This window comes from Taudactylus pleione, unplaced genomic scaffold, assembly GCF_031769625.1.
Source record: "Taudactylus pleione unplaced genomic scaffold, aTauple2 ptg000095l, whole genome shotgun sequence".
In the NCBI taxonomy this organism is placed as follows: domain Eukaryota; kingdom Metazoa; phylum Chordata; class Amphibia; order Anura; family Myobatrachidae; genus Taudactylus; species Taudactylus pleione.
In genome coordinates, this window is record NW_028284497.1 from 1,106,495 (window position 1) to 1,178,583 (window position 72,089).

The 72,089-nt window shown below is 43.8% G+C and overlaps 1 protein-coding gene and 1 pseudogene across 2 annotated transcripts; one reads left to right on the forward strand and one right to left on the reverse strand.

Moving 5' to 3' along the window:
• The first annotated feature begins 1,453 nt into the window (after positions 1–1,453).
• LOC148526454 (kelch domain-containing protein 7B-like) lies at positions 1,454–2,779 on the forward strand (annotated as a pseudogene).
• Positions 2,780–20,162: 17,383 nt separating this feature from the next.
• Positions 20,163–56,446, reverse strand: NDRG2 (NDRG family member 2). Of its 2 annotated transcripts, XM_088469885.1 has the most exons (17): positions 56,297–56,446; positions 38,247–38,317; positions 38,116–38,157; positions 35,408–35,513; positions 34,455–34,575; positions 34,159–34,221; positions 34,011–34,071; positions 30,968–31,054; positions 30,608–30,664; positions 30,425–30,528; positions 28,363–28,407; positions 28,231–28,282; positions 28,100–28,147; positions 27,547–27,582; positions 25,946–25,997; positions 23,220–23,253; positions 20,163–22,415 (listed from the first exon to the last, which is right to left on the reverse strand). In XM_088469885.1, the coding sequence occupies exons 2-17, from the start codon at positions 38,307–38,309 to the stop codon at positions 22,244–22,246; spliced, it is 1,143 nt and encodes a 380-aa protein (XP_088326011.1). In that variant the 5' UTR covers positions 38,310–38,317; positions 56,297–56,446; the 3' UTR covers positions 20,163–22,243. The 2 variants fall into 2 exon arrangements, with proteins under 2 accessions (XP_088326011.1, XP_088326010.1); XM_088469884.1 differs by lacking the exon at positions 23,220–23,253 and having other exon boundaries at positions 56,297–56,438.
• Between the last annotated feature and the right edge of the window lie 15,643 nt (positions 56,447–72,089).

Consider the following 72,089-nt stretch of genomic DNA (forward strand, 5'->3'; position numbering starts at 1 on the left):
CGGGTCTAAATCAGGCCCACAGTTCACACCTGGGTCATACCCCGTTTACACTGTACTGTGGGCCTGGGATATTCCTGGGTTGGTCCCGTTTACACTGAAAACCGGGTCTGCCCAACAAAACCTGTGTATGTCATTAAAAATGGCATTTTTCAGGCTCACAAAGATGAGGTCATAAAAGGGTGGTTGGTAACTGCTCACTGTAGCTCCAATCAGCAGCCTTTTTGAGTGACCCAGGTCAGTTAACCTGGGTCGCGCTGTTTACACAGTACCTTTACTTGGGTCCTTCCAGGGTCCGCACTGGTAGTGACCTGGATCGGATTCCCTGGGTTATTTTTCAAGGTCCCTTTTGCACTGAGCTCCGACTCGGGTACACCTGCCAATATCCCGAGTTATTGAGGCAGTGGAAGAGGGGTATTAATCTGCCTCTGCATCTAAACACTACTAGTATTTGTCAATTCAGTGCTATATCCTGAATGTCATCCGGAACTGTCCGTCCAGCTTTCTGCTTCCATCTGCAAAGGCCATCTGTCTCCAACTTTTATGCTTCAGTCTGCAAAGATAGTATCTTCAGCAGTCTGCTTCAGTCTACAAAAGCATCATCTGTCTCCAGAGGTCTTCTTCAGTCTGCAAAGGTGCTATGTCCTCATCAGTCAGAGTTGGGGCAGTTCTGTCTCAACGTGCATCTGATGGTAATTTGCATCCCTGCAGATTTTTTTCTTTGAAGTTTCTGCTGGCTGAGAAGAACTACACCATAAGGGACAGGGACAAGGAGTTTCCCAAATATCGGGTGCCGCTCCCGACCCCCCGGAAAGGCAGGCAAGCCTCCCGGTGGCCACCTGCCCCCCCAGTCCACTAATTGAAATCTCCGCAGCGGCGGGGTGCGATGACGCGATTCGCGCTGAATCGTGTCATCGCGGCCCCGCCCCCTGCTTCACAATGCCTTTAATGTTGGCATTGTGAAGAGGGAGCGGGGCCATGATGATGCGATTGTGCGGCTCCGCCCCCAATCCGGCATCAGTGTCTGGCCACGCCACCCGCAGTATGCAGGCATTCAGCTCCCTCCCGGAAGCCCCTGAGGAAAACTGCAAGACAGTTTAAACAGTCATCGGGCCACTGCTAGCCAATACTGCATATTCCACTTCTCTTCATGTGAATAAACTTGTGGATTTTTTCATCTAAACGTGAGTGCTGGCGCCCGGCGTCCATTCACCGGCTGTGACTGCTGCACCACCATTTTGACCATCCGCGGGACACAGCGACCGCGGGTGGAGGCAGAACCCGCAGGCTGTCTCAGCGGGCCGCCGTGCTGGAGGGCAGGGCGCGTTCTGCCCTTCAGAAATAGGGCAGGGCGCGTTCTGCACCTCAGAAATCGGGCAGGGCACGGACCCCCACTAAAACAGCCTAGCGGGAATACTAATTATCATCCAATACTATAAAACCAACGTGTGCGGTAATGGCCTATGACCTCTCCACCTCGAAGAGAAACAGCATCTCCTCTATGGCTGAGAATCCAGAGCACAAGCCAGGATCATCGTGCCGGGAACCCACTCTGGAAGATGCCCAACTGTGCTCATCACCTCTGCGTTCTCTGGTGAATGGGGCAGCTGAGAGAGTCGCAGGAGGAACTTCCATCTCCATTCCTAAGCGCCTCCAGTACAGAGACTCAGCAGAGAGGTTTCAGCTGACACTGGGGAGCTGCCTGCCGCTGTTACAGCTGGCAAGAAAGAACCGTGTGTCCGGACTACTTCACGCACTATACAACCTAATGAGTGACAACTACCTCAGTGTGCTGAAGGACTCTGCCATTTCTGGCAATTTCACTGGCTGGGAGAAAAAGCGGATTCTCCAGCTGAGAATGACAGGAACATTGTCCCTGTGCAAAGTTGAGGCCAGGAACACATGTGACTGGAATATGAACTTCGGGCGTTCAACAGAGGCAGGGCACCCTCAGTGTGGAGCACAACTTCTCTCGCTTAACATGCAAACAAACCGCTGGAAAATGGTGACAACTATCCCTGAGGAGGCCTGTCTGGTAGGATGCAGCATATGTTCTATGCTTAACTACCTATTCATTGCAGGAGGCCTCCAAAAGACCAAAGAGGGCTCGGTTTCCACAAGCACATTAATGTGCTATAACCCTCTGACTGGCAACTGGAGCAGACTGGCACCAATGATAACAGCAAGGTGCCACCTGAAGCTCATCCTGCTTGACGGCTGCCTGTACGCCATTGGAGGAAAGGGCCTGCACACTGCGGAAAGATAAAATCCAAGATCAGACACCTGGACCCTCGTGGCTCCCCTTCCTAAAGACTCGTTCCCAGTGGCGCATGAAGCAGCCGTCTGTGGAGGGAAGATTTACATCACAGGGGGAAATTCATATTACCGCCTCTTCTACTACACACCCAGCAGTGACAGGTGGAAAGAACGTCCTTATGAAGCCTGCTGGGGACGCTCCTGCGACATGGTGACAATCGGGCGCAACCTTTACAGATTTAACTTAGGCAAGGACTGCATCAGTATTATCCGGTACAATACCGCCGCCGAGAAGTGGTTGCAGTACAGGGCAACTTTCCCCGGCAGCGAGGTTCCATTCAGATGCGCTGCACTGGATGACACCATATACTGCGTAAACAGCCAGACCACTGCGCTCTTCTTGGAGAACAACGGAAGAGCTGCATTGACATCAACGTATTTCAGCGCAGTCCCTGTCCAGAGTGTGGGCTACCCTTGCCTTGCTGCTTTACACCTGCGTGGGCCAACTACACAAACATCTATATAAATAATTTAAAGACTTATTACACCTTATTGTCTTCGATAAAAAAAAGCGCAAAAACTTTGGCCCTCATTCAGAGCCGTTCGTTAGCAGCAGTACGCTCGTTGCGTTCCGATGTTGTGAAACCGCGCATGCGCCGGTGTAACACTGCGCATGTGCGTACGGCAGATTGCAAGCTTTTTTTGACTCGTTCGTCAAATTGCGAACAGGAAGTGACATGTAAAATGTGATTGACAGAACAGGCCGTTTTTGAGCATTGACGGGGGTGGAGATGGGAAAACGCAGGCGTGGAGAGGCGTTTTTGGGGCGTACATAAATTAGCTCATGCGAACGTCAAATGTGTTCGTACCAAGTCATACGTCACTGGCAGATCCTCTTTCCGTTCAAACTGCTCGCACAGGTTGGGGTGTGGATTACTCGACCACAATGGCGATGGTTTTGTCCTCCGGTCCGGGCCTCCTCGATGTTTCATCGATTTATCACGGCTTGTCAGAAAAACAATCAACTTTGAATTGAAAACCAGCTTGTAATGTGTTTTGAAAAGAGTTTTTTTGGTTAGCACAAAACCGTACGCAGGTGAAAATCTCAGCTGCTAATTTCAGGATTACACAATCAATTAGCGTACATTTTTAGGAATGTTCTTTACAATTTTTTTTTAATTTTGTGATATTGTAACAATATTCTCATCATGTTTGTGTGTATTTTAACATTTTCCTTTGGCCTGGCGAATTTGCATCCTTTTTTTAATTTCAAAGTGTTCCTTAAAGAAACCATTTGTTTTTTAAGCCTTTGTTGTTGTTTTTTTAATTTCGTTTTTGGCTTGTGGGCCAGGATTAACTCTAAACCATTTTTCAAATAATGTCACAATACAATTGAGAACATTTGTAATTTTTTTTATTTCATCAACACATTTTTTAATATTTCATGTGCATTTGGCAATTAAAGTTTTTGGTCATTGTTAACCAATAATAAATGAAAGAATTATCCAAAAAATATTGCCAGTTTTGGCAAAATTAAAAAAACACATTAAAAACAATTCACAAGAAAGGAGAGGGAAGTTTTGGCCCTAAAGGAATATGGGGCAAGCACAGAAGGAGTGTGGGAAAAGTAGCCAGTGCTGTCATCGTTTTTTCCCCCGTTTGGCTGGGGTAGGGTGGGCGCCAGACCGGGTCCGCGATGTCCTCTGGCTGGCCTGTCCAGAGGCAGATGTTGTGGCCTCTGGACTAGGCACAGGGCTAGGCACATTTGGAGGAATGGCTGTTGTTGTGCCAGAGGTGGAGGATCCTGATGTTCCGGCAGGAAGGGAGGTCGGCTCCACCATGTGCTGGCGAACAAGCTGCTCCAGGGCATTGGCTATTCTGATGTTGGCCCTGGTATTTTCAGCCAGGGCCTGACCAATGGTCACGTTGGCCGCAGCATTTTGCTCCAGGGCCTCAGCCACCCGTAGCAGACTGGCGTCCATCCTCTGCAGAATCTCCGTATGGTAATCCGATTTAAAATTGAGTTCTGGGAGGAGTGCCACTGCCTGCGAGGGGGATTGCCCTGGACTGGCTTCTGCAGGGTCCTCAGCCGGATGTACTGGTTCCTCCCCTGCAGAGCCAGCAGAAATTCTGCGGCCAAGGCTCCCCTCTGGAGCAGACTCATCCGCCTGTGTCTCTGTGAGAAAAAAGAGAAAAGAGGAACATTAGAATCTACATATTGTCACAAAAACATTTCAGAGTTGGTTACATCACAACATTTACCTGGGACAACATGAGGAGCAGCAAAGTCTAGCATGTCCGTATCCATGTTGGACACGCCAAACACCTCCACATCCTGCACACACCCCTGTGCCAGCTCTTCCAAATCAGTCAGCTCCAATGACACAGGGGTGGGACCCCCACCTGTCCCCCTTGCATGCCTAGCCCTGTCAGACAGTTTTTGCTTCAGCTGATATTTGAAGTCTTGCCATCTGTGGGTGAAAAAGTTGGCATTATTTGGCCCTGTACCCACTTTTTCTTTAAATCTTTTTTAACTTACCAGCGTTTGACATCCCGGGCTAGACGGACCACCTCACCCACCCTATTGACAGCACTGGCTATCTCCTCCCACATTCTCCACTTCTGGCTTACACCCATATTCCTGTCTGCCTGTGGCAGGATGTCCACACACTTCTGAATCAAAACCTCCATCTCCTTTCTTGTGAATTGTGGCTGCCTTTTCTTTTTGCCAGCTTTGGCCGGAATACTGGGCCCAGCAGCCTCTTCCATGTCATCCTCAACACCTATTTACATTAAATTAATTAAAATTTAGATGTCAATCTTTCACTATATTCTGGTTCTAAATAATCCTTGAATAGAAAAGAGAGAAATACTTACCGGCCGCGTCTTGGCCATTGTTTGGCTGGTCTGTAGCCATTTTGCTTGTAAAAACTTGAACTACACCAGACCGTTTGTGTTTTTCTGTGACGTATTTATACATGCGTCCTTATTATTCAACCTCATCATTGATTGTGCGTTCCTATGATCCGTCCTTAATTTGAGCGGGAAACTAAACACTATTTATGGCTTTTTGCGACTCGAGGTGGCGGGTGTTGTTTGTTGGAGGTTTCGTGGTTAGGAGTGTATTGTTGGAGGGAGTAGTGTTTGGAGGCGGTTTTTTGGAGTTGGTTCGAGGCGCTTTATTTTTCAAATTTTCCGTTTTATTGGTGGTTTATTTTTGGAGTAAGTTTTTTCCCGTCATCCTTGTTTAAATTATGGATCTACAAAATAGATGTTTTTTTTCTTAAAATATTATGTATGTTTTTTTGTATTGTTTTTTGGCTGGGCCCCAACGAAGTTTTTGGACTGTGACTTATTTATCGTGTATTGGTAAGTTTTGATTATAACTGGATTTTAAAATGTTCATGTATTGTTCTTCGCATATTTTGGACTCAGTAAGTTTTTTTTGTGATCTTAAAAATGCGAACTATTTAGCGCATTTGTTTCCTTCTTCCCCCTTGTAAAAATGCGAACTATTTAGCGCACTATTGTTTCCTTCTTCCCTCTTGTAAAAATGCGAACTATTTAGCGCACTTTTGTTTCCTTCTTCCCCCTTGTAAAAATGCGAACTATTTAGCGCACTATTGTTTCCTTCTTCCCCCTTGTAAAAATGCGAACTATTTAGCGCACTATTGTTTCCTTCTTCCCCCTTGTAAAAATGCGAACTATTTAGCGCACTATTGTTTCCTTCTTCCCCCTTGTAAAAATGCGAACTATTTCGCATTCAAATTTTTTGGGGGTATTTTTATTTGCAAATTTTGTAAGTCCTCTCAATGTTGGTTTACAATTTTTCGAAATGTGTGCTCCCCCCCTATATTTTTGCCCATTTTCTAAATTCTGAAGATTACAAAATGACCACCCAAAATTCTAAACTAATTTTTTTATGTTGAAATGTAGGTTGTTGCAATCATGACAATACCCCGGCATGTAAGCATCTTTGGATTTTAACGGAAAGCAAAGTATTTTTTTTATAATTTTAATTTCAACATACATTAACTACATTACTTACCATTTCAGGTTGATGTTGGTCGTATTATTTTGGCCATGCTGCCGGAAGCCGACCAACCTCAATCTCGTCCCAGGCGTCATAGGCGTGCAAGGCCCCAGATATATAGAACACGTGTCACCCTTTTTGGAATGCCAGATGATGAGGTGCTAAGGCGCTACCGTCTTCCGCCACAAATCATCATAGACACTCTCTCATTAATAGAGAGTGATCTTGAGCGGCAAATTGACAGTCCTACAGCAATACCACCACTTACGCAATTAATGTCGGTGTTACATTTCTGTGCCTCAGGATCCTTTCAAACCACGGTGGGAATAGTTGCGGGAATCTCCCAATCCTCCTTTTCAAGGATCCTGAGGACAGTGATGGAGGCCCTTTTTCAAGCACCTCCATCAATTTATTAAAATGCCTTTGGATATGGCTTCCCTTAGTGTGGCGAAGGCCAATTTTTACCAAATAGCTGGCTTCCCACACATCATAGGGGTTGTGGATGGTACTCACATACCACTTCAGCCTCCAGCATGGCTGGAGGCAATTTTTAGGAACCGAAAACACTATCACTCACTGAATGTAATGGTGGTATGTGATGCCTCCCTCCAGATCCTGTCCCTGAATGCAAAATTACCCGGGAGTGCACATGACTCATTCATCATCCGGCAATCAGGGATTTGGCATAAATTAAACAACCTACAAGCTGGTGATGCGTGGCTTCTGGGTAAGTGGAGACCTTTATTAGATACCAATGCAAAGCTTGATACACAGTGATCCTGATTTTGTAACTTCTTTTTCACAGGAGACAGTGGCTACCCTTGCACGCCCTGGCTGCTCACTCCTTATTTGGCTCCCACACCAGGCCCACAAAGTGATTTTAATTCCGCACTTACAGCCACCAGGCAAGTGGTGGAGCGCTGTATCGGCCTTTTAAAAGGCCGATTCAGATGCCTCCACCGCTCTGGTGACGAGCTCATGTATTTGCCGGATATGGTTTCGAAAATTGTGGTCCTGTGTGGGATATTTCACAACATCGCCATAAGGAGTGGTGTCCCAATGCAGCCAGAGGATGCCTTGCCTGAGGATGGCCCCCCCGAGGTTGGTCGGAGGTCAGTATGTGGGGGAGCCATATGCGATGATGTGGTGGCCAGATTTTTTAGGTAATTATTGTCCCAAATGAAGTTATTTGACACAATGTAGACATGTAATAATTGAATTATAAATTTTAACATTTTTTTTTATCTTTTTGTGTTTTATTCCATAATATTTTTCGGAAAAACGATGACTACTACCTGATCCTAAAAATTGACTTCATGTGGACACATTGGATATAACTTCTGGAACAAATTTGTCGTCGCCTCATTTGTGGAATCATGTTGGCATGCTACTTCGTCAAACAGTTCTTGATTGTTGTTTTAATTTTATTTTTTGGGTGTAGGCTGTATTTTTGAGAGTGTTTTCACTGTGTGTATTGATTGTGAAAAATCACTTTGTGTTTCTTATTTGTGAATAATACATTTTTTGTTAAGTTTAAACAAACATTTCATTTCTAAATTACATGCAAGTGTAACCTGGTTCAAAAAAGGAAAACTTGCTTAATGGCTAATCCTGTAATGAATAAAATTGTTCAGTATTTTACCATGCTTTGTGGCTAAAAACAAACACCAAAAGGTATTATGGTGAATCAGTATGTTTTCTAATCTCAGCCTAAGCAGGTTTCATTTAATATTTACCTTACCCACCAAATAATTTTAACAACAAATGCTGGTAATTCTACAAACCTATTGGTATTGTTAGGTGTTTAATGTGCCAGCTTACATAATTCAGCTTTCTACAATCTAAGTTACATTACTTTAAAAAACTTGCTGCAAATAGTCGACTCATGTAAGGTTAAACAATCTAATATTTACAACATGAAAACATGAAAAATTCTAGGTAAAATTAAAAAATTAGTGGCGCAGGATACCCGACATCTGATCGAGGACCACCAGCAGGCCTATAACATGGCCCCTCAGCCTCTGCACACAAGCTGCTAACTCGGTCAGCCGCCTCTGGTCCTCTGTGGGTTAAAAAATTGTGGTGCTTAATAAAATGAAACCTTAATTTTTGTTTCCAAACAACTTCAAAAGCAAATTGGACTTTACAAAAAGTGACAATTTTATTAAAAATTACAAATCAAAACCAAAATTCTTTGCCAAAGTAAATTTTAAAAAATGACTCATAAAAAAAAAATAAAAAAAAATGGAGAAGTACGCCCAAAAACTACATTTGTTGGTACCGTAATCAAGAGATACAAGTATGAGTGTTTGGACATGTGTGATATGTGTAAGGGGAAAACATCATAGACATTTTTAAACAAAGATATATATAACAAACATTAGAAATACCTAAAAATTGAAAAATGCACAGGCAAAGGATAACATCCCCCAAAATCCAAAAAAACCAACAAAAAACCATAGTTTAAAAGGGAAACATACCGTTCACAATGACGCCTGGACCTGTAGCCCCACCATCGTCCTCCTCGGAGGTAGGCCAATGCAGGTCGGATGTAGGAAGGGTTATTTCGGAAGGTGGTGAGGGGGTGTAAAAGAGAGGGGTGGGTGGAGGGGAGGGTGAGGAAAAGAGAGAGGGGGGTTGAGGGGAGGGGGAATTTTGAGGGATGGGAATTATCTGAGAGGGAGGGGCATCCGGATCTGGCCAGGCTGGGGTGGAGGGTGAATTAGGGGAAGGTTGGGGAGAGGAGGAGTTGGGGATAGGGGACGAGGACGACGTCATCGCTGGCGATGACGGCGTAGTCTGCGCTCTGCCCCTAAATGATGGATAACAATTTAACTTTTGTTTAAATTTTTTCCTTTAGAAAATCCTAAAAACAACAACAAAAAAACGCGAAACGGAAAACATGCACACGCAGATATGTACTAAAGAAAGAAACAGGGCAAGAATGAAAACATGCACACGCAGATATGTACTAAATAAACAGGCCAAGAATGAAAACATGCACACGCAGATATGTACTAAATAAACAGGGCAAGAATGAAAACATGCACACGCAGATAGGGCCGCCAAAAAAATCAGGAAACCAAAAAAAAATAGACTTACTTTCAGCTATACGCTGTATAAAATAGGCAAGCAAGCGTGGCATGCAGCGTTGCAGATCAGACCACCTGCGCTCGAGCTGGCCGATCTGTCGGCGTGAGCCGAAGGAGTGCAGGCGGCGGCGAACCTCCGCATAGGCGGAACGCTTCTCTCTATTGCTGATGGGGGGAGGCTGGCTGGTTATCGGCCAGTCCATAACCTCCGTAAGTACCAGAAGCTCCCGCCTGGTGAACGCAGAGGCTCTCATGATGGCAATGGTGTATTTTTAAAAAATCAGTTTTAATAAAGACCAGATAATAATTTTGATTGGCTAATGTAGTTGGAAAATTAACAGGAACCATTCTATTAGTTAGTGTATGAGTCATGTGTTCTACAGGCTAAAAAATCTAATGTGAGTTATGATAGGCTTAATGCAGTGACATGCGTTAGCTAATTTAAATAAAGAAATGAAACAAGTAAAATATGCGTAAGACAAAACACGGAAAACAATAGGATAATTGGATAAAACATGTATTTTGGCCAAAGTAAACCATTGTTTAAACCGTACGTATTCTGCGAGAAAAAAAAAAACACAGACAAGAGTAAAGTTTATTGAAAATGAAAAAAAAACGATTTGCAAACATGTGAAGAGCAATTAAGCTAATTGATATATTGATTGGCATGATACGATTGAAGTAGGTATGCAGAATGAACGAGCAGGTAATCGAAACCTGACAGGCCCACTTCCGGTTTGTACTTGTGCGAGCGTTCCCTGCAAGCAAAATTGGAGATGTATGGTCGCAATTTGGCTCGCTCGTTAGCTAGAGGAGGAGTTGGGAGACTATGGGGCGGAAGATTAGCTGCATACGAAATTATGAGCGAGCGCTTGAATTTACATTTTTCAGCACGTACGCCGAACGTGCGAACGGCCACTTGCGTCCGGGTCTGAATCAGGGCCTTTGTTCTATGTGTTAACATCAAATTTGTTTGAGGTTATTTCTTTTAGTTTATTCATTATTCTGGGTTTATTGGTGCATACAATGGTGAGTTTGGGAAAATAATAATAAAAAGTAATAATACTGTGTCTCCTGTGTCAGCAGGTGGGTCATTACCTGAATAGGCTTTGATATCATTTGAAGGAGCCGAGATGGTCTCCTTGCCCAGAAAATAAAACAAATGCAAGATATATGGGTTAAATTTACTAAGAGGCACTTTTCAAAGCCTGCCGGGTCTCCGGTGGTTTCGCCCAGTGCATTTAAAAGGGAAATAATTTTACATACAAAACCAGTCGTGTTTTGAATGTAATATTATTGCCCCTTTAAATCCAGCGGCCAAAACTGCCGCAGGCACAGTGGCTTTGCAAAGAGCCTGCTTAGTAAATTTAGCCTGTAGATTACAAATGCCAAAAGCATCCCAATAAACGATGTATATTTTCTCACTCACTCGCGTGAAGCCATTGAAGTTACTGCTACTGTATCCAATGGCATCATTTCTGTTAGTGACCATGGGGTGGGGAATAAAGATGTTTACTGACCATAGGGCTAATAAAAACATAAAACAGACCAGAAGAGTTTGGTATGAAATACAGGTGGCTCAATAGCGGTTCAAAATGAAGATCCCGACAAGGGAGGTAAGTACCCTAACCCTCCTCCCTCCCCCTCCCTTAGTGGTGCCTAACCCTATCCCCCCTTCCCGCATCCTAAACCTAACCCTCCTTGGAGAGGGGGGTGCCTAACCCTATCCCACTCTGTGTGCTATCCCATCCCCCACTGCTCTCCTATCCCTCTTCCCACATTGCTATCCTATCCCCTCTCACACTGTGCTATCCTATCCCCAATCCCACACTGTGCTCTCCCATCCCCTCTCACATTGTGCTCTCCCATCCCCCACTGTGCTTCCCAAACTTAGCCCACATTTTGTATCCCCCCCTTCCTCCCAGGCTGCACTTACCTGGAGTTTCCTGGGCAGCGTCTGCTAAGTCCTGAGTTCTGATTGCTGCTGCTGCTGGGCGGAACTGGAGAGAGAGGCAGAGCACTGTGGTGGGGGCGGAGCTACCTAATGACTGGTTCTGTCTCGAGGAGTCATCAGGCAGCAGGCCCGCCCCCACCACAGTGCTGAGCTTCACCAAGCCAGGCCCCGGCAGCAGCCAGTAGTAAGTAATTGGGTGGCCCTGCTAGTATATGCAGCCACGCGGCTGCAGGTAATGTCTCCCGGCCAGGTGGCAGATGGCACCCCGCTCCCCCCCTCCCAGCCCCCACTGGACTTGCTGTTGCAGTGATCAGCAGCGGTCCCGTACATGCCTGCACTCTGCTGAGCACTGCAACAGCAGTGCAGGCTGCAGCACACTTTGGGACCCCCTAGGACCGTTGTACCCCTGGCCCCCCCTGTCGCCGGACCTGCCTGTCATCCCCTAAATGCTGAATACTTGTCACTCACTTTGCATATGAATACTCTGTGCAAACCAATCGCTGTACATGCACAGTGCGACTTACATGCATGCGCAATGGAAAACAATCGCTCGATCTGTGTAATTATTGGCATTGCGTAAATCTCTGAATCAGGCCAATAATGTGTGTGTGTGTATATATATAAAATCCAAATGAGAAACAGCACATCCAGCATGTTAGATAATAGTGAGGTGCTCCATTAAAGGCCAGCTGAGTGGACCAAAATATAAAACCATGCACATAGATAGGCACTCTCAGTACTGAAAAAGTGAAAACATTATTTATTGAAGCTCACATATTCTTGAAGCGATAATCAGGTCGACGTTTCGGTCCTCCTGGACCTTTGTCAAGACATAAAGAATCCAAACTGCACAAACACCACCAAAGACAAGTAACTTCACAGTCACACCAGACCAGCCTATATACCCCTCCCAAATGCCAATAGAAGACACCTGTATAACAACCAATCAACCATAATTAACATAGCAACACGAAATCACATACCAAATATGTTAAGTCCGTCACAGTCACTGTAGTGTCCACCTCACCAACTTAAGTTATTTACATATTAACTGTAAATATGGAGCCCATAACCCAAACCAGGGTCGCGCCTCACGTGACCGAACGTGACCTGAGCAGACATAACATAACTGCGTTCCACTACCCTGGAATGCAAGCAGGAGACGGGCATGAACAGGCTGATCAGCGGTGACTGCAAAGCCATAAACAACCACAGACATAAACACATCAATTAAAATGTATAGCACATCAGACATATCTAATATCAAAAACCCTAAAACAGTATATCTATTGTAACCCGTGAGGGGGACATAGAGTATTCCAACCAATACTACCAAAGTATATACATATATTAATCAAACAATACTAAACAAAATCAATACTAATAATAAATCTATTAAACAAAAGAGAATAAACAAACTAATAATACCCTTATTTATAACATAACATAATATTACCCATCACTAATAAGTGACACCAGTCCACAGATTCACAGACCCAGATCAAAAAACTAATGAAAAAATAAAAATAACTTATTTGAGAAAAATGTTATACGGCAAATACTCGTTCAATCCACGTGGAGCAACAGTATCCAACTGATAAATTCAGCGCGCCTCACGTTTTCTCAAGAGCAACTCTCGATCTCCACCGCGCATGGGTTTAGGTACAGTGTCAATCAGCATACATCTCAGTGTTGAGGGGGGATGCTTGAAATCCAGAAAATGCTTTGCCACCGGTTTATCAGAACTAAGAGTCTGAAAGGCGGAACAAATTGATGAACGTGGATCTGTCCTTCAGCCTCTGGCGATGTTTCTAGACAGTTTCCTACAACCTCATGTGATGTCCATGGAAAGTTATATTAGAGATACATCTGATTTTCTTGGCAAAACCCTTACACTTACTGACCTGAGTGATCAATACTGGTTGGCCACTATGGACGTAGCATCCTTATATATTGTTCTTACTAAAAATCATTTCACTTATGGTAATAAATATTATGTACAGATAGCGGGGACGGCGATGGGATCTAATCTCGCGCCGTCGTACGCGAATCTGTACATGAGTCTGTACGAGCAGGAACACATATTGCCTATGTATGGAGATAAGATTTGCAATTATAAACGCTATATTGACGACCTCTTTTTCATTTGGTGTGGTACTGAGTCTGATCTTCACTTAATGGTTGACAATCTGAACGCACTCAACAGTCCCATTAGATTCACGGCCCAGATCAACCAAGATGCAATCAATTTTTTGGATGTAACCATTTTTTGGAAAGATAACCAGTTGCAATCTACCCTTTTTCGTAAAACTACGGACCGTAATACGTTATTGCACTCGTCCAGCCATCATCCCAGTAATCTCAAGGAGAGTTTACCCATCTCTCAATTTATGAGAGTAATACGGAACAATACCACGGAATCACGTACAGTTAAAAGAAATGAGTGATCGTTTTGTTGAAAGAGGTTACTCGCTGAATATTATTGGTAGGTGTCTCAAAAGAGGGGTTAAATTATAGAGTGCAATTTGCCCTCTAGTGGTCGGTGGAAGGTGATAGTAGCACTGAGCACTAGGGCTGACAATTGTGCTTTAGTGCTGTGGCGCTGATCCTCAATATGGGCGCTTGACTACTTCCGGGTGTGGGAGTTCCGGTTGCCGAACTTCCGGTGATAGGACCGCTGGTGTCAGCGGCTGAAGTTATTAGGAAGGTGAGAAGTATTATAAAAGAAATAAGAACTAGATACCACTCTAGCTATATTATTACCCCTATAGTTTTGCACCTTTAGTGGAGAGTAATAGATGACAAAGGATGTAAACACAATGATGTCACTTCCGGTAGCGTCCCTTGTGGTGAGTTATGCTGCATAATGCCATGGTATAAATAGTACCCATGATACACACACTGCTGTTTAGATATTTTTCTATGGTTGGTGGTTAGTCTAGTCAGTCTTGACAAAGGCTCTGTTTGAGCCGAAACGTCGACTTTAAAGATGGAATTAATAAAAATGTTTTAACCTTTTTTTGATACAATCTAAGAAGTCTGGTGAGTGCTCTCTTGCACATCTACTAATATATATTTATATATATATATATATATATAGAAGAAAACAGTTCAGGTGGCACTCCCATGTAATAAATATACTATCCAGGTGCCCTCCGTAGAAGCACCACAGCGGGGCTCCAACATACAATACAGACTGGCGGCACTCTGTAATAAAGATTATACAGCAGGATAATGTATTATCCTGCTGTATGATATTTATTACAGAGTGGCCGCTGGTCTGTAAGCAGCATGTAGAAGGGCACTCTAGGTAAGATATCCTTAGCCGGGGTGCCTTCCTATGGAGAGATATGTACCGAGCTACTCTTCCAGGAAAGAAGCAGGCAGGACTCCACATTACTTTGGGCCTGATTCAGCAAGGATTGCTATTCTGCTAATATGCACACAGTACAGTCGCTAATATTAGCAGTGAAATGCAAATGTTTGCAAACGCATTGCGATCACATCTTACGATAAGGACGTCCACTTCCCCTTGCTCACATCCGTATACTTGGCAACATAGCAAAATAATCGGTAACATCGAGTAACATCAGACCCATACGCACAGTTAAGGAAGGTCAGACCTTACTCAGGAATTGTTAACTTCAGCACATGTGCTGAGGCCTTAGGCTGCGTATGGTATTGCAGTGGATAATTTATGCACACCCCTGCAACGGTTTTGCAACGCACTGGCACACCTGCGTTCGCACTACCCACAAATGGCACTTTGTCAATCACTCTGCAATGGGAACAGCGTAGCCTCTACATACGCAGTTCCCATTGCAATTGGTAGTTCACGCTCACGCATTGCGATGCATATGTAAACGCAGTGCAGAAACATTGGCCGAGTACGTGCATTCTCTCCTTTGCATTCCTTGCTGAAACAGGCCCTTTGGTAACAAAGAAAGTGCATCTTTATTTAAGCCGATGTTCCAAGGCCGCAGCGGCCTTGTTATCAGGGTGTGCAAAAGAATACAAAAGTGCAAGTGCTTACCTTATATATAGTACATTACAAGTAAAGGTGCTTAAGTGCATTTGCTCCCATGCATTACCAGATTTCACTCCAATCAACCAACTAGTTGGATGGTTGGAGGAAAGTTGTTCTGGTGTATGGCCAGCTTTACTCTAGGCCAGTAGTGGCCAACCTGTGGCTCTCGAACCACATGCGGCTCTTCCATTCTTCTGATGCGGCTCTTCTGACTGACACAGACTGCCTCCTCTGATAGGAGCGCAGCTGTCCAGAGGAGGCTCGTCCTTTGTAGCAGTCTGCTCTGCTCCAGAGACATTTAGCGGCATGACGTGATGATGTCACGCTGCAAACAGGAGGCGGAGCTCAACTTGTGTCTGAACCTGCAGCCACGAGGAGGACCTTGTCGCAGATGCCAGACAGTCCGCAGCAATTTAAGAGCTGTTTTTTTTTTTTTTCATTGTATTTGTGACATGTGAGGGAGTTGAGTGACCTGTGGAGTGGGAGGGAGTGTGGGGGGAGAGTGGCTGGACTGGAGTGGCCCAGGGAGAGTGTGTGTGTGTGGGGGGGCTGGAGTGGCAAATGAGGGTTTGTGACAAATGGGGGGCTGAAGTGACACATGGGTGGAATGACACATGGAGGGGCTGCTGGAGTGACAAATGGTGGACTGGAGTGACACGAGGGGCTGCTGAAGTAACACATGGAGGAGCTGGATTGTATTATGTGAATGTTTTTTTTCTCAATGTATTTTATGTGGATGTGGATTTTAGATTGTAATTTATCTATGTGGATGTGGCTTTTTCAGGTGTATTTTATTTGGAAGTGGCTTTTTCAGTGCATTTTATTTGGATTTCTCTTTTTCAGTGGATTTTATTTGGATTTCTCTTTTTCAGTGGATTTTATTTGGATGTGGTTTTTTCAGAGTATTTTTGGTGGATCTGGCTTTTTCAGTGTATTTAAGTGCATCTGGCTAGTTTCAGTGTATTTTATGTGGACCTATTTTTTTCTATATTGCTGACTTTTTCATTCCCCTTAACAGTTACCTCAAAGTAAAAAGGTAAAAAATGTTTTATATTGAAAATATTATTATGTAAATAATGTATTATTTTCGGTGTACTGGGTTTGCCACCAGCCTGACTAAAAATGGGGTTGTGACACACTAATCACACTCCTACTAATGTCATAGCAGGGGCGTGGCTTAGCTGGCACAAGGCCACTGCCCTTTTTTACAAGCACACCTCCAGCGCGCGCATGATCTTGGTTACTTTGACATACCTACATCTATATTTGAGCTCTTTGCCTCTGACTGGTTGGCCTCCCCTGATCTAGGCTATCAGCAGGAGCTCTGATAGGCTTGATTAAGGCAGAAACGGACACCGTCAAGCAGGCATTATACATCTCTATGCTGGATTAAAAGTTTCCTCCATTTTCTTCATGACAATAGTGCTGGCCACCTAGCTGCATTGGCTCAGGATCTGGGGTCTCTGTACCTGTAACTATTGGACAAGTTTCACTAAAGGGAGGAAAAGGAACAGAACTGTGAAGGGCCCTTCTCTCCTTTCTATGTTCACTCACACAGAAGTCAATGGTTATGCAGTGATCCATAACGTCCTTAAGACTAGTGGGAGAATCCATAAGGGCTAATTCATATTTTATACTGCATTGCTCAGGTGTGATTTTGGCCCAATCTTCCACACAGTTAGTCTTCAAGTCTTGACGATTCCGTGGGACTCTGATCTTTTGTTCTTTTCATAGATTTTCCAGGAGCCCTGGTGATAGCCTAGATTCAGACAGAAACTGATGTTGTTGGGAAAACATTATACATCTCTATGCTGGATTAAACTTCTCCATCTTCTTCATCAAAACAGTGAGTGCCGGCCCTACATTTCTTTCTGTATTTCATGGATTGGGTGTGTGTCAGTATGTAAAAGTATATAAATATATATTTATAGACAAGAAGGTATATATATATATATATATATATATATATATATACACACATACACAAGAAGGGACATTGTCACACCCACGAAAAGTCCCACTTGAGTGCTCAAATGGGTCACTTTTCGGTAATTTCTGCTCAGCAGGCTGCGAATAGAAATGTCATCTAGTGGCCACCAGCACAAAACACTTGAATTCCACCCACAGATCGAGAGCAATGTTAGCCCTTTTAGATAGATAATACCATAGGGCTGGAAACCCAATTGTCAGGATGCGGCCGGGAATCGGCCGCTACTCACCTCCGCGCCGGCATCCTTGGGCTTAGGTGTTCAGTCACTGGGAGTGGAGGTGAGTGGTGACTGAGCATTCTCCCCGGGGTCTGCTAGGGTTTCCGTGTGTGTGTCCTGGTTCCCGTGATAGCGGGCATGGGCGCAGCCATGTTGGTCCATATCATCTGACTAGTCTCCCCCAATGGTAGCCCTAGGGTCACTCAGCTGATCCTCTGACCAGCTACCTAGGGGTATATAGTCTCACTCCAGGACCAGGAAGATGCTGTTCAACTTCGCTTTCCCAGTGACTGTGATGCCAGTGTTTGTTCCAGGCTCTAGGTTGCTTTTCTCATCATATCCCACAGCTAATCTGCAGTGATTATTATTCTGTGACTGGATCTACTATCAAGTTTACGGTGCTATTTGAGCAGCTCTCATTACCGGTTCCCTTTGTTACATGTTTCAACTGCTAGCTGAATACCACTGTTCAGTTCCCAGCTGAGTCCCTATGTTGCATACCTCAGCTGTCTGCTGACTAACAATGCTCCAAGTCTCATCTCCGAGTTCCCTGCACAAGTTACTTGTATGCTGCGACTGAATCTCCTGTGTAACAAGTTCACTCTCCAGCGTCTGAAGTCCCTGCAGTTATTACCCTCCGTGACTGTTTCTACTGCGCAACAAGTTCACCCACCCGCGTCTGTGTTCCTTGCACAATTACTTATACTCTGACACTACCTACAGTGACTGGGGCGGTACACCTGTCAAACCGTAATGCAGGTGTCCTAAGGCGGCTTATGGAGGACAGAAACCTCCCGTGGAGCAGAAGGGCACTCACCAGCATCTGAATTCCTTGCAGTTACTGTTCCTTGTCAGGATCTACAGTGCACAAAGTACATTACCTTGCATATGGGTTCCCTGTACACCCAGTGACTTTCAGTGTCTGGATCCCAAAGTTCCTTTTACACCACCGTGCGTCCAGATTTTCTGTTACCCTAAGCATTCAGTACCTGACCGTCCATTATTCGTCTCAACCAACTAGTTTGTGCCGGTCCTTCTGTGTCACTTCTTGGTGTATTTAGCAATGTCTCATAAGTACATACCAGTGCATCTTTTCACTAATTACCGCAGTGACATTTCCTAGTCTCGTCACTTCCTAACCAGAGGGCCACGACCTGCTCACTCAGTGCGGCAACACTCATATCCCAACAGGAGGGGTCACTGGTGGGTTAGACTCCGCTCCTCTGGTTAGGTCTAGCCAACACTGGGACTGACCTTTTGAGGATACTGGCACTGTCACTCGCCTCGCTGCCTTCTAGTCATCCTGACCCCCTCGTTCCGTCCTCCTCAGAGGAATTCCTAGCTACGGATCGTGACACCAATACTACAAATTTAAAATATCTTTTTCCAAAATTTGTATTAAACATACTGTTCGCAATACAATTTATGTTAGTTGCAGATATTCAGAGTTCGATTGTGTATCTCAAAGCCTCTTTACCCTACGCATTTCATCTCCTTATGAGACTTCATCAGGGGTTGTCTTTATGCTCAGCACATTATTGAAATAGATTGCTATCACCACCATGATTGTCCACAGATTGGAGTGTTTTTCAAAACAAGAATAAACAGAAAAATTCCCATATCTATATAGGTGTGTTTGCAACTTGAGCCCGTCCATGTAATGATAGAGAAAAGGATCTTACACTGGGTAACTTTGTCACTGTGATCCAAGCTGCAACTATGCATGCTGTAGGAAGTGTGTTATAGATAAATAAAAATTATTTCATATTTATGGAGGAAATATTTAATTTTAAGTATTACCAGCAGATTTGATACTTTCTGTCCACATTATCACAGAAACAGACCTTAAACCTTATTAGGTCTAGAGGTTATGAAACAAATATTTAGTTTATGTAAAGATTAGGGTTTATTTTGTATTGTTTGCCTTGAAAAATATTAATAAAACACAGTTAGAAAATAAATTAGCTGGTACACACTAGACGATGTACTCACGATGCGATATAGTGAGCGATTTCCTTTCCCATGATCCCTCCCTGGCACTCCAGGACACGATATGATGTTTAAAAGTGTCCAACACTCTATTGTACATCCTTAATGATTCCAGTGTGTCGTGTATGAGTTTGGCAGATCTTGCCTGCTGTAGGCGAGATCTGAAGATGTGATGCACACTTTGTCGTTCGATGCGCCGAAATCGGGCGAATCGTGTAAGATATCATCTAGTGTGTACACACCTTTCATGTATATGTTGTATGCCTGATATAAAGTTGGTACATATGCCTACTGCAGTGCTAGGTCCATGATGACTTTATCCATCTTGGCTTAAAAATGCAATTTTTTACTTTTCTTTATATGTCTGCATCTAACGCCCCATCAGCCCCTAAGAGTTTCCAGCTATGATAATTTGGTATCATGGCTTTCTGTAGCAACATGCAAACTGAACATAGCACCAAACGCTAATGTGTTATCACTGTGGATCTGCAGTACAGATACACGAATAGAAACTTCAGTCTCTAAGGACCAATTACATTATTTTTTTATTCGGTTACTAGTTGATTTAAACCACGTAATTGCATTTTCAAAGTGATGAATCGAAAGCCTTTGTTTAATATTTTATTTTTCAGTGTGAGGGAAAAATAAAACTAACAAATGAACAACCAAATAAATCCTATACAGAATGCCCCCTTCTGTACATCCACCATCTGAATATCCAAGCTAAAGGCATGACGTACTGTAGCCCGTTCTCTTCTGTCCATTACATGTAAAGGTGGATAGGTCACTCTTTCAAAGTGATAACGTTCCATTTAGTGGAAACTTTGGTGTGTGTGTAGTACAAAATCAAAAAGGCAGCAACTGGTCACAAACGGCTGTTCCCTTTATTGTGCTGCATTTGTTTAATACACTCTGTCCAAGGTTTTGTAGAGATGCCCAGTAGGTCATTTAGGATTTAGTTATATGGAGCAATAGTATTACAACTACAAAACACACCTACAGTTTAGAAACTCAAAACAGTAAATTATTGTGAAAAATTGTTTTCTTTATAAGAGGAAATCCATCTGACACCATACTAGATGGGGCTGAAATAGGGAAGACCAAGGCTTGTCCACCCTTCTACTCAAACGAGCAACTGTTCTAAATCCATACACCATTAAAATGAAAAAGGATTTTATTTTAAAATATACATAATTCATAAAGTAGCATGTGCCTTTAATGTAAGCAATATGTAGGACAATTCTCCTTAAATTAAAATGTATGTATATATAGATGTTGTTTTTGTGTGCGCTTAAGAAATGGTCAGGGACAAGTAGTGAAAACCAATATAATGATCTACTGAGTGTTATGTTGGCACAATGGTTTCTATTAGACACAATACTGAGCATTTCAATCATTTAATCATGTTCTGAACTTGACATTAACAATTCTGAGCAGGTTTGTGTGGTGTTAGCAGATTATCTTAATTGTTGAGGATACAATTTAGCAACCTGAGACAATTAACCTCTGACGGATCATTAAAAAAACATTTAAGCAGTCTAAAATATTTAAAATTGCATACTGCAGGCAAGACTTACTGATGTCTCATCAAATGGTAAGTGTCCCAGCTGTTGCCTCCAATCCTAACATTAATTTCTAATACGTACACCAAATTGTAATCAATCACTGCTCTTCTGCCTGGACAGCATAACTTCACAAGCTTGTGTTGGCAGCTGGGCTGTTACTGGTAGAATGCCAATTCAAACTAGATGGATGACTGCGATACCTCTAACCTTATCACTATACATGCCCCTCACCAATCTACACCTTTATGTAAGGTAGAAAAATAATGAAAAAAGCCTCTAACGTGCTTTTACAACTGAAGATCAAGTGCTACTCTAAAGTAGTACAGTAAAGCCTCTCCCAAGACCCACAGAAGCGACCTTGAGCAAGTGGAAGCAGGGAAAAGTTACTGCAACCTAAAGAAAAGTAGACCAAATACTGCAACTACAAGGTAAAGGGCATGATGTATAGTAAGACAGCAGCTCTAAGCATCTTCGTAGCAAGAAAAGTCTCCATTGTGCTGCACCCTTTATAGTAAACTCAACAATTATAAAAGAGTATTCCAGTGGTTGGACCTTTGAGATCTCTCCCCACAAGTTGCTCAGCCCCCTCACTTTCTCCTGGGCATCGAGAGTGTTAGGAGGTGATGTTATCCCATATTACAACATATTGTTATGTGCCAGGGAAGAGGGATGATGAAGCTTGTTAGGATAATACAATTGATTTAGAAAAACACATGGAGGAGGGGAGATGTAAAAAGCTGTCCTGTAGTCTACCTGACCATGGAGAGTTGACAAAGGGAAGGACAACAGGAAGAGAAAACAAGTGCAGAAGAAATACATGGAGGAAGAAAGCATTACTTTCTAACTACCCAATTGCAAGCTCAGGTTAGTCTATACAACTATAGGCTAAGGCAAGGAAAGAAAACCCTGCAAGTTTCTTTACAAAGGTATATGAATTGTAAATATAAAATAAGAAAAAGTGATCAGCAAAAAGGGACAATAAAAATCTTGAGATAGGAGAGAAAGATAGACAGGTACAGACATCTTGTTATCTTCCATGTGAAGACTGGGTTTGTTTTTAGTTTTCTAATTAGCACAATTAGCTCTGCTAAAATGCCTTTCCCCTCACGCAGAGTGGGAGCAATCACATGTCCCCAGCATCTCGACTTCTCAGCAGGTCACCTCCGTGAACGTTCCGGTTGGTCCTCCCCCCGACTCGCTGCTCTGGGACAGGGTACGAGAGCGTGAGCGATTCCCCTCGCTGGAAAGAGAGGCGGTTCGGGAGCGTGACAGACGAGTCATGCAGGAGGAAGCCACTGCAATCAAACAAGAATGACGTTAGCACTGGAATTGGTAAGTAGGGCTGCGACTAGAGATCCATAATTAATTAGGTCTTTTGGGAGGTTTCTTCAAGGCTACTTAGATTGCTGAAATACTTGTACAGTACATAGAAAATGACAGCGCCTTTTCCCCACCACTACATGAAATACAATACTCCATTTACTCATTAACGTAAATAAACTTAAAAATCCATATGTGTAGTGTTATTTAATTACTACATACTGCAATCTGAAGCACATGTGATGGATTCAGTATTGTTATTTCAATTAATAATAATATTCAAAAAATGCCTTTGTTGGTACTATGGTCTCCAAGTTTGAGGCTTCTTTCTCACATACCATTTAACAGATAAAACAAGTCAGAAAGGAGTGACATCAGTGACATTCAAACTACACAACAGGTTGTGGGGCTGGTGGGATATTGGAGATTACAGGTCAGCAGTCTATAGTAGGCTAGGCATGCTTTCAGGTATTAGGTAAAATATCATAGGGTAATCATTTGCTAAATAAGAAATTCTTTGGTGACTAAAGCTTTAATACATATAAAATATTGCATTGCTGGCTCCTCTAGCACTAAAACAATTCTAGCTAGGTATTCAGGTGTCTTCACAAAAACATATACTGTAGATTCATATGCACACAAAAAGGTGAGGAGAGTGTCTCATGCCAGAGAACCTGGACAGAAGCTGGGTGAGAAGAGGCAGCAAGGGTGCAAGGACCAAGAGCAGTGAAGGTAGGAGAGGGTGGTGGGATTGACAAGTTCTTCAAAAGATACTTCACCCTGTACTGCGCTTCTTATCCAGGATGTGGGGGACTGGGGAGAAGAAATAGCAAGACAAATGAAAACTCCTGGAACTAATGAGATCATCAGGGGAAAGCCTGTAATGTGAGAGGAACTATGGAGCAGGCAAGGCTAACTCTTAGTTTTGTCACATTCAGGATTCTACATACTCTGTTACAGAAGAGGAAGATGTTAGCAATATTTTATAATATTCTCACAAGAGAAGTAGGAAGGATATCTGTAATTTCAGAATATCCAGAGCCAGTAGGATTATTATAGAGCTAGTAATACTGTGTAGTCCGTCTCTCCAGCAGGCACACTATATACTCTAAGGCGCCATGATTAGAAAAAGTTTGGGAACCACTGCCTTAGGGAATGATAGGTGGACTTGGGAACAAGTCTGTTGTTTCTGCCCGTGGTCAATTCATCTTCATTATTCTGTTTTCAGACAGCACTGAGCCACTGTGAGGATTTCATATTAAAACAGGCAATGCTCTAAAAGGTTGTTGTGAAATGTGCACACTAGCTGAGGACCAAACAATACTGACAAATGAATCAAGACTCAGAGGATAAGTGCTTAAGCAATTTGTAATGTACTTCTACCGCACCTTGTGTGTATTAAATATTAGTAAACTACTACTCCCCAAATGACAAAATGTGGAGTCTGATGTTCTGTACGTCTGCAGACTTGGATAGTCACCCCTTGTTATTTGTGTAATGGATCGCTCTCATGCTGTGATTGGCAGGTGATTGGAATTGCTCTGCTGAGGACACTTTCTGTGCTGAGAGCACAGATTAGATAGCTGAAGCAGCCAACCATTCAGCTGCTCTTGTTACAGAGGAACCAGGGACGGGATGGGTACGCTCTGGATCACGGCGGTCAGAATCCAGACACCAGCATCCTCACAGGGTTAGAATAGGTCAGTATTCTAACCCAGCCCCACCCCCTGTCCCTACCCTAACCCTCTCTGGTGTCTGACCCCACCATCCCCCTCCCCGCACCCTACACCTAACCCTCCCTCCTTTGTGCCTAACCCTCCCCCCAACGCCACTACTTACCTTTGGGATTTTGGCAGTCGTGATGCCGGTGCCGGGATTCTGACAAGTGTCTGTATTCCGGCGCCGGCATTCTGAGCGTCGGAGTCCCTGCGGTCTGAATATTGACCACATTCCTCAGGGATGGGTAGCTCTAAAATAGTAAGTCTTCTATACCATTCTGCTGCTACTGGGATAAGTGGACCTACCATTAATGAATTAACGATTAGACATCTCTTAAGCAACAAATAAAGAGTTAGGGTAATTAGAGGTGTCACTCTTGGAATAAGGACTGTGTACAAAATATAGGACTTGGTTTATAATTAAACTGGAGCCTCTGAAGCATCTACATCAGACAGGAGTCAGGGCAAACAAAGAATGATTTACCTGCTTATAAAATATATGCAAAGTCCTAAATCATGGAGGTGTAAATGATGTAGGACAGGTATATGCAGCGGTGTAAATGACGTCGGACAGGTACGTGGGAGGTGTAAATGACGTCGGACAGGTACGTGGGAGGTGTAAATGACGTCGGACAGGTACGTGGGAGGTGTAAATGACGTCGGACAGGTACGTGGGAGGTGTAAATGACGTCGGACAGGTACGTGGGAGGTGTAAATGACGTAGGACAGGTACGTGGAGGCTCTGTATTGATGGGAGAGGTGATTTTGAACTTGCAGATGAGGTATTAGTGTTTTATCCAACATTTTACAATCTTGTATAAAATAATTACAAATTACTATACGGACATTTTTCTGTACCCCAAAATGCTGAAAAACACTTGCTTGCTATCATTTATCATCCATTAATAAAAAGTGCAAATCAGCTATTTAACACCTTTTGAGAACCTCTAGGACTTTCCTTATGGCCACTAGCAGCCTTCTATATGGTCCTGCTATTTCAGTTGTCACTTTTTTGGGTCAGATGGTTTCCCCACTTTTTCTTGCATGTCTTCCAGGCAGCTTTCTGTAGAGATGTGTCACAACCTGGCATTTCTAACTGAATCTCGCATTTCTCAGGGATGCACATTCACGCAATGTATGCAAGTTTCATGGAGCAAACTTGTTTTTGCAAACTCTGTCCTAATTGAATCAACAGCTAATGAGAGAGTTGAAAGTTTGAGAGGAATTCCTCTGGCAGGTCAGTTCAGTTTCTTTTTCAGTTATTTACAAAAAGGCATAACAAACATTTTAAAATGAATGTTTGGTTGCTCTTATTAATTTTTTGGTATATTTTCATGCATTTTACCTTATACAGCAAAATATTTCTCCCTATGGGCAGAGTTTTAAGACTCTTTTTAAGACACAATCCTTCTCCCCATTTCTTACTAGATTTGGAGACATTAGCCTATTTGGAGACATTAGTCACAGCTGCAGCCACCACTGAATAGAGAAACGTTAATTATGGCCACGTTCTATTTGTGCAACTTACATTTATAAATAATAAAAATGTATTGTCTGGAGCCGAATAAGTAAGATCTGTCTAGCAATGTAATGTAGCAGGAATACTGAGGCCTTAATGGTGCATTGCTGTGAAGCCACTAGTTTTATAGCACTCTTTCTTGCAAGACCCCTCCATTGCAAAGTCTGACCCTGTATATAGCAGAGCAATACAGCACAAAAAGAAAAAAAAATGTATATGCATGAATGGGAGAGAAATAAAGGAAAAGAAAAAAGTCTGCAATACTCACTGTATCCCATTCCCTGCACAAAGTACTTGAAAGCCTCAGCGAGTTTCCCAGGCTAAAATATTATAAAAAGAAACAGAAAATAACATTGCTTACTTATAAAAATATAAATTGCTCCAAAGTATATACATAAAATAAATGATGATTTTTAAATAATTTTAGAATTTCATGTATGGCTTTGTGCTTACATATAAGGTGGTTTGGTGGCCATATTTCAGTTTTGCTTAAGTAATGAATGAGCATCTATTGCTCCTAGCTAGTATTCATGTATCAGACATCCATAATGTGGCAATGTACAATTAACCTCAATGCAATATGTCATTTCTTTACCAGAATACCAGCACTTCTGGTATATTGGCTTTAACAAGCAGAGGAGACAAATAGGGGTATTAAACATGAATAGAATGAAGTGGTTACAAGTTACATCATATGGGTGACCTCAGTTATATAACCATTGTGATAGTGGTCTATGGGCCTGATTTTGAGATTTACGCTAAAGCATTCGCAACTGCATTCTCTCACAGTTGCTAAAATATGCGAATGTCTTCCAAAGCTTAGGCCGAGCATAGGGACGCCCACCGCTGCCTTCTCATATCCGTCCGACTACGTACAAACAGCGCAAACATCTAACATCGACACAGATCAGGCAGCCACCCAGCTTGTAAGTCAAATCTGACCTGCTTCCAACACTGCAGCTCTCCCTGACATGTAGAGAGCTCTCATGCTACGATGGAGATCACAATGGCTAATTTATGCACACTAACGGAAAAGCATTTAAAAGGTCCTGACACGCCTGCGTTTGCATAGCCACCCCCCCATTACCTCCCCCAAACGCTGACTAGCTGTCACTCACTTTGTGAGTGAATCCTCTGTGCGAGTGTGAACGTAATATAAATTGTTGAGAGTGCGTAGTGCAGCATTTGCGCATGTGCAATAGCAAAATAAAAAAAAAATAAAAAAAATAAATAAATCGCTCAATCCACGTAAATATCGGCATTGCAGAAATCTCGGAATCAGGCCCTATGTGCGGTGATAAAATATGTACTACATCACAACACTTTTGAGTTGCATTGCACTGTAAACACAAATCTTAGCAATACATGAAGGGTACATGTGATTCAGTAATATCATGTTTATTATTTCACATAGTGGGGACGATTCAGAGTAGCGTGGAAGCTGGCTGCAATGACACTTGTAATTCATGCATGGAACTAAATGTGGATATCCGCCCACATGCCAAATTGCCTCTAGCAATATGCCGTCATCATTATCAGCCCTATACCTGGTGCAAGAAATCAGTCTGAAATCACAGAACATAACTCGGCATTGCCTGTAATTCCGACTACACGTCCTTGACAAACCCTCACTAATTATAGAGTTACGACTCAGAATTGTCTGTAGATGCGTGCGTTCGGCTATGGAGCATGCGCAAAAAAAAATACAAAAATGAAATAGCAAAACAGACTTGTATGAAACTTAGATTCTAAAGGCTGCTGGAAGCGATTCAATCTTATGAACTGCAATAAGCAAGGTAGCATATTTTTGTATATATTATGTTGCCAGAGGTAGGTTATCACATGGTAATACAGCAATAGTAATTGTACCTGTGTAATCTGTGGCTGTCCACCAGAATCCGCCATCTAAAAAACAGACAGACCATACAATAAAAAAAATTTGTGGGCACCCTGCCAGGTGGAACATTGTTTGTGAATATCTCTTGTCCCATTACAATGCAATGTATACACTACCCTATTAGTAAGTGAATACTTTCTAACAGGCACAGTTTACATTCTTCTGTTACAGAGCAAGACCTCGTGATTCTGTCTTATATACACTGTAATTCAGTAATCTATTTAATAAAGAATTATGTCAAACCACCACTCATAAAAGATTAAAATGATCTCTACGCCAGATTTATCAGTAGATAGTAACACTGAATGTGCTCTATATCTCATCACGGTCACTCAGGATAACTGCTTACCTACCTAGTGTCTATTAGTTCTTTGTGTAGAACAAGTTGGAATACCATACCGAAATCTCTGTGGGCTCCTTGCATATAAGCAAAGTTATAACAGTTTTCAGTTTTAAATTCCTCTAGCTCTGAAAGCGAACTATTGGGAAAATGTACCCCTTCCTCTTAACGGATTTTAAACTCACCTTCAAGAATGAGGTTTGTGTTGGATCCAGTTTTGAGTTGCATTCCACCTGTAAGCACACAGAAGGTCACCCAAGAAGACTCACCCACAGTCACACAAAACACACACCAGTATAAATCCGCTCATGCTTACCACTGCATCCTCATGAGGGGCCTGATCTCCAACCACTAGCATCACAGTACACCTACAAAATATCACCAAAACAAGTGAAGGGCATGCCACCAATGGCATCTGTGAGCAGTACAGAATAGTAGAGACACTCACTTTAAGGTGACATCCCCTCCACGTTCCAAGTTCAGATCTCGACGACTGCAGGGAGAGGACAGTGTTGAAATTTGTAGAGCACTTATGTGTAAGGTAGGCATGCCAAATGCAGCCCAAACAAACATGTTATGCTGCCCGACAGTGTGGGCCCAAATACATATATATTATGCGGCCCAGCCCGGAGCTCTTAATTCACCCCTGCTGCTCTGCTCAGCCGGCCTGGCTGCTGCGATCGGAGCTCAGCTCTGATTGTGCAGTGTTACTTGTTAAAAATAACATGGCTGACAGGGGAACTGCTGTGCATGCCCACTCGCAGCAACTCCTCCCATAAGTCTTTGCGGAGCAGTCAGTCACCACTGACTGTTCCGCCTCCAGTCAGTCTGCAGCCTTCCCTGCACACACAGCAGCAGCCTGCAGCCGTGCACAGTACACATAGACAGAAGTCAAGAACAGGAGCCAGCGCCGTCCCACCAATTCTGTCTGTCACAGTAGTGTAACAGTCAGTAAACTTATACTTTAATAAATCTGTCTGCCTGACTAGTGTAAAGGGGGGGTTGTAGCTGAAGACAAGGCTGGGGAATCTGGGGAATGGTGAAGCTTAGAGATGGGCTTGGGAACATTGAGGCTTGCATGCAGGGGCTGGGGAATGGTGGGGCTGAGACACAGTCTTGTTCAGTGCACATGTGTGGGGAGGTGAGAGGGGGGGTGGGGGCTGGGGCATATATAGAATTTTCTGGGGAGGGGGCTAGATCATATTATTACTGGGTGAGTGAGGCTGGTGTTTATGGAACATATTATTACAAGGGGGATCTGAAGCATATTATATTATGTAATGTGGGGATGGGGTCTGGAGCATATTACTGAGACTTTGTTTTGCGGCCCACACACTTTTAGGGGTGAGAGTTTTTAGAAGTGGAGATATTGCCCATAGCAACCAGATTCTAGCCATTATCTTTTAGAAGGTGCTATTTAAATGTTAAATAGAATCTGATTGGTTGCTATGGACAACATCTCCACTTCTAAAAACTCTCACTTTAGTAAATTTACCCCTTAGACCTTGAATATTTGGCCCGGTTGGGATTGTGAGTCTGACATGCAAGGTGTAGGGGAACAATACAAGAAAACTAAACAAGACAGACCAAAATGTTATTCTTGTTGTAATGGTTAGCATTAAAGTCTTGGGTTTGATTCCCACCAAGGCTGTGTGGAGTTTGTATGTTCTCGTGTTTGCATGGGTTTCCTCCCACAAACCAAAAACATACTGGTAGGCTAATTGGTTCCAGACTATAAATTACCCCTATATTGTAAAGCTTCACTGGGGCAGGGACTGAGGTGAATGACTAAATATTCCCCGTAATGCGCTGCAGAATATGTGTGCACTATATAAATAGCTGGTAATAAATAAATAAAATGCATAACTGTAAGTTTTCCCAAATTACAACCTAAAATGCATCACATTTTATGGGGGTTTTATGAAAACTAAAGAGAAACATACATTGAGAAAAATTGTGTCAAACCAACATATCACAAATTGCATGCAGGTTATTACGAGCTGGGAAAAAAGACAAAAAACGATGCAATGTATCAAGTGGAGGTTTGCAAAACCACACGGACAATTGAACAAAAAGATAAAAGTTACTTAGACATGGTACTCACTGGCAAAATGCAGTTTACATAAGATGCCTATACAAACTTGGATTACATCTTTTAAAACGGTCATACATCTGATGCAATTTTATGCAGATGAATAATTATTGATCGGTGAGTGTGAAAACCACATCTGGTGTATGGCAGTTTTGAAAATTGGAAAATAATCTGCAACTTACTATTCCCTCCACAAAGATGCTCTTTTTTGGGCCGTCTTCATTAAATAACGCATTTGCCTTTAATGATTTTATTTATCGGACATGTATATTATTTTCATTGTGAACTTCGGCACTCCTGTAGCAATAGTTTTGCAAACAGACTGGATCAGAACCCTTAAACTGTGGGGGGGGGGGGGGGGGGGAGACGCCGATGTAGGTCTAAGAGCCTCTATAAAAGACTAAAAGGATCAGCTTACCTATTGTAGCTGTTCCAGTACAGCTGGTTGTTGCTGAGAATAGGGGAGTTTAGGATGCTTGTTTTGTACTGTCGCACAGTGTCTGAATTCCCCGAAATCTCATCCTGCACAGACAGAACACAATCAGAAAGAGGCCACTGTCAGCCGTGTAATACAGAGGCTTATGGCAGCGGTACCACTTACTGCACTGAAGAGATGAGACAGAATCATTTCCGGGATCGATGATGTGAGCCCTGTTAGCTGTAGTAGAGAAGAGTCACATAACCATATGGTGTAAGAGATAATCACAAGAAGGTTTAGTAATGTTCGAGTCTTATAAAATGAAAAACATAATGGCAGAGGATACTCAGACAAATGGTATGAGTCACGGATGGGAAAGCTGTAGATAGATAATCACAGGCAGCAGACTGTCAGACACAGATTGGGAAACAGATATTACGTGATGTATAACCAAGAAAACAATCAGATAGGCAGAAAAAAGACAGTTCTATGTTGTAAGTGACATACAGTATGGTGTGTTCTGACATACGGGCTCGTATTTACCTTATGGGCTGCCCAATCCATCCAGCCTTTGGCATTGGGGTCAATATTGATGAGAACTAGCCCTTCTACTGTGTTGGGATGTAACAGCTGTGGGGAGAAGGAGAATGTGATAACATGACAGCACAAAGACTGCAATTCACCCTGTTTAGCAAGACCACCAACAATTTATAAAACAACAACAACAACAAAACCTTGCCAACATTTGTAACTATGATACATTTGGCTGTACTGCCATTTCTGGCCAGCTTATGGTAAGGAGCTGCGGATTTTCAATACGCCATAAGTGTTGATTTTTTATTTATGCCTATTACATAACTTTTAAATAATAATAGTATGTCCCTGCTCTCCAGGCTGTGCTGGGTAACACATGTGCTTACACATAGAGACAGGAGATACAGATTCATACACAAGTTGGTTACATCTAATTATGGCCAACTTTTGTGTTCAACCCTGCCACACACTCTGCTCTTCCTCTGACCACTGCCTCACATCTACTCATTCCTCTCATGCCCGCCTCTTCCAGAACACCCTCGCTATGTCTGAATTTCTACCAGTCTTCCTAGCTTTTAGATTTAGATGTGGCCTAAAAACCACACAACTTTTCACAGGCCAAATGCTGGATTTCTAGAGGAGAGTTTACAAATGCCAGCCCAGCCCATGAAGGGAGCACAACAAGCTATAATCTGTCTCATACAAAGTGTAGGGTATGTTATACCGCTGACATATACAGGGCCAGCGATCACTGTAAGCAGTTACCGGTGGCAGTAGGGCCAGCCTGTCTGAGGTGAGAATGTTGTTTCTGGACATGAGCACCGTTCCACAATCTGTCCCCTACTCTGCGGAGCACTGGAGAAAGTCTGTGATTCTTTGTGTATGCACAAATTGGTCTCCATATACAGTGGATAGTGTAGGCAGAACAGTATTAATAAATAACACTAGAAATGGTCTACAGTGTAGGCTGCAGAGAAGAGTCTAAATAAGAAAACTTTTGGGTATGCCCAGCTTCTCTGTTCTGGTCGATACGTAGACTGTATTTTGTTGCCATAGCTCTAGTAAAATCTTATTATATACTACTGATATTGTGGTCATGATTTGAGCCGCTTGCTGGGGAGGGGGGTTTCCGGGCACCTGGAAACTCTCCTGTGCTAACTCCACACTCCCCTCCCTATAACCATCTTGTCTACTTCTTGTTCACCCTCTACCTTTAGAATGTAAGCTTTTGGACAGGGCCCTCTTCCCTTTTATACTTCCACTTGCAGTATCCTTACCATCAGTGCTCCCTGTCTGTTGTCTCCTTGTCCCTTTCAGTGACTATGATATGGTTAGCCAGCCCATAGGAACAGTACAGGACCAATGAAAGCTGCTGTCCATTCCCCCTGCAACTCAGTACTGCCTGCTCCTACAAGCTACAATCAAGCCGGCTTCTCCTCTACCCCTATACTCACCACTCCCTGGTCGTGGTTTTGCAATGTCTCTATTAATTCAGTGGTTCACTGTTGTGCTTTGTATTTATGCATAAAAACAAGTATAGTATACTTGTTTTTATGTGCACCCCATGTATAGTGCTGTATACATCTTGTGAACAATATTATTATTAATAATAATGATGATAATCTCAACTTGCGGCTGACAGAGCATAATTGAGACTAGCTCGGGGTCATATGCGTATGCATAGATTTGCCTATTTCCAAACAGATATCTTGCTCTAGAAATAGGGCTGGTGCAAGTGCGCACTGCTAACGAGTAGAGCACTGACCAAAGCTAGGCAGAGCGGCAGCACAGTTGCACAGATGCATACAATTCAGCATAACATACGATTTAGCTCAGTGCACGCAATGCAAGTGCAGTTATAGCTGACTTGTGCTCAACTCTATCGGCCTCTTGGTCTACATGGCTGAGTCAATCATTATCCTATCTGTTTCCACCGACCAAAATCCTGATAACTCAAGAGATTGGTAAAATGTGTGAGAACTGCCTTTGGGAAACACTGGTGCACAGTTATATAGAGGCCACATTTGAATTTAACCACAGCAGACCTCCCCTATAGCCAGCACCTAAAAATCTATTAGTTATTGATATGCAAGTTACAATTAAATCCAGTTTGCCCTCACCTAGCCTGTGTGACACTGAGGGGATGTCCCAGTGATGTTACCATAGACCACATGATTTCCCTCTCTAATGCAGAAATTCTACACACACAACATTTGAAAAATAGCATTCAGAAGTCAAACAAACTGGTTACTGGACCCGCTGGCTGTTCTTGGCAGAGGGGATGCAGTTTTGGCAGAATCCTTGCAGGGTCATGACCAGCATCTTTAATCACTTAACTGGTGTGGGCGCATGTGATGCGACCGCGCCGCCATGCCCTGTGCCCCAGCTTTAGAAGAGATCCGTTATGTCCTCTAACACCTCTGTCACCCCAGCAGTGATGCAGCGGTCTGTGACCGCCGTCATCACTGCTGGAATCAATCCCCAGAATGCTGTGTGATCGGCATTCTGGAGCGCATGTGCCAGGGATCAAAGTGCAAGGATGGGAACTATTTAGCTGAACTTTGCAAGTGCAGAGATCACCTGAAGCAAGGGGGACCACTGCACTCCAAATGTGGGGGAGGAGGGGAGAATATACCTATAGGGTGGTGGTGGGGGATGTAGTATCCGTAGGGGTGAGGCAAATAAAGTAAGATGACCCTGGAGGGGGGGGGGGGGGGGGGGGAGGATGGGGGATAGTTATTAGGATTTATGACCACTATTGCCAAAAGGGATGGGAAGTTATTTTATAATTGGGGTTTATATATTTTAAAAATGAGGAAAATACATCCATTCGAAGCGGAAATAGAAGAGACCGTTACAAGCTAAGCAGCACAGACTATGTGATCAGAAATAAACAGGATAAATGTGTTTAGCAGATGGAAGCAGAGATCACAGTGCATGGAAATCTAAATAGTTTGGTTTTTGCACTGATCTAGAAGCAACAGGAACATTTTAAAACCTGAAACAGTAAAGATGATTCTGCAGACATTGATTACTAGTCAGTGGCATTTACCGTATATCTGGCGAGGACGTAAGCGCCGGCACCTACACCAATCCCAATAATACTGGGGAAACTGCGGTACAGAAATATAGGGAAATAGTTACATACAACCCAACTAAGAGTAGTGTGCGCTCCAATGTGCGTCTATGGGATCACTCACTTCAGGTATTGCAGCACACATGGGATGGTTTCAGCCAGCTGATCAAGCGATGGATACTGATACCTGGATGATGTAGAGGAAACATGAGAGAGTTAGGAGGGAGAACTTACTGTATCAAGCAAAGGTAATGTACCCTTCAAGGGCTCTGTACTTAATGGCACTCTGCTATATACAGTATAATAACTTGCAACATACAGAGAGGTCACATTTCATGAAGGTACATAAGGTGGCAGAACAAAGCTACATTATGGTAGGAGCGGACAGAAGCTGCAGAGTCCACCTTTTGCATGGCTCACCCAGCAGGATAGACAGCTGCCCCCTCCTCTTGTCCTGGAGCATCAATGTGGCAAACGACAAAATTCTTCACAATCTCATACATGTCCTCATAATTAAAGAGTGTTTCAAAGCACATTTTGTCTAGAAGAGAAGCCAACAGACAAAGGAAGTAATAAGAGAAAGAAACTTCAGATGATAGTGGTCACAAATACATACACACACGCAAACACTGAACAGGTAGAATAAACACTGGTACAATGCAAGTACAAGTTAATGAAGTAACACCAACAATGAACATGCAGTTCTTAATATTTTGATCTTGCTGAAATAATAAATCAGTTCTTAATAATGCAGCATGCAGAAATGCTGCAGTTATTATATGATTAAATGGGGAAATTTAAAAAATGTGAATCTCTGGTTACATTTTAGGTCTAATTTTGGGGAATCCAATGACTCCATTCTCCCAATTTGTACAATTTATCTCCCGAAATACATTGTAGCAGTTAAAACCATCCACAGTGAAGGGTTATCATGAGCAAATTGGAAAAAAAAGGTCCTGTTAAAGGTTCATGCAGAGTAACGGGATCAGTCTGCATACAAGCTAAAAAACTAAGTTTTATTTAGCTAACTATGATGATCATCATTGCGGACTAGCCGGAGAAGGCTACCAAACCTGTTCTTGTAGCAAACCATAATAAAAGTAACAATAAATAGAATAATGAAAAGGAATGTAAGGAAGCAGCAGATACTAATTCTATTATTGTTTAACTGTCCTTTTAATGTGACAGAGGATATTTGGACTCCGATAACACAAATAGGTCCATATAATTGCAGAAACGTCAACTACAGACAGTGGTCAGACAAATACAGACAGAACGACAAGGAACAGCCAGACACAAAGAAGTTGGACAGAGACAGACGCAAACAACAGTTGACAACAGGTCAGTTGAACACAGACAACCCTCATACTCACGGTCCATCCCTACATCATGGAATGTTAAAATTGCTGGCCGCTTGGGTTTGGGGGTGCCCTGAATTGTGACTGTCACCATCCCATAAGGAGTCTCGATAGAATGCTTCTACAGCACGAGATACAGAGAGGGAGATAGTAATAAGTATATTCCAGAATTCTAGAATGAATACATGAAACAGGACACAATGAAAGCAGACCGCATCATACCCAACTATAAAGGTCAAAGGCAAAATGTGGATCATGTAGTGTGAATGATGTTTGAGTCTATTTTTGAGAAATGCAAAATCTAGCATCTTCTGATTGGAGAACGGGATTTTGGGCCTGATTCAGAGGAGACGCAGTGCCCATTTCGGAAGTGGATGATATTTTCAGTCCGCATGTGGGCAAAGACTGCGTCTTTTTTGCAGTTGCAGTGATACCGGAAACCATGTTTCGACGGACATTCTGAGCAACCGACTTTTTACGCAAAGCGGCAGATTTGTAATGCAGCTGGTGGGCATCTCTGTAAACGGCTGCGGCATTAGCATAAAGACACAGTCGCACTGCCTAAAAAGACAGTCAAGGCTGCATTAGTGTCCACCTGAATCAGGTCCTCAAGGCTGCATTAGTGTCCACCTGAATCAGGTCCTCAAGGCTGCATTAGTGTCCACCTGAATCAGGTCCTCAAGGCTGCATTAGTGTCCACCTGAATCAGGTCCTTGATAGCTGAAACCAGGCATCTTCAAGGATGCCCTTTGCCCCTTCCAGGCTCACCTCATATGGAACGGGCATTTTCAGGTGCAAATAAAACTACTGAAAACAAAGAGAATACAAGATAGTGACACAGGTAATAGAGAATTCTGATGTCCACTCGCTCTTGTGTTTAGTTCAAGAATAAAAACCTAAAAGCTTAAATTAAGGAAGTGATTCCACAGCTGTAGGAAGTTGTATTGAATGTGACTTTCACCTTTTCCTCTAATTCAGGTGGGCCGGCAGCTGTAAAGCTCAGGAAGTAGATGTGCACTTTGAAATGTACTTAGGGGGCCATAGGGCATATTTGTGCAAATAAAAGCCTTGTTTGCCTGCAATTTTACAGTTCACAAATGCATTTTCTTTAATAAAAGGAACTCCTGAACAGAAAATAAAACACAGATCCAATAAAAACATTGTATACAATACCAAACTATTTCTGCCATATGGTAACATACAAGGAATAACACACTCCAATAACACTCTACCCCCAAGCTATAACCGAAGCACGTATAAATACAATTAATGTTTGGAACACAGATCCACATCAGCTCTTAAAATGACATAATCCTTCGGCGTGTAATTTTTCTTCAGCCACGGTCAATGAGATGGGTGCACAGATGGCAAAATAACAAGACTGGGTAAACTACATCTCTGATAGAAGATAATTGGGATTACTATGCAAGGTAAAATCATGGCCATATTTGTAAGCCCGGTTTATGGGGCCTATACATAGCAATCAATTGGGACAATTCTGCAGATTATGGTGTAAAAAAAAAATTGGTAAAAATCAGCCAATTTGCAGACAGTTACTAATATAATGGGCACTTTCATGATTCGCAGATCTGATCTTTCGATGAAAAAAGAAGATCTGCAATTCACTAAGACATATCGGCAATGTTTGGGTGCATATTGTTGGATTGGAGACATTTTAAATTGGGGGGGGGGGAAAAAAAAAGTTCAGAACCAGTGAATCATTTTTTTTTTTTTTTTTTGTGATTACCGATTCCCATTAGATCTAACATTTGTTAACAGAAAGTGGAGCACGCACCTCACAAATGTAAAAAAACCCAACATGTTTTCCCTCTTAACTGGGGAAGCAAATCTCACCCCATTTTTGTAATCCTGGAATTCAGCTGCAGTAGAAAAACTGGAATCCTGTGATGCAACTCATCTCAGTCACTGGTTGGCTGGGAGCGCGCCACATGATGGAGTCATAGGACTCCATCTATTCTAAAAGGCAGCTAGGAGAGGCTGGGAGGACCAGATAACTGCAAACGGCACCAAGAAGGTAAGTATTATCCCACTGCCCTCAGCCCAAACCAGTGTGTTTTGCATCCCATAATACCCAGGATTTAATGATTATAATCCAGTGTATTTTTGGGATTCAAAACCATAAGGGATCCAGAATAGGCTCAAGTATCACAACAGGAGTCATTTCCCCTGTTAATTTTATAACATTTATTGTAAAATATACAGTATTGTAACAAATAGTGTTACACCAGTAGTATGTGTGATTTATTAAACAAAATTTGTCAATTTGTTTTCTCTACAAAGTACTGCATTGCACTATATAGTTAAAAAGAAAAATTAGAACCAAGATTCTATCCTCCATTTGTACAGGGAATAGAAAAAACTATATGCAAGGATTTTGCTTTACAGTGAAGCTGCGTAATACTCTGCACTCACCCCTGGATGAGTCTGAGCAGTTTGTACCCAGACAGAAGCAGAATCAGGTCATTATCATACAGCACATGCTGTTCTAAAATGCCAATGCCCAAATATATAGTATGTTAAAGAAATGGTGTAGAAAGTTGTGTTTTGTTTTTTTTCAAACACGAACACTGATCAGCACTATACACACACACACACACACACACACACAAATCTGTGTACTATTAAGCAGCACAAAAATGAAAACACATTGACGTTCATCAATATCCACCCTCATACAGCTTGTGTATAGGACACAGGCATACCTGCTCCTGCACTTGAAGCAGTTTTGCTGCAAGCTCAGCTGCCTGGAAGAAAAAGAAACAGTGGTGTAAGGTTCATATGGAAAGTCAGCTAGTTAGTAAGAAAACGTAGATGCTCAGAGTCAAAGTCTCACCTTTAAAGGGTCCAGCATGAGAGCATTGTCCTCTGTGATTTGAACTTCTTGCAATTCCGACATCTCCAGACCTGGAACACAGAAAACAGAAAAATAATTCACATGTTAGAAAACGGATTTCTTAGCTAGCCAAGCAATAAAAGAACAAAATCAAAATGTTTATTTACAGCAGAGGGACTATAAAATGGTATACTTATTACGGAACCAGACACCTCAACCGCTGATCTATTTTTAGTCTCCAGTGGACCTCCTCCAGAATTCACCTCCTATAACCTTAAATAGGATACAGCAGCATGATAAAATAGCAGTGAAAGAACCAATGCTGCTGGAAAAGAATTGTGGGGGAGATGTATGAAGGGGCAATAGGGGGCAAAACGGTAAGTGCTGCAGTTATCGCTTCCCTGCATGTAACCTCATGCCAATGTGCAGGCAGATGTATAAATGATCAGTGGCACGGACCATTCTGACAGCTGTAACTATTCATTTTGACAGTTGTCGATGCTGCATGCATAGCACTGTATCTAGCTGTCAGTTCCGACATCCAGGGATTGTACATACACAAAAAAAAAAAAGGTTTCTTTTCTATATTAGCCACGGGTGCCGCTGGGAGCTATTTGACTGGTGCATTCGCAGTATGCATGCAAGCACCGGTCAGTGACAGCGGCCCTGTCAAAAGAGGGAGAGCACAGCTCGCCGATCAGGTGATTTAAAAACACACTCTTTCAGCAAAAGTTCTTTCAATACATGCGGCCGTTAAAGAGGACATGCTTCACCTCCATCCAGCAGAAAAGCTGATACACACAGATAATGGCAGGAGCCGGCCACATCATAGATCTCTCCCCCATCTGTGTGACTGTCACAATCAGATACTTTTATATGTACACAGTATCCTAATACACTCACTAGTTACTGCTTAAAATTAAGTTGTACTTTTCTATGCACCCATAGGAACCTGATGCACTGTTATGTATTAAGTTACATTTTTTTTTTTCCCAGTCAGCCTAACTATACTCCTACCGGACTGCAAACTCTGCCCCCCAGTAAGAAGGTAAACCCTGCAGTCATGGGAGTAACCTTTATAGGTGCAAGGGGTGCAGCTGCTATGGGGCCCAGAGCTGAGGGGCAGCAAAGTTACATTTTTCACCATTGGGGCGGTACATAGGGGCCCTTACAAATTTTTCCTATGGGGCCTTCAAATACCTAGTTACGCCCTGCCTGCAGGAAATGCAGAATTCCCCCTTCCTCCGGTTTCCTATTAGCATGGAGTATTCAGGACCAAGGTGAACAAGATGTGCTGGGAGGATATACAAACACAATCCTGTACTGCACAAGCATTTTATATTAACATAATACAGTATGACTTTTTGTAGTAGGACAAGGAGTACAAAAAAACAGGACAATTAGTAAAGCTCATTGTACGTATTGTAACTTAATCAGGACAATGCAGAGTGATTTGTCTTGTTTTGTTCAAATAAAGATATTTTGGATTTTATGTTATTTTCGGGTTGTTCCAAACTTTCATGAAATGTGCAACTTTTTCTCTGTAGTTAAACACAAAGAAATAATTTGTCATCCAGGGACTTGCAGCTCTGTTCACTAGAAGACTGACACAGAAGGAATGCCTGATGCCTTACTCCCTATGGGTGGCAAAATCTCTGCACACAATCCTTTTTATGATGTTCATGGTGCCAGACATGGTCTGATTTTGGGGATTTACTTTGTAAATTGCAATCATGACAGTTACTGTGAAAATCAGAAAACCCAGAAGAAAAGCCATGCATACAGGAAATGCAGGAAAACTGGATGTGTTCCTTGTGATTATCCCCCTTGCCATCATTTTGTAAGTTGGTTGTTGTGGGGGGAAGGAGGGAATAATATGCGCATAAACCAGGTACCCAGTTTTCGGACAAGAATTTGCTCACAGCCAGGTACCCAGTTTTCGGACAAGAATTTGCTCACAGTACTTTTAACCACTGTCCCGTGAGTGTCCTGATGTGCAACCAGAAGGGACTACAGGACACTTTCAATAATGGAACACTCCACATGGGACACCTTCTCATCAGCAAAGTTGGTCATTATTGTCACATGTAGCCGTGTTAAAATGTTACAGTGTTTAAAAACATACTGGGACCATGCATTCAGAAGGTTACAAGGCAGTAAATCAGATAAGGTACCACTGTGTGCATTCCAGTGATTATGCTCCTTTGTTTGTAACTAATGTGCGTGCCCCTAATTCCCAGACTTCAGAGAGCCAGAACTTACAGCCATGCAAACAGGATTGGCTGCGGTGTTAGGGTTCCCGCTGAACTATCGAGGATCAGAAGTGGAGAAGTACTAAGAGGACACAATCTACACTTCCTTCATCCCCAAACTCTGCGTTTGTAATGGAATGTAACTGCTAAAGTGGAGCTACACTTAACAGGACCGCTAACCTGCAGTAATATTAAATGAAGTTACAATTCACTATTATGCACACAAGGAGAATACCCTAAGGCAGTGGTTCTCAAACTCGGTCCTCAGTACCCCAACACAGGTCACGTTTTCCAGGTCAAACAGCAGGTGCACAGGTACATTCATTACTCACTGACACATTTTAAAAGTTCCGCTGGTGGAGCCAATTACTTCACTTTGTGATTTTGTGGGGCGATCTGGAAAACATGCATTGTTTGGGGTCCTGGGGACCAAGTTTGAAAACTGTGCCCTAAGGTATGGCTCGAGGAGTATGTACTTGCAAAGTTGTGTTCCTAAAAGCGCTATTGCTCTGTTGGTGAGTATTTCATAAATAGATCTGTATATTATTCAGGTATTTTCCCAACTGTGTAATTTGTACCCATATTAGCAGTACCAGGTAAAGGCAAAAGGATGCAGCATAACCCCGTGGTGCTGATCTGCTGCAAGAGATGAGCTGCTGGCTGTCATGGGTAAAAGAGCCTGTAGGAGACCCGGTACTGTGACAGATGTCCATATAATAAACATATTTTCTCTTTCTCTTTACAGGAATACTGTTTTCTGAAAAACAGGAAGTGTCTACACTTTATACAAAGTATGGGAATGCCGACATTCTATTCAGGGAGTTTATTTTTCTTCAAAACTTTTAAACAAATTTAAAATGAGTTAACGATGTATATGGGCAGATGTGACCTTATTAACAAGACATATATAATGCCCATCACACCCATCAGCCAGCTAGTGGTACATTCACACCTTACAAATTGTATGGGGAATACTAAGTATTCATATAGGAAGGGTGTCATATGGGGCCCGATACTGAATCATATGCTACAGTGTCTGTGTGTGCGTATTTTGCTGGTCTTGCATATGAGACACTATGCTAATACTGCTACAAGCCCTCCCCTGGTCTACAGCCTGCGTCATGTGCAAGAACTGAGAAGCCCACTTTGAGCATCTTTAGACGCTGAAATACCACTTGATAAGTCTTTAGGAGCAACCATAAGTCGGTTCCATGGAAACTTGCCCCATGCTAGGTGCAGACTCTCAGTCAGAGTATGGCCTCCAATGTGAGCGATTAAGAGTCTGAGGGCCTAATTCAGAGCTGGATGCAATGGCGATTACAGACTCAGATCGAGCGATTGTTTGCCATCGGACATGCATATAATCCACACTGTGCGTGTGCAGTGATCACGATGAGACTATGTGGAATTCGTCGCAAAGTGAGTGACAGGCTGTCAGTGTTTGGGAGGTGGTGTTTATTTATTTATTACCAGTTATTTATATAGCACACACATATTCCGCAGCGCTTTACAGAGAATATTTAGCCAATCACATCAGTCCCTGTCCCAGTGTAGTTTGCAATCCATATTCTCTATCACATGCTCACACACATACACACTATGGTCAATTTTATGGGGAGCCAATTAACCTACCAGTATATTTTTGGAGTGTAGAAGGAAACCGGAGTACCCGGAGGAAACCCACGCAAGCACAGGGAGAATATACAAACTTCACACAGTTAGGACCGTGGTGCGAACCCATGACTTCAGCACTGTGAGGCAGTAACGCTAACCATTACACCGTCTGTGCTGCCCCTGTGATGGCCGGTGGTTTGAAAAATGCAGGAGTCTGTCCATTTAAACACCGACTCATGGGCGTGCGTAAATTAGCCCATGCGATCGTCTATGCAGCCCTGCATGTCAGGAGAGCTCCCAAGGCTGCGACATGTCAGACCTGCCACAAGGGTAAGATGGCTGCTCAGTGTGCGTTGATGACACAGATATTTACACACGTAAGCATCGTAGCACGCATATGAGAAGGCAGCAGTGGGGGCCCTTATGCTCGGATGAGATTTGCAACCATTAGCATATTTTCACAGCTGTGTTGCATATGATATTGCAGCTGCAATCGCATTAGCGTCAGTCTGTGGATCAGGCCCTGAGTTTGCAACGCCAGCGACACTCCCATAATACAGACCATCTTCCTGCGTCCGAACCTTTGAAGAACACCCAGCACATTACCAATACACATCGGATACCATGCGTCAATCGGTACACACACACACACACCACGGGACGCATGCACTTTTTAGAGAATGCGACGCATGCACAGCAGAAAAAGAAAATTGCTTGACTGTGGGAACATCAGCATTGTGTCTCACGGTGACTCCAATACACACCCTTTTGTGGGGACACCAACTTTGCTCATCGCTCCTTATTCCTACGAGAGTTAAATTTTTGCAAACTTACAATGAATCATTATGCTGAGTTTATATATTATGGATCATGATAAAACTATATTATGTTCAGTGAAATCTGAAAACATAATACAAGAAAATTACTAGCGGGTATATTTATGAACAAATTGCAGCTTCACAGCAAATTTGATTCTAAAATTCAAAGCGGCACTAAAACCGAGTGCAAAGCCCGGCATACTTTGCACATAATATTAGTGCAGCTTTAAATTTTAATGGTCAAAACCGTGGAAAATCTTCGTAAATATAGCCCTAGGTATGGAAATAAATTAGGATTTACACTACACATCGACTTGCTGTGTTTGTATGTTAATGTAGAGGACTTGGGGCCCTCGCTAAAAGGGGTTATTTCCTCCTTTTAGTATTTAACAAACAGCGGTAAACTAAGATTACCACTGTTTGTCACTGTATCGCTTACGCCATCTATTGCCGGAAATGGGGACCCACCAATAGTATTGATGGCTTCAGCGAAGCCTTCCAGGCATTGCAGAGTCCCCGCCAAGTGAAAATGTCCGAGCATGTGCAGACTGGCCGTCGCGCACGTGCTTGACACAGCAGCCAGTCAATGACAGTGGTAAGCTAACAGCAAGGAGGATGCCGCTGGGGAAGGGGACGTCACTGGCAACAACAAGTTTGTTAGCATCACTGTGATACTAAACGCAATATGCCGCTGTTAAGGTTCATTGTTAAATGGGGCCCTAAACTTGTGACAATAAACACAATAGGAAATTAATATCAGTCATACCACAGGCCAAGCACTCCTCTGGGAACTGATCCTTCTCCCTATCCACAGCAGTTTTGCCAAGGACTACAAAACATTACTTCTGAAACAACTGTTCTTCCTGTGTGCCCCATTTACAATGTACAAAACAACTAAAGAAGAGGTGGCACAGAATACTAAATAGGATAACTGAACTGTAGCAGAACCACTTGAAAGCCTCCTTATAAACAGAAGGCCTGTTTTATACACAGTCTGGTGATTTGTTATCTTTTGATAATAGGTGTTTTCCAGATAAGGTATTTTCCATAATATGAAACAAGACTGAAATATACTAAGGGCCCCATTTAACAACGAGTGAGAAGCATTTTCTCTCTCATTTCGATTGGTACTAGGGTGCTTAAGCACATTTCCGGTATCTATTAAGGCAGATACCGCAGTTTGTCCTATTCTAGTGAGCAGCACTCAGTATGGGTTTTGTATTGAACAACGAGAGGTGTCGGCAACTTACAGCTCACTGTGAAGAGTTAAACTCACCAGGTAATACTGGTCTAGTCTAGCTGCGCCCGCGAATGGCAATGCCCTGACGGGTAGCCAGCATCTGGGTCATTACCCACAATGCAGTGCTGCAGCTGTCTGCTGGCCCCGCACTCCACCACTTCCCTCCCACTCTCCACACCTTCCCTCCCGCTCTCTGTGCTGAGGGCTTCAATCAGCAGCAGCCGGAGGGAGGAAAAAAAAACAAAACACAAAACCGCTGCCTGGTAAAATAACACTACCGCTTGAAGCGCGACAAGGTACGGTTACATACCAGCAGCAGCCAACTAAATAGCGCTGCAAACTACAGCCTTAAAGACCATATTTAAAAACTACGATCCTCTTTTTCTCTGCACCAGCCATGGCACTTCCCTTTAAGTTCAATTCACTCCTCACAGTGGGGCAGATTCAGAGTTGGACGCAAATCAGCTGTAACTACATAATGTGAACTAAATACAGATATTCGCTCATCTGCTGAGATGTATGCATCGGTGTGTCTGCGTCGCCCCTTTCTACACACTTGTTCAGATAACCATCATTATCAGCACAAACGTGCAACAGCCCTATACCTGGTGCAAGAGACGCATCTGAAATCACATGGATCTCTCATAACTCCCCATAGCCCACAGTTTAGTCTACACGCATCCAACATGCTCTCACTACAAGGAGCCTATGTGCAAACACTCCTTTGTTTCACATTCAACAGCAAGTGGAATTGTAAAAGAGATGCGTGCAGTCTTCCGCTGATGCGTATGCTTGGCTCTGACACATGCACACTGAGTATCCCAAGATCCATCCACAAAATGGGTCAGCTCCAGTGACTGACAACCAACTGCTTCCCATGCAATCAACAGATAGGACAACATCACTGTACAATTATTTATCTGGTCTCCAGAACATTCTGGATAAAAAAATATTTTCAAATAATGATCCAATACCAATATATACAGTTTTCCTTTAGGACCATTTGAAGTTTGTTTTTGTTATTTAGTGCCTGTTTAATGCAAACATAAGCCTAAAAGTATGGCGATGTGAAAAAAAAAACATTTTAGCGCATAGTCTAGTACACAGGTTCTCAAACTCGGTCATCAGGACCCCAAACAGTGCATGTTTTCCCGGTCTCCTCACAAAATCACAAGTGAAATAATTATCTGCATCTGTGTATCTTTTAAAATGTGTCAGTGAGCAATGAAAACACCTGTGCACCTGCTGGGTGACCTGGAAATGTGACCTGTGTGGGGTCCTGAGGACAGAGAGCCTGATCCATTACCGATCGCAACTGCGATTACGCACACAATCGGTCGGGTATTGCGTTCTGCGCATGCATCGCAGTGCCCGTAGACTACACTGCAATGCATGACAGGTAGTGCGCATTTGGTGGGTGGTGACCTTGTGCAAGTGTGCGTGAGACTCAGATTGTACTTGATGTTCCCGAGTGCAAGTCTGCGAAACAAAGTATTACAGATGATTGTGTAAGGTAAAGCGTGCCTTTGCAGTGAGACTGCGTGCGTAATTACTATTGCGGTCCTTACTGAATCAGGCCCAGAGTTTGAGAACCACTGGTCTCATAGTATTTTTGTATCATCATGCCACCTGCACTTCCCATGGGATGCATTCTGGAAGCAGACGGTCGAAATGCTGACCGCCGGCTTCCCGACTGTCAAATCCTGGCAGGGTACTAATGACAGGCGTCGAAACCCCGGGAGGGTTAGGTTAGGGGCTCCCAGGGGGACTTAGAGTTAGCCCCCCCCCCCCTCTCTGGGAGGTTTAGGCACAGGCACCCCTAAGGGCGAGTTAATTATACTTACCTAAATCCCCTGTTGGAAATTTCACTGCCGTCGGTCTGCTGGCGTCGGGATTTGCACCGCCGGTACTGATCCCCTTCCCACTAATACTGGGATCAGTCTCACAGAGGGAGTACACAAGGATGGCAGATACACTGCTGGATTAATCTACTTATTTTGTCACGACTGACAGAAATTATGAATACAATACAACACATGAGGCCGGCGGTATTTCATACAGATTCCTTTGCATGTGTAGGCTTAATGGTGTTCGCACGTTACCTTCAATAGAGAAGCCTTGCCGGAAAGAGATCTTGCAATCCCTTGCTTGTGGGCAGCAGGAGATCCCTATGCCCAATGGGTCCTTATTCGCATGTGCAGCTGGATAGGCACTTGTGCAGTAGCCTGTCCAGTGTCCGAAGGTTATGATAGTGATTGCATATGATCACTTTACTTATTACTTTACGCCAGGTACAGGCCCTTATCATAGCCAATGTACATTACATTTCAACGGACATAATATTTTTATTGCCGGAATATGCGTTAATAAGGATTCTTAATATTTACGGTAGAACGTCACATATTATACTAAATTAGCCATTGAGATAGAGCTATATGTGTATAATACCAATGATATTGAATAAAAATGCTACCTAAAAATATGAAAAAGGAGTATTATTACTCCCCTGAAGTATTGCAACTACAGGTTTCAACATTTCCAGACCTCCAGCCATGTTCAATGTGAATTTCTGTAACTTTTACATTTGATAAAATGGGTGATACGACTTGGAAGGCTGGGTAGATCCATACCACAAAATGGGGTGTGGTACAAAATGTCCACATTCAGAACTAGCTGGGATACCCGGCGATACCAGGGTCAAAGACTGGACCCTGAAGTCTTAATTTTTTTCTTTACATCGTCCTCACCTATAACCTGGATAAACGGTATGAGAATACACCTGCCTGCACTGTCATTTACTCCTAATTTGCATAGTTATCCAGGTTATAGGCGAGAACGATGTAAAGAAAAAATTACGCAAGATCAGATCATCTATGATCCTTTTGGGCGGTGCAGAGACTATGGGGCCCATGCAAGCCGGCTACAGATGAGTAAAAGAGTCCAGGAATGCTCTGTCAGCCGACGAGGATCCTGGCCTCTCCACCCCAGTCCCCCCCCGCCAATGGCAAGTCTCTGTTTTGGGAAACCGAGGCCATCACTGCCCCCTCCCCGCCCAGAAACGCCACCAGTCAAATCACTGAATGCTAGGACTGGAGTTCCGTTACAGACAGAAAGGGGCCTGCCTGCTACTGTTTGTAATCTCTGTATGCTAAGACTTGCCAGGATCAAAGATTGTGGATTGATTATGCTACTTGCCACAGTCTGATTGTATCAAGTGCTGAGCTACTCATGAGCCAGCCAGGCACTCTGCTAAGACCCCTAGGGCGGCTGCTGTACGAGGAGACAGTGATGAAATGCTAAGCATGCACAATGTTTAATGTCAAAGTTTATTATGCAAACACAGAGAGGGCTGACTAACTCCATATTTCATGTATGCGGCCATTGTAAAAGTGATATAACAGCACTTTGGAAGAGATGACAGTGTGCCTGTGTGTATAAAAACTAGGACAATGAATAGGCTGTCCGGCCGATCCGCCATCCTGACAATTGGTAAGTGCATACACACTTACCAATCATCTGCTCGATATGTCGTGCCCGACGTCACAACTGGGCGGCCAGCTGTGATGTCAGTCACCGGTGGCCTCTGCAGAAATTGTACGAGTATTCGGCTGACTGCCCATACACAGCAGGATGTGCCGATATATCTGTACACATTATCGGCCATCAGCTGTGCTGCACAGCTGATGCGATATGTCTCTGGATGACATCGGCCACAGACATATCGCTGGTAAACATCCGGCAATGTGCCCATATTTGTAACGGGCCAAAATGTCAGCCAGTGTGTACCCAGCATATGAAGTCAACCCCTCAGCACCAGAACCTGTGTAATTTAAACGTGTCCGGGTTTTATGGAATTGTGTGACAGTGTGTGGCCCTGATGAAGTTCAAACCAAGGCAAAAACCTAATCCTGGTCAAACTACACCACCACGCCAAATTTGGTGGAGCTAGGTACAAAAATGTGGCCGTGCCTAAAGGAAAAAAAAACAGACAGACACACACATACATACACTTTCTCGCTTTTATATAGAAGTCAGAACCAGACTGTCGACAGTCTGAATGTTGACAAATGATATAATGGTGACATCATGTGAATGTTGACATAATGACTGCATACCCACAAATCCTTTGGTCTTTCACCAGTGCACCATGGCTCACTCAATGCTCTCCTAGGCACATGCCTACTTTCTGGTCTTTAGAAGATCCACCACAATCTAGAAGTGTGTCTAGCTTTGTGCAGAGATGAGAGAATCTATAAGAGGTGCACTGTCAAAACAGGTAAATCTACCACTTTAGAACAAACCTTTCCAAGAAAATGTAACTTTTATGCTTTTATCCTAAAACACTGCTAAGTTTAGGCTCATTTATGGTGTAAATTAATCATTACTGACAGGACATCAGAATGGTCTTTATTACATACAGCACTTGTGTGTTTGAAGTATTTTTTTTTACATTAAGTGCACTTCTCCTTAAAAAGTACAAATCGGAAGGTCGAATAAGTTTAAGTATAAAATGTGACACGAGGACCATCCAACTGGTTGCTGGTATACATCCTGATGTGAAGTACAAATGACTATGCAGCCTTCTGCAAAGGGAAGGACACCCTAAAAGGGCTCGGTCTTCCGCTTCATCTCTACTCAACAATCAGACTCCACAAGGAAATCTTTTTTCACTCCTCTGCAAAGCTAGGCGCACCAGTGCATCTGCTACGTCTGTGGTTTTCAACCACTGTGCCATGGCACACTAGTGTGCCGCGAACGCTTGTCAAGTGTGCCGCGAGGTCAGAGCTGACTAATTGTATTGCTGGCACATGCATTGTTGGGCCCTTCTAGGTGGCTCAGGCGCTCCCAGGCCGTGACCTTTGGAGAAGCAGTGGCGTTACTTGGGTCACGCATGCCCGTCTGCACACCTCTCCCAGTTCTGCACTGTGAGAGTGTGACTGAGCTACCCCAGCCAATGAGGGACCGGACAGGGACGACATTGAGCCTACTCAGCTGGTTATTTTATTTTTTCTGTGGGGGGCCAATGTCTGTTCTTTTTCCTGTGGGGGGCCAATTTGTGAGTGTTTTTTCCCGTTGGGGCCAATGTGTGTGTTTTTTTCCTGTGAGGTACTGATGGTGTAACATCTCAGCTCCTCCCAATTGTTCCACCTCATCTGCTTCTTCACTAATGCCACCATACTGCTCCACACCCCATGCACAAATCTAACAGCAAGTGCACACTGGGAAGTAATACTTTTGCGTGTGGTAAATGATCTACAGCTTAGGCAGCCATTTTATGCAGCTAATCATTTCACTAGGAACTGCTGCCATCATAGCAGTACATAAAAGAATGGTGAGAAACTAAACAGTTACATGCCTTAGCACTTAACATGCCTTTGGCCTACGTCACCAAGCCAGGCTGATAGCAATATGGAACAAGACCATGGTATGCGGTATTTCCCCTCAGATGCTATTGTACTTGTCTAGTACTCTCATGTCTTTGTAGTCACTAAGGTTTTTTTTTTTTTTTTTTTAACATTCCATTTGCTTCCCTCTCATTTTATTATTTAAAACTATGAATATAATTTTTTGAAAATGTAAGTTTAGGGCATTTTCCAGAAACAGAATTTCCAGCTATGGCCATGAAGCACCGTCAGTAGACTACTGAAGACTGGAAGAAGTTCTTGTAAACAATAGGGGGTGATTCAATTGTTAGCGCCCGTGGCTTTGACTAATAGGTGTTTGCTCCGCCGTACAATTGTTGCTCCGTTCGGCCGTCGATCAAGCAAAAGGATGGTTCCTGAGTGTGTGGGATTTACTTACCAAGTAACAGCTGAACTGATTAAGCCCACAATTTAATATACCCCATGCTTTACTATTAAAATCATTGTCCTTTTAAATGTTGAGCTTAAACATTGCGGGAAGCAGCAATGCTTAATAAACCCTTGTGACACTCACTCGGTGGAGGGGGGGGGGGGGCACACAAACTTGAAACCAGTGGTCATACAACACACACACACACACACACACACTTATAGCTCTTTTCCACCAAAAACCCAGGTCCGACCTGGGTTTTTGGACATGGTTCCAACCCTGGTCAGACCCATTTACACTGCACCTTTGATCTGGGTTACTCCCAGGTCAGCCCTGTTCACACTGAACTCAGGTCTGCCCTGCTAAACCTGTGAGGTCATAAAAAGTGGGAGGTGAATGCTCCACAACCACCAATCCGCTCATTTTAGGCATGATCCAGGTCAGATAACCCGGGTTGCACCGTTTACACTGCACCATTACCTGGGTCCATCCTGGGTCCAACCCTGGTAGCTACCTGGGTTGGATTGCAGGGTCACTTGACCCAGGTTATTTTTCAGGGACCCTTTTACACTGAGCTGCAACCCGGGTAGACCCAGCAAAAACCCAGGTTTTTGCTCTGGTGTAAAAGGGGTATTACAAACACTCACATACTCACCCTGCGGCAGAAGACCCATCTTCAGACGCTGGATGCAGAACGATGGTGAGTAATTAAGGACTCATTAAGCTAAATGGAAACATCCAGTTGCTTAATTAGTCCTTGAGTTGGGTGCTGTCGGTCTCCCAGAGCAAGTCCCTCTTATTTTTCCTAATTGAAAAATCAGACTTGCTCTGGAGGTGCGAGGAAAAAAGAGGCGGTGATTTCTATAGAAATCACTGCGCACTGCGTTCCATTTTCCTTTACCTAATTGAATAACTGGGTTTTTAAGATATCCAGCCCGAAATTGGATTCCCCCCCTATAGCTCCATCGCACTGGTTTGGGATAAGCTGGACTAAAGGGTGAAAGCAAAACAACCTACAGTGAAGAACATTTGTGGGACCTCCAACAGTGTTGAGAAGAACTTCCCGAACAAGATTTGATTTCCATTTTAGAAAGAATTCACAGGTGTGGTCGGCGGTTATATTGGTAAAAGGTGGTCACTTTAATGAGTCAAAGATTTAGATTCAATTTTGTTCAACAAAATGATTATATGCTTTAATTTCTGAGTACACTGAGGGCCTGATTCAAAGATGTACACTAATGCAATCGCATCTGTGATTTTGCAGCTGCAAAAATATGTTTCCAAAGCATACTCGAGCATAGGGATGCCCACTGCTGCCTTGTCATATCAGTCCGCTGATGTACAACAGTGTAAACTTCGGTAACATTGATGCAGATAGGGCAGCCATGCAGCATATGTGGCAAGTCTGACCAGCCGCAAACACTGCAGCTCTTACGATACACAGTGAGCTCTCATGCTGCAATAGTTCATGCACGCCCATGAAACGGCATGTAAACGGTCAGACATGCCTGCATTTGTCTAGACACCCCCCGTTACTTCCCCCAAACGCTGGTTACCTGTCACTCAGTTTGCGAAAGGAACCTCTGGACGGGTATAACTGCAGCTTACATGAATGCGCAATGGCAAACAAGCGCTCGAACTGCGTAAAAATCTCATTGCGTACATCTCCGATTCAGGCCCAGGGACATTAGACTCACACAACTATACTATAATACATTTATAATGTAAGATACAAGCTAACCAATGAACCCAGATGTGCAGGCTATAGCAGACCCTGTATTATCAGGCCCTTAATGGATGTTTTCATCAGTACATGTTAATGAATATGACACGCCTTAAGCAAGGATATAGCTTTATGTGCCCGGGGCTGCTGATTGGGAAACATTGTGTACCCATTACACTCTTCCCCAGCCCTTTCATCTATCAGTTAATATAATCCCGTCGATAGAGAGCAGAGCAATGACATAGTTTCTCCCTTTTCATCAAGCCATGTTCTTGCCACAAATGAGTTCTCACATTAACTCCCCTTTAAATAATGGTATGTCCCTGCCAGCATGGGCTGGAGCTGTGGCAGGGCTCCCAGGAGTTACGCAGCTTTTGCCCTTCAAATCTTGAAGGTCATGAGATCAGCCCCATGAGACACAAAAACAGGCCGTCATAATATAAAGGTAAAATGACATATACACATAACATTGACACAAACTAGTAACTATTTAAAAAAAAATAAAAATAAATAGAAACACGGATATAGAGGCACATCATAGGTAGGTTACCAGATCGACCATGAAAAGCCAGGAACATATGAAAGTCAGACGCTGCATTTATTTTCCCTTGCTGCAGTTCTAACTCTGTAGCTTGCATGACAATTAGATGTAAGGTGTTTTTCCTGTGTCTGGATTTACAGGTCTTATCTGATAACACTGATCAAAAATATTCACAGCACATATCTATATACACATACGCCAACAGTTATTTATGTGCTTCGAAATTTACTTTATTATGGAAAACACTAAGCCATTTAATGGGAAGATTGACACAGCAAAGAATTTTTATCAATGACAAGATTACCTCCATTGGTGAGACCTCATGCGGCGTGTTTTTAAAATGCTATACATACATTTGGGGGGGGGGAATTCAATTCAAAGCGATGTTGAATAGCCGCGGGAAGGAGCTCCCGAAGCTATTGAATTCAAGGCGGTGTTTGGGCGGGCTAAAGGATTTCTCCTCACACCTACCTGTTGATGCAATGCTGTTTTACTGTTTAGCGCAATGCTGACAGCCGCGTGTCCGACACTTTAGTCAGAGAATGCCGGTTTTCGCAACTAAAACACCCAGCCTAAGTCGCGAGAAATGGCATTCTCCGACATAGCAGTGCGCTGAATTGAATAGCGCCGGGAGCTCCCTCCTGGCGCTATTCAATTTGCGTTGAATGAATTCCGCTCACTGTTTCTTATTGTTTGATTAGCAATTAAAAGCCACACAACTTCACATTACAGCTAATTTACAATAATACAATCTACGAACCGACACCTTTGTGCTTGAATCAAAAAGTTTAGTAAATTTATTTAACATGCAAAGCAAAAGGCTGTGAAGATATTCTTAACAAAATTACCTAAAATGAACACAGGGTACTATTCCAGTTATTGTTGTTCAGAACAGCTCAGTCTGGTTGCTTTAATGTTATTCAATTTGTCGAGACGTGTTTTGCTATTATCACAATTTGCTATGTGAATGAAGTTTAGCAAGTATAGCAAGACTGATTGTGGTACGTGACCTGTCAATCCAGAACTAGTCCAATCCAGACTAAACATGAGTTAAAGAAACAGCACAGACCCACTGCTCCCAGTTACTTGGCTACTCTTTGATTCACCTCTCCCGATTCAATGTATTTCAGAAATAAAAAAGTTTTATATATAAACAAAACCAGCAAATCAATTTGGTCTGCCAATTTAAAACGAGAACAGATAAGAGGGGGGTAAGATATGTGGGAGGACGAATCACAAGCTTGAAACAACAGTCCTCGAGCTTTGGGAGCCCTGCACTATTAACCTTTTACTATATGAATATCTTCTCACTGGGGGTGAATACTTGCAAAATTTTCAACACTGTACTGCAAAATATGTCTTGTTCTGCAGTTAGCCGCACAAATGTGCATGTTTCGCTGTCATAATTTTGCTTTAAATTTTTCCCTGCTCTACCACAATTACACCACAATAAACTCACGACAGTCATCCCATATTACTACATAGTCAAATTCTTCAACATATAAATTTACAAACTGAGTGCATGGAATGGAGCCTGTTGTCTCTTCCACCATAAAACTAGATTTACATGAAATGGTGCCGTGAAGTCTCTCATATTTTGTTAAAAAAAATGGCTAAATTTACTAGATAGAAATCTTAAATAAGTATCACTGTTTGCATTTTATTCTTGACTAGGTGGGAAAAAAACAACAACATTGGAAACCAACATGTAGAAGGAACAAATTGAGTATTAAACTAAAAACCATTTTTCGGCCATTCCTTTACATGTTAACAATAATTTATGCAGTTGTTCCCTGTAGCCTCAAAGCAGCATTTAATCTAAAGCTCCTTCATACCACATGACAAATTCTCACTGGAAAATTACATTTTCAAACAGTGTATTTTGTACTCTATATGGTGTACAATGACTACTTGCTTAAAGCTGATCAGCTGTGATTTATGGGCAGCCATGTCTTGCTTTCTTCCTAGCTTATGCCAAGTGCAAACCGATATCTTCATACTGTTCTTCTTAGAGTAGAGTACACAGCACACTTAGGGCCCTATTTATGAAGCCGATTATCAACAGCCTAGTGCAGGACTTTTCACAGAAATATCCTGCAAAAGGCTAATCAGCACCGCAGACCGCTGTCCCCATTACTGTCAATGGGGACAGAAGTTTGACCCCAAGCAAAACTTTTCAGACTGAGTTTAGTCCCTTTGGTTTATGCCATCCTCTGATAGTGTAAATTGCTTTCTGCCCATGGAGGCATTCTCGCAGGAGAGGGATCTTAGAATCCCTTCGGGCCTCTGTCTGGCTCCCGAATCTGAAACTGTGCACATGCGCAGTGGCAAATTCTCAGGAGTCGTCTTTCACAAATGTGAAAGACTCCTCTGATACCCTGGGGGTGTAACTTGCAGAGACATCAATTAGCGCTATCTCTGCGAGTTACATTTAGTACATACCAGGGATAATCCCTGTTGTGATGTACAACGGAAAAAAATGCAGCATTTCAAGGACTTTTAGTACATATTCCCCTAAACCAGAAATCTGCTTGTACAAGTTCCACTACTTATTTTAACATTGACAGTGACATAAACATCCTCAAATCTACACACCACCTTAAACAAGTCATATTGGAGGTAATACACAGGCTTTACTACTTAAAGTATCTAAAATTAATAGTACTCCGAGGGGGCGATTAATTGTTTAGCAAGATTTTTATTTTTTTAATTTTTTTTTAAGTCGCCCGACGGAGCAATTGAATTGTTACTCCATTTCAGCTAGAACCCTCAAGAGGATGCGAACAAAAATGTGCCCTAACCAGGACTTTAGACAGGTCAAGCAGTTTTACACGGCTAAATCCGGTCAAATAGAGCGTGAAGAGGCCTGATAACGAGCACTCAGAACAATTGAATTGCAAAACTGGGCACTCATTAATTATCACCTCCCATACAGCAAATTAATCGCCCCCTGAGTTACATAGAAACCATTAAAGTTTGATTCCCAACATCATTATGCATGTGACTGCCAAATTTACTCCTACTATGAAGGAGGGAAGAGACATTTATATTCTAATGACTTGTTTTTATAATACTTTAAACTTGCAGAATAACTTACAAAGCAAAAAATCCCTTATTATTTGCATGTTTAACCCTATTTTTAGTTTTAAATAATACAACTGTATTTAACTCAAGTTGCCAGAGTGGTCCCTTGGCATACAACAAGAAAAACAGGTGAACAAATATTTACATGTCTCCAATTATAGACTATCTATATACCTAGATCATAATCAGTGTGTGTAGCATAAACTGTGTAGGTGATGCCATCCTAGTGGGTGACGTACATTCGCCGCTTAGTGGAACTGTGATTAGTGCAGACTGTTGTGTTGTTACTACACGTGGAGTGATAGGAGGGGTCAGGGATGTTTGTGAGTGTGGCTAGAAGCATTGTGGGAGGGATTACATTGTTGTGGAGGGTGTAAATGTGTATGTGAGAGTGGCTGTGAGTTATTATAGAGAGTAAATCAAAACTAATTGTAATTATTGGATCTATCTCCTATGTTTGGTGGAGTAGGATGCACTGAGCAGTGTATGTGCAGAGCGTGCTGCACGGATGTGCGTATTGCTTGTGAGCTGCACACTGTAGTAGATAGAGCACGGATGTGCGAGTACAGAGCGGTTAGTAGCAGAGACCGTACACACAAGGACACGGCAAGCGCACACTGCTGCGGCACCGCTATAACTGTCACCCACAAAGAGGTCACACAACATGCATACCAGTCATGCATGTGCAGTATGACAACAAGAGACACATCACACACGCAGGCCATCTGTCTCATGGAAACGCCAAGAGCACCGTGACAAAAAACGCGGGCGACGTCCCCACAAAGCAGGTCGTACGACAGCCCAGCCACACACAGCATGTGCATACCGTCACACAGGGCACAGCAATCAACCGCATGATACACGTAAGGCCCGGTGGAGGGTAATAAATACAGAAAGAGCATGCATAGACACAATAGAGGGGGTGATAAGGTGAATGCACACAGCTTAGCCCAGGGTGGCACAGCATTTGTCTGGGGACACTCACTGCGATCTGGGCTGCTTTCTCTGTAACTCTCCCTTCCCTCCTGGGTTCTTTCTGTGCAGCTGTCTGAGAGATCTGAGACGAGACTGCCAGACAAAGGCACATTGACACTCCCAGAGAAAGAGACAGCAAGGGGCGGGACTGTAGGGGGAGGTCTGCGGAGAGACTGCTGCGAGACTGGAGGGGAGACAGGCGCATCAGTGTGCGCGGGGGGGCGGGTGACACAGTATCCGGAGGAAGACAGAAGAGACAACACAACAGCATGTACTGTATAGGGAGGATACATGAAGTACAGAACTGTCAGCAGACATCCGATAACTGCAATTAGAAGAGTCAGAATAGAGAGAGAGATAACTGCAATTAGTAGAGTCAGAATAGAGAGAGAGAGAGAGAGAGAGAGATAACTGCAATTAGTAGAGTCAGAATAGAGAGAGAGAGAATAGAGACAGGAGTACTAATGGGGAAACCAATTCTGTAAGATGTGATAAGAAGCAGGCTATCTAGCAGCAATGAGACCTGAGAGAAGCTGAGAGTGAGACATGCTGCAGCCGAGGACAGAGACACAACTAGCAGGAACAGTAGTGTGAGGGAGATGAAGGCAGCAGCCAGGGTATGAGACTCACACATCAATAGGGAGCTTTTTAAAGGGTTGCTTAGGAGACTGTACTCACAAATGGGTTATGCCTGCAAGACCAGTAAGAATGGTAACTGTTCTATGGAAAGCTGGTCATGCAGACAGATCTACCAGTGTTCATGATGAATTCATGCAGAAAAGTATTCATATTAAATAAATTTCCTTCTATAAGAACGTCCTGCAAAACTACATTATTTGCTGGTGACAAGTTGCTAAAAAGAAAATATTTTATACTTATTTGTTTAAAAGCTACTAAAATGTAACGTATGTCTGGAAGAATGAGGTTTTCGTTGACAGAAGGAAAGCTTAGTGTGAGAAGTGGTCCTTAGCATTGTATATAACAATATATTCTGTCATAATGGAAGTTTATCGTTATTCCCTACAAATCATCGGTTAGATATACATTTGGAGATGGACTACAGATTCCATCAAAGTATAATATTTGGCTTTAATTAAATCAGTAAAAAAACAAAAACAAATGCACAGTACAGTATTTTATTATATTATGACACACAACCTCATGAACTTGCCCCCCACATATATACCATACAGGACATGTAGGTGATGGTCTTCCACTTTGTGAATACTGCAACCAGAATCCTGGAGCTGGTTAACAATATACAATGATTCAATATACTCCTATTGGAGAGCTATGTAAGGTTTATAGAGCCCACCAGCAATGACATTCATGGATAAAGCTGACTCGATTTCTGCAAGCAAACAGTACCAAGGAACCCCCCCCCCCCCCCCCCCTACCCCTATTTGCTGTTTACGGGGGTTGTATTTGATTAAAAAAAGGCTGTCAAAGCGGGCAACCATTTTAAGTGTGACAACCAGTGGCGTCACAAGAGGGGTGTAGGCCTCACCCTACAGACCTTCCGTCAGTGACAGGAGCTAGGTGCTGCACTATAGCATTAAGGGCAGCACTCGGCTCCTGACACTGTGAGGGAGCTGGCACTGCAAACAGGGCAGTCCGCTCCGCCAGCACCCCCCTTCCCCAGTAATAATCACAGGGGTTCGGAAAACAAGGCCCCGCCCCTTCACACAGGGCCACGCCTCTTTTCACCAAGGGGAGGGACGCCACTGGTAACCAATTTGAATGCTCCTGTAAGAAACATTAGATTTCCTGTGCCTTAATACTGTCACAACCCACGTTTGTTACCCCTACCGCTGGCTCACTTACCACTCCTGTGGCCAGCTCCCTGGGCTCGGTCCGTGCGTCACCTATCATCCCAGTGAGACACCGGCTTCATCATTTCTGGCCTGCTAGGCCGCAGGTTACATCCAGCCAGCCAGCCCCGGAGTACTGCTGTCCCGATCACCTGATTGATCTGGCCAATCACTAGCCAGCCGGGACCATCTGATGCTGCTCATCCAATCCTGGCTAACCCCGGGGTATATATTCCAACTGCTGACTCTGGTCATGTCATCTCAGAGTGCTTCCAGACTACAGAGAAAGCCCATTCCAAGCCTGGTAAATACTTCTGCCAAGATCTGCCACTCAAGTGTCCTGGACTACAGAACCAAATAGGAGTGCTTTATTATTATTATCTAAGTAACAACCCAGTTCAGCCTGGTAAATCTACTGCTACACTCTTCTCGTCTACATACATCATACTATCATCAACACCGACGTCCTTGATGGTCTAGTGGGTATGATCCGGCATCTCTCTGCCGAGAGCCGGGTTCGATTCCCGGTCAGGGACGCATCTATTTCACATGTCAAGAGGTCTCCTCAGGCCTGCCAGTTTTGCATATACACCTCTCACTACTCAGACATCTACCCGACTCTGGTACCACAAACAAAAGCGTGACAGTATGTATTGGCCATATGGATCCGGCCGAAGGTATTCGTCTAGCACTGGACCTCCTCAACGGCATTGCAGGACGTCCGGAGGTGACAAGTCGCTAGTTGGCACAATGCTTACAGGAAATCCCCACCCGTCAGCATAAAATCCAAAACTCTGCTGCAGGACCTTGGGTCCCTACCCATCCTGTTTCTGTGCGCCTAGACTTCACCTATCTCCACCTAATTTGGTGGAAATCCCAAATTATGCCATGGGTTCTTGAACCAATGTGACTTCCAGCTTACTCTGCAACCTACCAACTTCCCATCTGAAAAAGCCAAAATAGCTTATATTTTCTCCAGCCTTGGATTGGGTATCCCCATTGTGGGTGAGATGTGACCCACTACTATTTTCCTGTACGGATTTCATTGCTACATTCCATAGGATATTTGACGAGCCTGGAAGATCTAGTCAGCATCTATGGATATTCTACGGCTGCGTCAGGGTAGTAAAACCATGTCAATATGTGGTACAGTTCCAGACTATTGCATCTGAACTCCGACAGAACGAGGAAGCCCTAGTGGCAACTTTTTCCCATGGACTGTCTGAAAAATTAACAATGAGTTGGCAACCTGTGATTATCCTTCTAAATTGGTAGATTTAATCTCCTTATGTACTAAAGTGGATTTACGCCTCCATGAGCGCTCCTGTGTGAAGTTAAAATTAATAGTCTATGCATCTTCCCCTGTTAAAACTCCAGTGGAAGAAGAACCTATGCAAATTGGAAGATCCTGTCTTTTTCCAGAGGAACGTCAGAGGCGATGTCAATCAAATTTATGTTTGTATTGTGGTGAAGCTGGGCATATGATCTCCTTCTGTATTAACCGCCCGGGAAAACGTTCGCTCCTAGTCCCTCAGAGAGGGGAAGAGATTAGGAGTACTAGATCCCTCTTCTAAACAACCTGATTCTGAACTGTCTGTGACTCTCATCATTTCCAATAAACGTAAAGTCCTTTCTGCTCTCCTGGATTCTGGTGCTGCTGACACAGGACTATTGTCACGGCCAGGCTTTCTCGGCATGAAAGTCACCGGGTATCACATGTGAGGTCGTTATGGCGGGGGGTCTCTGGCAGCGGTGCTGGTGTTTGGCGAGGGGCATTGGCTGCGCGTGGATCTGTGCGGGCACATTGTCACTAGGCCTGGTGAGGTCTGCTCCAAGCTGCTGGACTTATCCTGCACCCTCCATATACCTTTCCACCTGCCTGAGTACCTGAACCTGCTGTTTCCCTGCACCTTGCCTCCCTTCACTCTCAGCTGGACTTCATTACCTCAGCCTGCATTTGTTACAGCTCACCATACCTGCATTCATTACAGCTCATCATTCCTGCATTCAGTTACAGCTCATCATATCTACATTCTGTTACAGCTCACCATAATTGTATACTGGACTGTTCCTGCCTGTCACTATCTGGACATTTTCTCATTAACCCACACTACAGTTATCAAGTGCACTTTAGTGCTATACCTGGACTTTTTTATTTGCCATTCCCATGTCTTCTAAGTCACTTATTAAAAACTCCACTTTTTCACTTAAGTCTGCTTCTGTGTCTGCTCCTATCACCACCCCGGGTCCACAACAAATTCAAAACCTCTCAACTATGTGCTAGTGACACAGGACTGTGTCACCAAACACCATGTTCCTACTGTGTCTCTGGCCCATCCAATCACATTGTCTGCTGTGGGTGGCAGTTTGATTCCACATGGCTCCATCACTCTGCGTACTTCAGCAGTTAAACTCCAGATAGGGGCTCTACACTCTGAAAATATATCCTTCCTGGTCATCCCCAAAGCTACCCACTCTATTGTGCTAGGATTCCCATGGTTACGACAACACAGCCCTCAAATTGAGTGGTCCACCATGCACATTTTATCTTGGAGTAAGAACTGTTCTAATACCTGTCTGAAAAAAGTGGTTCGATCATCTCATTCAGTTATTTCAGAAATTACCATCTCAGTACCATTCTTTTACCAACGTGTTCAGCAAACAGTTCTGCCTCCTCACAGAGAGTGGGATTGCCCCATATACTTGGTTCCTAGTAAATCTCCCAGGAGTCACACCTATCCATTGTCTGTTCCAGAGACCAAAGCAATGTATGAATATATGCAAGAAAATCTGGAGAAAGGCTTCATCTGCCCATCATCTCCTGCCGGTGCAGGGGTTTTTATTTTGTTAAAAAAAAAGATGGTGGACTTCATCCCTGTATTGATTACAGGGGTCTCAATGAGATCACAGTCAATAAATTGCTACCCCTTGCTGTTAATCACAGAGATCTTTGACAGGGTGAAAAGGGTCGACTATCTTCACAAAACTAGATTTGAGGGATGCAACTTGATTCACAGTCGCCAGGGAGATGAATGGAAAACAGCTTTTAATACGAGAGATGGTCACTGTGAGTACCTCGTCATGCCCTTTGGTTTGAGTAACACCCCTGCAGTGTTCCAACACTTTGTGAACAAAATCTTTCGTGACCTTCTGTACCACTCTGTCACATCCTCATCTTTTCCAATGATCTTGTGTCTCACCGCGATCAAGTCAAAGAAGTCCTCAGGAGGCTCCGTGTAAACCATTTTATTTTAAGCTTGAGAAATGTGTCTTTGAAGTTCCTTACATTCCTTTTCTAGGGTACATTATTTCTGGCACCGGTCTCAAAATGGATCCTGAGAAAGTCCAAGCATTCATCGCCTGGTCTGAACAAAATTCTCTAAAGGCTATTCAAAGGTTTCTGGGCTTTGCCAACTAATACCAAAAATGTATCAAAAGATTCTCTACATTGGCAGCACCCATCTCTGCCCTAACCCGAAAAGGTGCCAACTCAAATCAATGGTCTCCAGAAGCAAAGTCAGCATTTCAACTGCTAAAACAATCTTTTATTTCAACTCCTGTAATCAGCTAGCCAAATGTTACTCAACCATTCATCCTTGAGGTGGATGCATCCTCGGAAGGTGTGAGAGCAGTTCTATCACAACGACTCGAGGATAGATTACACCCTTGTGGTTTCTTCTCCAAAAAATCCTGCCTGCCTAGAACAATTACAAAAAATAACTTTTAGCCATTAAATTAGCCTTTGATGAATGGTGCTATCTGCTGGAGGGAGACCGTTTTCCTATTTCTGTTCTTACCGATCATAAGAATCTCCTGTTCCTCAAGATTTCACAGTGTCTTACACCTAGACAAGCCTGGTAGGCATTGTTCTTTTCACGGTATGACTTAAAAATTTCTTTCCGTCCTGGATCTTGTAATTACAAGGCTGACACCCTATCTCATTTCATGAATCCAGAGGACAAATCTGATGTGTCTGAGCAGTATCCACTGTTGAACCCTATGGTATTTGCTGCTACAGATGTGATCACTCCTCCTCCAGGAAAAACATTTGTGGCTCCAAAGCTTTGCAAGCAACTAATGTCATGGGCCCATGCTTCCAAATTCTCCAGTCATGCAGGAGTCAAAAAGACTTCGCAAGCAACTAATGTCATGGGCCCATGCTTCCAAATTCTCCAGTCATGCAGGAGTCAAAAAGAATTAATTAAAAGGTCCTATTGGTGACCTTCTCTACATTATGATGTACAGGAATTTGTGTCGTCATGTCCTCAGTGTGCCCAGCATAAGATCTCTCGCCAGTCTTCAGTAGGTCCGTTACAATCATTGTCCATTCCATTACAACCATATGTCAATGGACTTCATCACTGATCTCCCAGCCTCCAAAGGTTTTACCACCATCTGATAGTCGATCGGATTTCCAAGATGGCACACTTTGCACCCTGACCGGCCTGCCTTCTGCTCCATGTCTCTCTCAGCTTTTTATTTCAGAAATATTCTGCCTACATGGATTACCTATGGAGATTGTATCAGACAGAGGATCAGTTTGTAGCTCGTTTCTGGCAAGCTCTTTGTTCATCTTTACAAATGCAACTAAAATTCTCCACGGCTTACCACCCGCAGTCCAATGGACAGACTGAGAGACTTTTCTCCGCATGTATATCTCATATTCCCAAAATGACTGGATTGACTTTTTGAGCTGAATATTCGATGTGCCAGCTGCCAAAGCATTTCTTCAATATAGTACTTCACAAACATCTGGAAAGAAGCTCATACCACACTTAAAAAGTCGTCTGCCCGCTACAAGACTTTTGCCGATAAGAAAAGAAGGGCTATTCCTCAGCTCAAGATGGGCGATCATGTTTGGCTATCTACAGGCAACATCAGACTACGAGTACCATTCATGAAGTTTGCACCCCGTTTCATTGGTCCATTCCCCATCATCAAAATCATTAAGGTGGCTTATCGTCTACAGCTTCCTCCATCACTCAAAATTCCCAATTCCTTTTATGTGTCTCTCCTCAAACCCCTTGTTCTCAACAGGTTCCAGACAGCGCTGCCCAAGACTCCTCCAGTTAAGACTCAGCGTGGAGTGGATTTTGAGATTGAAAGTATAATAGACCCTCGATGTTGTTATGGAAAACTTCAGTATTTGATCCATTGAAAAGGATATGTTCCTGAGGAGAGATCCTAGGTGAGTGCCGAAGATGTTAATGCTCCTCATCTTGTTTCTGGTTTTCATGTCAAGATATGTCCTGAGGTCACTCCTTAAGGGGGGGTACTGTCACAACCCGGGCTTGTTACCCCTGCCGCCGCTCCTGTGGCCAGCCAGCTCGCTCCCTGGGCTCGGTCCGTGCGTCCCATGTCATCCCAGTGAGACGCAGGCTCCATAGTTTCCGGCCTGCTAGGCCATAGCCCACATCCAGCCAGCCTCGGAGAACTGCTGTCCCGATCACCTGATCAATCCAGCCAATCACTAGCCAGTCTAAGTCAGCTGGGACCATCTGACACTGCTCATCCAATCCTGGCTAACCCCGGGGTATATATTCCAACTGCTGACTCTCAGTCATTGCCAGTACATTGTCTAGCTCAGTCCTTACTGAGTGAAGCTTAGCTGTGCTCCATTTACAGTCATTGTTTTCCTGCTGGTGCAGTTCTGTTTGTTTTTACTGCACTAACTTCCTATGTCATTCTAGTCCTGTGTAATCAGCATCTCAAGTGGCACAGGTAATCCCAGCTTGTTCCAGTGTGCTGAATCTGTGCTACACCTGTGCAAAGCATAAACCTGTCTGCTCAGGTATATCAGCCGTTCCTGCTTCCCTGGTTCTGTGCCAGATTACTCTACAGCTACCATCCATTCCGGTGTTCAGTCTGCATCCGGTCTTGTCATCTCAGAGTGCTTCCAGACTACAGAGAAAACCCAGTCCAAGCCTGGAAAATACTTCTCCCAAGATCTGCCACTCAAGTGTTCTGGACTACAGAACCAAGTAAGAAGAGTGCTTTATTATTATCAAGTAACAACCCAGTTCAGCCTGGTAAATCTACTGCTACACTCTTGTCTGCTACATACATCATACCATCAACAGCACCGACGTCCCTGGTTGTCTAGTGGGTACGATCTGGCATCTCTCTGCTGAGACCCGGGTTCGATTCCTGGTCGGGGAAGCATCTATTTTCACATGTCAAGAGGTCTCCTCAGGCCTGCCAGCTTTGCATGTACACCTCCCACTACTAAAATAGACATCTACCCGACTCCAGTTCCACAAACAAACACTAGCGTGGCAAATACACATTTGTTTATTAATGTAAATGACAAACCTTGTTAAAATACATAAGCACATTTCCTAATCGCTGAGTCTATATGTAGTCAAAAACCAGCAATTGTCGGGATTTAATCAATATTTGCTATATGTGATATGTAACATAAGCTCCATTGGTGCTGTAACTGATGTTACTGACTAAATATTTTCCTAAAGCATTGCATAATAGGGAAGCGGTATATTAAAAAAACTGCTACCAATAAATTGAAATTGAAGTCAATTTGTCATGTTTGGTAGCAGGTATTATTATTATTACTACCAGTGAAATAACATGTCTTATTTCTGGCACACATCCTTTAGTATCTCTATTGAAGTTTATGGAACACAAGAAACACTACATTGGATAAAGACTTTTTATTCTATTCATACATTGTTACTCGTGATCTGGCGAACCTGCTTGTTGATTTTAGTCATTTTGTAAGCAATCCGCTGGAAGAATAATACACTGAGGGCCTGATTCAGACCCGCTCTCAAGATGCGAGCGCTCGCTGGAAAAAAGGGGCCGGATGTTTAAATTAAGCGCTCGCACTGCGTCGCGTAAGGACGCCCACTGTGTGTTAGCAAGCTACGGTAAAATGCGCTCGCAAGTGTCTGAAGAAGCCCCCTTGCCACTCGCAACACACGTCACACATGATTAATCGGGACCATCGAGAGGCATCGGAGCTGCTCGCAGCCCTTGAGGTTGCCTTAACCCGTCGCAAGCACAGCGATCAGTGCAGGCTGAAATACATGCAGGTGACGTGGACAATGATGCTACTTTACCTAATTATGCACGCCCTTTAAATGGCGTTTTTGGTGGCTTGACACGCCTGCGTCCGCAACACCACACCCCCGTTTACAAGCACCCAGTTACCACCCACAAACGGCACTATCAGAGCAGCAACCTGATAGTGGCTTACGAGCTACCAAAATCAGATCACAACGAATGGTTTGCGCACGCGCACTGCGAATTATACGCATGTGCAGATGGGTGAAAATCGCTCAGAGCGAGCGATCGCGCCCTGAGCAGGCCCTCAGTCAGTGAAAATCTACCCTAGTGATATTATACAGGGCCATTTAATTCATTAGGCTGAAGCCTAGTGTCCTGCAGTGAGAAGTTGCAAGGCACACTCGTAATCAGCTAGGTTTTGAGATAATGGTGTGTTGGGGGTAGGGAGACAGTGGGTCAATTGCTAGTGTCAGGATTGATACACCTCCCTGAGAGGACATGTGACTGCCGCCATCACAACTGAAGTTCTCTCTCCTCCAGACCTCACCACGCAAAGACAGGAGATTCCGCAGGACTTGCAGGGATTCCGGGGGCCCACTAGAGAACCACCACCGTGTGCAGAGCAAGGATATCCCAGCATAGGGGTGGAGCCAACTGGATTGAAGATCCAGAGTGCACACACCAGGTCGGATGCTGCAACCTACTGCTAAGTGCATAGTGCAGGATGCCGCCACAACACACACACAATGACATCCACCTTCAAGGTGAGGGAGATGTGTGGTGTGTACACCATACGGAAAGAGTCCCCCACTCCAGCAAGGGTCATCTTACACATCCTATTCCCAGTGTGTGAATGCATCTGTAGACGCTACACTGCAGACACGCCACAGGGAGCTATTACCACTATTTAGAATACAAACACCCTACCGTACCAGGGTCAGGCTGTCAGCTGTAGTGGGGTGAAAGATTGAAGTGCCAGAGAGGGCCCGAAATACCTGAATGCCTAGTTGCCCAACAATAGAGCGAGTTCTATAATTTGCTTTCTGAGAGAGAATGAGTGCCTAAAATGTATTTTCATGATTGTGATCAATGATCCCTATATTGTGTTCATTCTAGCACGCTGCACCTGTCACAACTTGTGCAGTTTCGTGCCTGGGGTGTCGCTCGCTGCTCTGGAGCTTCTAGCACACTCTGGTCTGTATCTCAGCAGTTTGTTGCATCAGCTGAGTGTGCTAGAAGCATCAGAGCAGGGAGCGACACCCCAGGTAGGAAAGAGGAACTGCAAGGGTTGTGACAGGTGCAGGGTGCTAGAATGAACACTAAGAGATATCTGCTGCAGTCCTGTTTTCTCTTTCAAAAGCAGCCCCCGTAGGTTACTATGGGGGGGGGGCACTTTTTTGGTGAATTTGGCAAGCTCCAAAATGGAGTTAGCCACTGTAGCCTATGGTCTACAGATTGTATTGGTTAGCGGGAGACTGATCCCTCCCTGGCATTCTTCATTCACGCATGCATGGTCAGCTGCCCGCGCATGCGCACTAGTGCACCCAGCTCCAAAGGAAAAGTGAAGTGATCGAATTAGTGATCACTTCTAACACGCCGCAGTGACAGGGGCTCTGAAAGGGTGTATTTTAATGCATTCCGGTGATCAATAATTTCTTATCGCCACGAATATCAGCAATAAATTATAATTATGTAGTTTAGGACCAGATAACTAATAAATATGCCTCCAAGGGTTCAAACACGTGGGTGCTTAGCAACTACAATGCATTGCATCAGAGCTGCGGTTGCTACAACTTGAATTAATGGTAAAATAGGGCTCACTCTTGGGGAAAATGTATCAAACTAATCAGCTTTTAGGTAGCATTTTTGAAGAATATTTTATAAAATGTAAGGTGGAAACTGATTGGTTGCTATAGGCAACTTCTCCACTTGTCCACTCTTTAGAAGGTTTGAAACATGATTTTTATACATGCAGTTTTCCTAATGTCTGCTAGATAAAGAAAGGAGTAAGCCCTGTTTCTGATCTGTTACCATGTATGAAAAGTGTCAGTGTGTTTAAAAATAACCTTTACAATAAGGGTCATTGAACACTATTTAACTATCCATTCAAGCTGCTCATGTGGAATATTTAGTGGGCAAATGGTATAGGCGCTCAAAACTTAGGGAAACATACTCATAGACAGATGTTAGAAACAGAAACCAGTTGTACTCAGGTGCAGCGACCATGAGTTTGCACACCTTTCTGGAGTAACTGCTACTTACAGGAGTTTTGTAAAGCTATAGCAAAATCTTGTGGTTGCACTTCAGAGTCTCTTCAGGGCCTAGGGCTATAGAAAAAACGCCATTGATTGAAAGCCGTGCAGCTTGTCTCTTATTTATTGTTCTCGTACATCCTAAACCAATTGGAGTTTAGTGATTACCAATTGGCTGTGAGATTTGGTCTGCAGGAGGGGATGCATTATATTTACCAATGACAAGGTTGCAGGCTTTTAAGGAAGACTCGGGGCGCACAAATTTCTTTTCAGTGGTGACAAAATCGGAGGTAAATCATATTGTGGGTTTTCTTTATTATTTAAATGTTGCAGCACTGTATACTAGTCATATCAGGCTATTATATTGGTTTCTGTAAGGTGCCTAACATGCTTGCAAAATAATATGTATGATGATGGAAATGGTGAAATGTCAAAATGAAAAAAGCTGTGACCTAAAAATATTTCAGTGCAGCAATATATGTATGTACTGTACAAGATCAAGAGAGAAACAGATGTCCAAATAATTATGTAATACATTTGTGTGGGAATGGAGTAAAAGGAAGCTTCAGTCTCCCTCTTAGCAGCTTAGATGTCTCACAATCTGATTTTCAGGATTGTGACATCACGGTAGAGAACAGTGAATCAGTTACAGGGGATGGCAGAGTAGAGGGAAAGACTAGCACACAATGTTTAAATTAAGTGGATACATTGGCAGAACACAGAGTGATGTCTGCCAAGGAATCTGAGAGTGACAGAGTGAGCTGGGACAAAGCTATGTTGAGCAGTCTCCTGGAGGTCTCCATCTGACTGCATGTCCCTTTCTTGCATTCTACTGTATTTGCATAGTCATTTGCAGAGTTTCTGGGGTCTCTTAACTTGCAAAACTTGAATGTCTCAATAACAGGTGTGCCCTATCAGATCAGTTCAGCCTGGGAATCCTTATCTCTCATCATACAAGTACTGTAGGACAAAGCACAAACTGTGCAGACTATACATACATACTATATATAGGCTGTTGTAACTGAAGAAAAATAACAATCATTGCTAAGGCTGGTTTAGTCAGCCCATAACAAGCAAAATACATTTATTATGTTAATTTTTATAATTTAATACAAATATCGTATATTAATATTAGTAGCTTTTTAATTCAATATGACTGATGACTTCCCAATGTGACCCAATGCTGATTTTCCAAATAACTTTTTTTTTTTTTTACTTTTTGGAATATCATAGCATATCGGGCGGCCGGTACCAGGGGCGGATTGGGATTGAAAAGCAGCCAGGGAAATTTCTGGAACCAGCCCTAATGGGAGTGGGTCTGTTGAGAGGGCGGGGTCTGTGGAGGGGGTTTGGGATGCTCCCTCCTCATAGGGCCTGAGTCGGAGGCAGCCGTGGCCTTCCTTGTGTCTATTGCAGCAGTTGCGTCTGTGGCTTTATGCTAATGCAGCTATATTACTGGCATATCCGGGGCAAACAAGCCTGTGAGTAGAAAGCGCTGTGGCTCTATTTTCAAACAAGCTTCCGATATCCAGAGGCGTCACTAGGGTTGGTGTCACCCGGTGTGGTAGCTCATGGTGTCACCCCCCCCCCCTCCCACATGGGCAGCCACCTTGTATCACACCACACGGAATCCTTAGTGCTGTTTTTGTACTATCACTAAATATTTGTTAAATCAATGGGCAGCAAGAGTTTCCGTTTGCAGATGGACAAGCACTCGCATTACCTCTATGGAATGCCCCTTAATCAATGCCCCCTGTAGTAGTGCCCCGTTATGCAATGCCCCCTGTAGATGTGCCCAATATGCAATGCCCCCTGTATTAGAGCCCATTATGCAATGCCCCTTTTATTAGAGCCCCATATGCTGTACCCACAGTAGCGCCCCTTACACAGTTCCCCCAGTAGCGCCCCTTATACTTTACCACCAGTAGCACTCCTTATGCAGTGCCCCAGTAGTGCCCCTTATTCAGTACGCCTAGTAATGCCCCTTATACAGTATCTCCAGTAGTGCGTCTTATACAGTGCCCTCAGAAGTGCGCCTTATACTGTGCCCCCAGTAGCGCCTCTAATGCAGTGCCTCCAGCAATGCCCCTTATGCTGTGCCCCCAGTAACGCCTCTTATGCAGTGCCCCAGCAAAGCCCCTTAAGCTGTGCCCCCAGTAGTGCCCTTATACAGTGCCCCCAGCAATGCCCCTTAAGCTGTGCTTCCAGCGCCCCTTATGCAGTGGCCCCGGCCCCCAGTAATCCCCCTTATGCTGTGCCCCCCCCGTGCAGTGAGTCAGTACTTACCTCTGGGTGTGTCCGGATGGGGTGCGCACTGCACACTTAACTTGTCTTGAGTCCTTCTTGGCCAGGATAGAGGTGATAGGGCCAGGCCAGAGGTGCAAGACAGAGGTGACAGGTCCAGGACAGAGGTGACAGGACAAGGACAGCACTGACAGGATAAGGACAGAGGTAACAGATCCAGGACAGCATTGACAGGTCCAGGACAGAGGTGACAGGTCCAGGACAGAGGTGATAGGACAAGGACAGCACTGACAGGATAAGGACAGAGGTAACAGATCCAGGACAGCATTGACAGGTCCAGGACAGAGGTGACAGGTCCAGGACAGCATTGACAGGACAAGGACAGAGGTGACAGGGCCAGAACAGAGGTACCAGGACAGACGGGACAGGGTAAACAGGGCCAGGACAGAGGTGACAGGGGCAGGGCACAGTCCTGAATTCAGCTCTGGTGGAAGGAGGAAGTTGGCAGCTGAACTCAGTATATATACTGTACTGTAGCTGATGCTGTAACCTGTCCCTCCAGCCCCCCTCACAACTTGTTCCTAAACAGAGTGAGTTAGAGGGTGTGTCTGAGCATTTGAAAGTCCCCCAGTGAGCAAACACACTTCAGCCAAGCAGCCCACCACGCAGCAGCCTCTGCAGCCTCACCGTAATCAGTGTCTTCCTGGTGCTCCCGAGTTCTCGGTGGCCCAATCCGCCTCTAGCCGGTAAACATTAGATAATCCGTTGTTCGACTGTCCGATATGTTGGCCCCTGCCACATCCCGCTGCATGGGATTGTCAGTCGCAGTTTGAGCTGCATGTAGAGCCGACCTGACGATGCGACTGACGACCTAACGGGAGCGCGCATGGCCCAACATAGAGCATACACATTATACAGTATTGACAATATATAGGACCGATCTGTCGGATTGGCCAAAATATTGTCTGTGTACCCAGCTTTATTAATTTCTGGAAGGTTACCCGCTCTTCTGGTAGAGTAAACTAGCCTCCCAGATCCCTTCCAATACCCCAGTGAAGTGGGCATTCAGGGGGCTTGATGTGAATAATGGCAAATAACGCCTGTATGGCCATACCCCCTTAGCACAATGCTGTGAATAGCTCCATCAGGGAAGAGTAGGTCCGTGATAGAGTGGATCATAATGCCACCCCCCGCCCCACTCCTGTCCCCTAAGCCTCCCCCTCTAGGACCTCCCGCACAGGACCACTGAAAAGTTGGCTAGTATGACTATAGTGGCCAAAAATAATCTAGTTGAGCCCATTTTCTGAGCTTTTCCTATAAAAATGTGTCAACTCTCACTGTAATGGTATTGGCGCTAACTGTACTAATAGGATTGGCGTAGAACTAGATCAGAGGAAAGGAGTCTAAAATACTGTATCAGTGGCCTTTACCAAGAGATTGGGCTTCGCTATGCACGATACGTAGGTTGCAGCCCGCTGACTAGGGCCCTGATTCAGAGCCGGACGCTCTGACCAGAGCGCTCGCTCTGAATCAGGGCCCACCTCCATAAATATGGAGCGTCCTCCTGGACGCTCGTATAGCTGTGGGTCACCACCCACAGCATATACGAGCGTGCAGGATGATGGTCGCGATGGTCTTGACCATCGCGACCATCGCCACTGCGAGCTGAAGCCTGCGGTTGAGTTTCTCAACCGCAAGGCCAGGAGTGATTTTGGCTCTATCAGAGCCAAAATCACTCCCACTGACATCACTAGTGATGTCAGTGGGGCCGGCTTCTGACGGTAGGCGTTCCCTTGGGAACGCCTCTGTCTGGCAGGCACGCCCCCGGCACGCCCACCAAAGGGGGCGTGCTGTCAATCAACATGGACAGCACGCCCCCTTTGATCAGACACTACGAGCGAAGGAAAGTCCTTCGCTCGTCGCGTCTCGCGCATGCGCACGACGGAGCTCCCTCCGTCGTGCGCATGCGCAGTGCAGACCATCGACCCACTTGCGAGCGGACAGCCGCTCGCAAGTGGGTCTGAATCAGGGCCAAGGTTCTTATGTATAGCCCACTGAACACTGGAAGGTAGAAAGGCTGGCAGTAAGACCGGTCACAGTGAGGTGTACTGGAGTGTAGTCATGTGAAACGGGTCAGAACCAGGCAGGCAATGTGGTACCAGGGGATGGGCAGAATCAGGTTTGGAGAAAGTCTGAACCAGGAAGTCACAAGAAGCAGTACCAAGGGAGCAGACGAGGAGAATCGTCAGGCGAACCAGATCAGAACACAGGTAAGTACACTGGGAGTTCTAGCAGAAAAGAAGCTGGAGATCAGGATGTGAGCCTAATACTCAGAGCATTCCTTATATAGGGAAGGGATTAAAATTTGACACCAAACGCGATGTCACGTTTACACGCGCCTATAAAAACAGAGAAGAGGCGTGCTTGTCCCTATGGGAACGCCTGCTGCCACCTGGGGAAGGAGCCACCTGCA

What these genes read in the sequence shown, in the direction of transcription:
- NDRG2 (XM_088469885.1), bottom strand. Translation starts at nt 38,309, where the DNA reads ATGTCGGAATTGCAAGAAGTTCAAATCACAGAGGACAATGCTCTCATG. An exon ending in TGGATTGGGCAGCCCATAAG is followed by an intron (nt 30,665 to 30,967) that starts GTAAATACGAGC and finishes TCTCTACTACAG; the next exon opens with CTAACAGGGCTCACATCATC. An exon ending in GACAGCCACAGATTACACAG is followed by an intron (nt 25,998 to 27,546) that starts GTACAATTACTA and finishes ATAATATTTTAG; the next exon opens with CCTGGGAAACTCGCTGAGGC.